The following is a 70,726-nucleotide window of genomic DNA, read 5'->3' as shown; positions in this document are numbered from 1 at the left end:
AATTCACAACCGCTTGAGGTAACACATTCTAGTGCTTCACCACCCTCCTGGTGAAGTCGTTTTTCTTAATATCCAGCCTACTCCTCTCCTTCTGTGACTTCAGACCATTGTTCCTTTTTCTGCCAAAAGTCACGACTGAGAACAATTTCTCTCCATCCCTTTTAGAGCTCCCCTTCAGGAGGTTAAAGGCTGCTGTTAAATCTCTCCTCAGGCTTCTCTTCTGGAAACTAAATAAACCCAAATCCCTCAGCCTCTCCTCCTCGATCATGTGCTCCAGCCCCTTAATCATTTGTGTTACCCTCCGCTGAACCCACTCCAGTACATCCATATCCTTTCAATACTGGGGGGCCCAACACTGGATGCAAAACTCTCGATGTGGCCTCACCCATTCTAAATAGATGGGAATAACAACTTCTCTAGATCTGCTTGAAATGCTCCTCCTATGTACCCCAGCATGCTATTGGCCTTCTTGGCTACAAGGGCACAGTGTCTATTCATATCCAGCCTTTCATCCATTATAATCCCTCTGTCCCGTTCTGCTGTACTGCTGCTGAGCCACTTGGTCCCCAGCCTGTAACAATGCTTGGGATTCTTCTGTCCCAGGTGCAGGACTCTGCACTTCTCCTTGTTGAACCTCATCAGATTTCTTTTGGCCCAATCCTTCACTTTATCCAGGTCACTCTGGATCCTATCTCTACTCTCCAACTTACCTACCTCCCTCCCTAGCTTGGTGTCATCCACAGCCTTTCTGAGGCTGCAATCCTGTCCCTCATCCAGGTTATTAATAAAGGTGATGAACAACACCAGCCCCAGAACCAAAGCTTGGGACACTCCACTTGAAACCAGCCACCATCCAGATATAAGGCCTTGACCACACCCCTTTGGGCCAGACCATCAGGCCCGCTTTCTACCTATCTTATAGTCCATGGATCCAATTCATAGTTGCTTAACTTATGAGCAAGAATGTTGTGGGAGACGGTATCAGAAGCTTTGCTGAACTCAAGGTACATCACATCCACTGACTTCCTCATGTCCACAGACCCACAGAAGACAGTCAGATTGGTCAGACAGAACTTGCCATTGGTGAATCCATGTTGACTACTTTAGATCACTTGTCCCTCATTCAGGTGCTCCAAAATGGATTCCTTGAGGATCCCCTCCATTATTTTCCCTGGTACTGAGGTCAGGCTGACCAGTCTATAGTTCCCTGGATTTTCCTTCTTTCCTTTTTTGCTTGGGACCTTACACTGAAAGCCAGGGTGAGTCACTGAAATGGTCTTAGAAAAGGCTAGAAGATCTGTCCATGCTCTAGATAAGTGGCTTTTGGCAGAAATGGAAGGAGCCACATGTGTTTAGCTCATTGAAGTAAGGCGTAGGCAATAGCTTATTAGGAGTGTACACATTAAGAAAATTTAAACGCCCTGATCAATTAATCATGGAAACAGTTTCCAGTGGCGCATGGTGGATTCTCCATCATTGGCAAGTTTTAAAACAAGATTGGATTTCCCTCAATTTCTCGTCTAACTCAAAAGGAATTATTTTGGGGAAAGTTCACTGGCCAATTTTCTACAGGTGATCCAGCCAGATGACTGAAATGAGCCTTTTTGGCATTGGGATCTGTGGATTTTCTCTAATGAGAGATGTGTTAGTTCTCTGAGAAGTATCCTCATTTTCAGTTCCACTTGCTGGGTTACATTCAGGAATCAATTGAGACTCGACAGGTGGGATTACGTTATAATCTCTTATCGTCCTTAGAATGTTTGAATCTAGGAAAAGTTCACTCAGAACAATACAAACCATTGTCCCTGCCATTTCCTTTGGTTTATCTGAAAATCTCAGGGGTAAAGAATTATGGAAAACTTTTCAAAGAAGATGGGAGATGTGGTATAGATATTAATGAATGTGCTGGAATGTTTAATTAGTGCTACTTTTTGGTGGTTTTTATTCGCTGATGAGTCACTGCACCTAAATTTCCATAAATACTCGAAATACATTCATACCTTCCCAGGCGAAAATTACTGAGTGTTAAACGAAGGAATGATGAGGAACAGGTCGGACTCCATTGGGAGTCACCAGTTCTCCACCTATTGACCTCACACAGGTCCTGGGCCTTGAACCATAGACAGGGCATTTCTTATTATGTACATTGGGAAATATGCCAAAGCCACCAAATTGCCATTCACGTTTTATCAGCATTTAGACAGTAGGAAAGGGACCCAGATTCATACGCGTAAAAGCCCAGTTTAATATTCCCAGCCCCTTTAGCTAACCTGTTTGCAACAACTGGGGAACTGGGGATTTAAACTCACACAAGAATAGTTCAGTGGACTCCAAAGTTTCTTCTTCCCCAGAGGAAGGATGGTTTGCAATTAGGCCCTCTGGGTATTAATTAACAGCAACATTAATTGTGTCATGACTCCTAAAATACTGCTAGAAAATTGCAAGGAGTTTTCAGAGCCATGGGCCAAGCTGTTCCCTGGTGTAACCCCCTCTTGTCAATGTGGTGACACCAGGGCTTTGCCTGAACCAGCGTGTGCAAAAAAATATGATGTCTGACTTTTGCTGTTTTCATTTCCATGTTGATGTCCTCTGGCGCCTCTGGTCGTCCCAGGCAGAGTGATGCGGATTCAATTCTGTGCTAAAGAAAGATTTTCATGAAGCAAACCACTCACTGCACGCGAATGTTCTGCGGCAACAGCCTGGTAAATGAGGAGAACAGGGCTGGCCAATGCCACTGAAGTTTATCCCTTTCATTCATTAAACCAGCTGAGCTTCTTTTCCCTTTGCCTTCCATAAAAACCAAACACTTGGCCTCTTTTTCAACCCATCCACCTTTTCTGTTCCCTGTTCCATTGGGTGTTGGAATAGGCCCTCCCTTCAGAACCCCATCAGCCTCAGGGAAGCAAAGGCCTTTTCTCCCTGCTCCGCTCACCTCATGCTAGTCCCAGATATCCATGGGATCCTGATGGATGCATGTCCAACCCAAACATGGTACCCTAAAGAACGTACTCTCCATCCTCTGTACGCTCCAGACTCCCCTGCTCAATCCCTCACCTTCACCCTGACAATCCAGGCTGTGCTTTGCTTCTGTGAGTTGAGGGCTCCGGTAGCAGCTTCCTTTGGAAGAAGAGTTGATTTGTGATTCGTGAATTTAACTCAAATCATGAAATATTTTCAACAAAGTTCAATCCCCATTTTGCAAGGCTGACTGGCTTGGCAGAGCCCCGCCCCCTTTGTAACCTGTCACCTGCTGGTGCAAACCCTGGTGTGGTTGGGGGAGTGGGGATCACCCAACATCGTTATCCCCTCCCTGGGGGGGAGAAGTCTTCCCTCTCCTGTATGGGAAGAAGATCACTGGCCTTTGGGACGCTCTTCTCTCTCTCACCTGTTACCGTGGTTCTATTTGGTATAAACGGTGACACTGCTATCGAAACAAGGAGTTGGACGTTCCTCCCCGCCACAGGCACCTTCTAGACTGACAGATATTTTGTAGCAAAACTTCAGATGCATGAGTGGGGGTGGGGTGGGGGATTCCAGGGGGTGGGATTTAAAGAGTGGGGTCCCAGTAAAAGACAGGGCCAGAGCTGACAAGGTCTATTCAGTCAGGGTGGAAATGGCCCATTGTCAGTCGTGTGTATCAAAAGAGGAAAAACCAGGTCAGATCAGACAAGGGTAAGTGGCCCATTGTCAGAGTCTAATGGGGAGATATTAACACCCAGGGCAGAGAAGCTGCTGTCGGAAGGGGCCGGCCACTCCCAGTCTCTGTTTAATCCTTGGTTGATGGAGTCAAATTTGTGAATAAGTTGCAGCTCAGAGATTTCTCTCTCCATTTGATTTGTGAAATGACTTTGTTTTAGGACTGCTACTTTTAAATCTGCCACTGAGTGTCCAGGGAGATGGAAGTGTCTCCCACCGGCTTCTGTCCATTACCCTTCCTGCTGTCTGAGCTGTGTCCATCTATTCTTTTACGGAGAGACTGTCCAGTCTGGCCAGTGTAAATGGCAGTGGGGCATTGCTGGCACACGATGGCAGATATTCTATTTGTCGCTGTGCAGGTGAGGGTGTCCCTGGTGGTGTGGTTGATGTTAGGTGCTGTGATAGTGTCACTGGGGTAGATCTGTGAGCAGAGCTGGCAGCGAGGTTTGTTGCAGGGATCGGTTCCAGGGTTAAAGTTACTGTGTTGTGATCTGTTGCTGCTGGGGACGTGCTGTCTGGCCCAGTGCCTGGTCGCTCCCTTGATGAATCACAAAGAGTGGTCGTTGGGCTCAGACAAGCAAACGAGATTGGCTTCCTAGCCAGTGCATCACAGCTGGGGCCAAGACTGCCGCACCCCCGCCAGCTGGGTGCACCTGAGGTTGGAAGCAGCCCCAGTACAGCCCCAGCCGCACAGCTGCTCGGTCCCCTCTCCCCACAGCTGGGGCTGGTCCCTCCCCTCTGGGTGTTCAGGCTACAGGGGGCCAGAGCCAGCACCAGTGAGGTGAGGTGGGGGCGGACCCATCTCTGGGGAGGCAGCAGAGCCAAGGCCACCCCAGGTAGTCACCACAGCCCCAGCTCTGGGGAGAGAGGTTGAGCTCAGCTGCATGGTGCTCCGGGGTAGCAAGCCCCATCTTCAGGAGGGGGAGGGACTGCAATGGAGGGTGGGGGGGACCTGTCCCAGCCACCGCAGCACCCCTGAGAGCTGAGACTGGCCAGAATGGCACATTCTCCTCACCAAGGAGTTCAGGGGAATTCAATGGTGGGGATCAGCCCTGCCCTCATGGCCCCCTGACTCCCCTGGAGCTGGAGGCAGGACCCCAGATCAGCTCTGGGCTGGGCTCATGGCCCCCTGACACGGCCTTTGGCCAGGATCAACCCACATGTCATCACCTCACTTCCCACCAGAGCAGGGACTGCAGCTGGCCAACACGCCCCCAACCACCCCCACTTTCTTGGATCACTCTGTGGCCGTGTCCAGCACCATGGCTCAGCCCCAGCCCTCACAACCTCCCCGGCCTCCTAGCCCAGATCTGGGGCAGAGGCCACCCCCACAACCCAGTGCTGCAGCTGCTTCTTCCACCCCCTCAGAACTGGGGTGCTCCCCCAGCTAACTTTGGGATGGGGCCCAGTTCTGCGGCCTGGCCCTGGCCCCCATGTTGCCCCCTCTTCTGCACTGGAGCTGGGGCCTGGACCAGGAAAGCCACCTCGGATCACCTCGGCCCCGGGCAGAGAACCATGGCCCAGTCCTGACCCACAGGTGCCACCAACCCCAGTCCTGTGGCTGAGGCCCGACATCCCCAAAGGGGGGCTGAGGTTGTCCACCCACACTCCAGCTCAACCTGGGCCTGGGAACAGCATCATGGGTAAACAACATGACAACATGGGGACCAGGGCCAGTTCGCAGCACTGGGCCCCATCCCAAAGTTAGCTGGGGGAGCACCCCAGCTCTGGGGGTGGAGAACCAGCTTCAGCACTGGTTTGCGGGGGGAGGCTGGGAGTGGCCGGCCCCTTCTAAAAGCAGCTTCCCTGCCCTGGGTGTTAATATCTCCCCATTAGACTCTGACAATGGGCCACTTGCCCCTGTCTGATCTGACGTATTAGTCTGTATCTTCGAGAACAGCAAAAAGTCCTGGGGCACCTTTTGACTAACAGAGATTTTGGAGCAAAAGCTTTCATGGGCAAAGACCCGCTTCATGCATCTGATGCTGTAAACCAGGTTAGTCTATGAGGTGCCACAGGACTTCTTGTGCTTCTCCAATGTCAAACAAGGGTCCCCAGAGCAGCCTAGAGAGTGGGCGGATGCAGAGGCACTGATGTCCCTTGTGTGGCAGGACAAGCTGTACAAATGGTGTTCCAGGGGACAGACCAGCCCCCCACAGGTGTCTCCTCGGCTGGGATCAGCCACTTGGGGCAAGTCTGTGCACGCTGCTGTGTTATCCCCCTCCTTGTGCCACGCCTGGAGTGCCACAACCTGGCAGCAGCTCTTTCTGGAGCCTGGCCTCGTCTTGCCCTAGCAGCTGGGTGGTGGAGCAAATTGCTTAGTGGGGGACAGTTGACATCATGGACCCATTGAAGGTGTCCAGACCAGAGCTCTGCAAGGCTGTCTGAGCCTTGAAAGACTTTTGGGAGCTCTAAGAGAAACAAGAAAAATGAGAAAAGGAGAGGGAGAGAGATTTTTTTTTTACAACATCCGCTAGCAAAGAGTCCCACAGGTTGCCTTTGTGCCGTGTGAAGAAACACTTCCCTTGGGTTGTTGTAAATCTGCTTCTTACGAATGTCATTTGGTCATCGGCTAGTTCTTGTGCCATGGCAAGAAGTAAATAACTCTTCTGGATTATGTTTTTCCATTAAGTAGAGGATTGTGATTTGCTGATGTGGGATGCTGAGATCCCACAACTCCCACACTGAGTGTCACCATAAATTGTGATTTTACAACAATGTGTTTACAATAGACAAAAATCTCATTGCTGACTTGCTACCCATTAGGCTTTCCCTGAAAGGTATCACACATGCACCCTTTGCATTCTCATGCAAATGATCTCTGGGAGACACATTCCTCCCACCCTTCAGCAGCATTGCATTCCTGCTGCCACATTCCTTAAACACACACACAGACACACAGACACACACAGAGACATACACACACATACACACACACACAGGGCGCGGGGAGAGTTCTGCCCTGGGGCGGAGCATGAGTGTGCACACACACACACTTATACACAAACGCAGACCCCCCTGTATTCCCAGCACGGCCATGGGGGCGGGGCCAGTGGGGGCGGGGCTGAGCGGAGCCACACCCACAGCCCCTCCCCTGACCCACATGTCCGGCCCCCGCCTAGCGTGGCGTTTCCCCCCCGACTACACTGGCGGCTCCGGGAGTCACAGGGCGGAGGGGGGTGAAACTACGTGGGAGCGGGCGAGGCGGTTTGGGTCATGAGTTGTGGTGGGGGTTGGGGGGGCAGTTTGGGGCGTGAGTTCTGGTGGGGGGGCCGGTTGGGGTGTGAGCGGTGCCCCCGGCCCTATAAAATCAGCCCTGCGCACACACACGTGAGCAGCTTTTGGAGTAAAACCCCCATGGGGATCGTCTCAGCTGAGAAACGTGTTCTGCCCACTGAGTTCGTTGCTGTCAGTCTCTCAGGTGCCACCGGACCATTCGCTGCCCCGTCTGAGTCCTTCCGCCCAGCTCGCGGGATGGAGCCGCAGGAGTCAGGAAAATCTGAGCCCAGATCCCCTCCCAGCCCCGAGAGCGGCAGCCGCTCCGCACACATCTCAGGTGCCACCTCAGAGCTGCCCAGGGGATTTGAGCACCTGCTTCCATTTCCTGTTAATAACAGGTGCCCAAACCACCTAGGTCACTTGGACAATCTCTGCCTCAGTCACTCTCCCCAGACTCACGGGCGCACAGTGGGGCTTAAAGCCACCGGTTCCCTCCCTCTCTGGCGTGTGGTGGCTGGAGGACGTGAGACTTCATTGCTCTACCCTGTCCAAGGCCAGGGCCCTAGCAGGGGTGGCCCTGGCAGCCCCTGCAGTCAGTGGGAATCTGGCCCTGTGGTCTGGGCAGTGGGCCTGGCAGTGAGGACTTCTGGGTTCTGGTCTCATCTCTGGCAGAGGAGTGGGGTGTAATGGTTAGATCAGGAGGGGGTGGGGGTCAGAGCTCGTGGGCTCTTACCATGGGTGTGAGCATCAGGAACCTGCAGCCGTGAGTCCTGGGGGTTGTCCCTGCCCTGACTCTGGGGTGTCTTCCTGGGACAAATCAGTCCTACTTGCAGGCAAAACAGGTCAAACAATTTACCAGGAGAGCAAATCTCAGAATGATTTTAATTTAGAAAATACAGGTGAAGATGAGGATGATGATGATACAACTTCCTCCAAACCGATTCTCTGAGTGACTTTTGTTTGTTGCAGCCTGAGGCAGTGTTGTTTTCCTCTGGGGAATACGGCAAGAAATTTGGCCTGAGGGACTTGGTCCCAGAAGCCAGTGAATGTACTAAACACACCTGTTTCCTTCAGCACGTCCAGCACCAGCAGCAGCTGGGAGATGGAACTGCCCATCCTGAACAAGGTAGGGAAAAGGAGCCTTCAGCCCCCAGCCGTCCTCCCACTGCAGCCCTCAGTGTTGTGCCCCACTCTGCAACGGGAGCCAAATCACCTCACTGGTTCCTTCATCTGAATTTTCCATATATGTGTGTGGAGAACCTGAGTGTCTGTCCATGTGAATCTGTTATTCATAATTTAACTAATTTATCTCTCTGAGGTGAGGCCAAGCGCTGGATTTCAGGGCGTGGGGGTCATTGGCACTTGGTGAAGTTCTGGTCCCCTCATTCCAGAGTGCCCAGCAGAGTGACAGATGAGCCCCACACCTCCCCCACCCCCCACGCCTGATTCTTTTTGTTGTTGTGTTTTTGGAATTTTTTCTTCTCACATCTCTCGTCTTTTCTCCACTCTGCTCCCCAGACTTCCTCCTCCTCCACATCATCATCATCATTATCGACTGAGTCTGAGTGTAACTGTTCTTTCGTAAGGTGTGTGCTGTTTATGAATTTGAGCACAGTTGTCTGGGTGGGCTCCATCTGATCTCTTCTCATGAGAATAACGCTGTGCAGGGCAAAAAGGCCAAAGTCCCCCACTGCTTTCAGATTCCAGGGGGCTTCTCCATCGGAAAACGGTTTCCAGCGTGTTGAGGCTCCGCAGTGTCCGTTTGCTGGTGTGAGGTGTCACTGCAGGGGAATCCGGGCACTGGTGTGATTATTCGTATCCTTAACATACGAGTGAGAGGAGAATGTGCCCTCGTCTGAGAAATCGTATACGGGAGCTCGGCTGCGTTGACACTTTCACCCAGACTCTGCACCGACCCCCACACCTCACCCTCCGTCTGGCTCCCTCCACCCCCTGCCCTGAACAGCCCCAACTCTCCCAGACCCTGCACATACTCCATGTCACCCCAGCAAGGACCCCCCCACCCAAACACCTGCCCTAACACCCCCCCCAGTCCTCTGTCCTGAGCCCCCTCCCCTCACTCCATCCCCCTCCACCTTTGCCCTGAGACCCCCCACGGCAAACTCTGCTGTGACATCTGCACCTCCAGCTCCTGCTCTCACCCCCGACCCTCCCACCCCCCAAACCCTCTGCCTGACCCATCCCTGCCCTCATAGGCCCTTCACTGTCGATAATCATCTCCCTGGTGTACAACCACCCAGCACCTCCCACCCCCTGCCCTACGTCCCCCTAACCCCCTGAGTTCTGCACCCCCATCTCCTGCCCTTCACCTCCACACACAACAAGGCCTGCCCCACAGCCCCCTGTCCTCATTGCAGCACCCTCTGCCGCCTGCCCTGGCCCCCCAACCCTCCCAGCTTCCCCTCCTCCTCCACCCACCTCTTCTCCTCTGCCCTCCCCCCACCCTAACGCTCCCTCACCCCCAGCCTTCAGACACCTTCCTCCACCCCCCCTGACATATCTTACACAGCCCATGGGGAGCCCCCCAAGGACTGGGGGTGGCCATACAAGAGTACCTCAAACACAGAGCTGTTACCTTCACCCCTGGGCTGCGCCAGGCTGATCCACAACAACGGGCTCAACCTACCGCACCATTCCTTCTCACCACGCCTTTCAGACCAGCGAGACAGCAGAGACGCAGAGCAGGAAATGCACTTTCCCACTGGAAGTGACACAACTTACACAGCGCCACATTCACTGAGGGAATTAGACCCCCGTCAGGTCCAGCTCCGTCCCATTCACACAGAACGGCCCAATCGAGAGCTGTTGGAAATGCAGCAAACAGACAACACGGACTGGAAACACAGAGACAGAGACAAGCGGCTCTTCCATCAGATGAAAAGGAAGAGTTCCGGGAAACTCACCTTCATACGGACAGAAGAAGTCAACATCTCAACCCAATGACAGTGAGAAGCCCAGAGAAACCTGACTTGCAAGAGACAGAAGAAGACAATCAACCCCTTGAGCACACGAGCCAAATGTCCCTGACTCTGCTTAAAGCCTGGAGCAAGCCCAGATCAGTCGGCTGTTATTTACAGACAAATTTCAGCAGGTGTTAGTCAGAAGGGTCCCAACAGGAAGGAAACCAGGACAAATGTTTTATTTGCAGTCACGTTTCTGATATGTCTCAGACCCAGTCTCTTTGTCCCGCTGCAGATGACCTCTTCCAAGAGGGACCCTGGAGGGAACCAGACCATCTCCGATGTGTTCGTCCTGGTGGGGTTCTCATACCTAAACGAGCTGCAAATCCTTCTGTTTGTGGTGCTTGTGGTCATCTACGTGCTCACCCTGATGGGGAACCTGCTCGTTATCCTGCTGATAAAGCTGAACTCCTCCCTCCACACCCCCATGTATTTCTTCCTGGTGAACCTGTCTGCGTTGGAAATCTGCTTCACCAGCAGTGTGGTCCCTCAGCTGCTGGCTCACCTCCTGGTGGAGAAAAAGACCATCTCCATTGGAGCTTGTGCAGCGGGGGTGTACGTTTTCGCCATCATGGGCCTCACGGAATGCTGCCTTCTCGCAGCCATGGCCTACGACCGCTACCTGGCCATATGTCACCCCCTGCACTACACAACCATCATGAGCGGCCGGGTGTGTGCTCTGCTCGCGGTGGCTGCATGGGCTGTTGGCATCTCGGTGGATGCTCCTCTGACCATGTGGCTTTTCAGCCTGCCCTTTTGTGGATCCAACCGCATCCAACACTTCTTCTGCGACTTCTCACCAGTGCTGAATTTGGCATGTGCCGACACGTCGCAGATTAAGGCTGTAGGTTCCATGGTGGCAGTTCTGTTCACCCTGTGCCCTTTCCTGTTGACACTCCTGTCCTACGTCCGCATTATCTCCACCATCCTCAAGCTGCCATCGGCGGAGGGAAGGCGTAAAGCCTTCTCCACCTGCTCCTCCCACCTCACGGTGGTGACTGTGTTCTATGGAACGATCCTCATCGCCTACCTGGTACCCAAGCCTGGCTCCACTACAGAGAGTGACCTATTGATTTCCCTTTTGAATACAATCATCTCTCCAGCATTGAACCCCGTAATTTACACTCTGAGGAACAAGGAGGTGAAAGGAGCCGTGAGAAAAACCATACAGAAGAGCAGGTTTTCTCACCACTGGAGAAACTAGAGACTGAGAAGTCGAGTGAGTCAAAATTGGGTGGTGGGGGACCTGGTGAAGGGAAATTAATAAATATTTTACTGAATTTCTCACAACGGCTCTCAATATTTTTTTCTGTTTCCTCTCAGGAAAATGGAAGAGAAACTTTTGTTGACAAATTACCCAAAAATTTTAAATTTCTATTTTTCTTTTGCATCTGAGAGGTAGCCGTCTTAGTCTGTACCTTCAAAACCAAGATGTCCTGTGGCACCTTTTTGACTATCTTCTCTTTATATATGTTTTTTAAATTTGAAAGGCAGAATGATTTGCCCGGCTTTATAATACATTGGGGGAAAAAAACCCCAAAGGAACAGATTTAGTCAAAGTATCTTCCTTATTTTTGACCTTCAAAATTGGAAATGTGAAAGGAAAACAAAGCTTCCAAGGAGAGGTGTTTCATTCCAGGTTCACCTCCGCCGGCCGTGTCCCTCCCAGGTCAGACTGTGCAAAGCTCTTTTCCTTACTACCCCTTTCTTCTGACAATACCATGTGGGATGCTGACAGGGAGAGGTGTGAGGAAGTCCTGAAACTTAGGTTGTGTGAGGCAGAAGGAGGCGAAAAGATGTTGGTTGTACCATCAGGCCAACCAGCAATACATGAGAAGCAAGAGGAAGGCCAAGCGCAGGGCAGGCCTGTTGCTCAGTGAGGAGCGAGGAACAACATCAAGAACACTGGAAATGACAAAGCTGCTTTATGACGTCTTTGTTCTGGTCTTCACCAAGAAGTCTGATGGAGAAATGCCTGACGTGGTGAGTCCTAGTGGGGAGGGGGTGAGATTAGAAGATAAAATGAAAAAGGAACACATTAAAAATTACTTAGGAAAGTTAGATGTCTGTGAGTCACGAGGACCTGTTGAAATCCCTCTTAGAATAGTCGCGGAGCTGATAGAGGAAGTATCTGAGCCTTTAGCTGTCATCTTTGGAAAGTCAGGAGAGATTCCAGAAGACTGGAAAAGGGGAAATAATGTGCCCATCTCTACAAAGGGAAATAAGAACAACCCAGGAAATTACAGACCAGTCACTTTAACTTCAGTGCCAGGAAATATAATGGACCAAGTAATTAAGGAATTCATCTGCAAACATCTTAAAGAAAAAAAGGAGCTGGGTAACAGCCAGCATGGATTTGTAAAGTACAAATCATGTCCAACCAATCGGATAGCTTTCTGCCATAAGATAACAAGGCTTGTGGAGAAGGGGAGGATGTGGTGTACCTGTGTTTTAGTAAGGCATTTTTTATAGTGTCACATGTCTTCTTATCAATATACTAGACAAATACAAGTGAGATGGGGCTGCTGTAAGGTGGGTGCATAACTGGCTGTACAGCTGTTCTCAGAGAGTCGTTATTAATGGGTCACAGTCCTGCTGGAAGGGCAGAACAAGGGGGGCTCTGCAGGGGTCTGTTTTAGGACAGGCTCTGCTCAGTATCTTCGGTGATGTGGATCTGGGCGTGGAGAGTGCGCTGCTTACGTCTGTAGGTGATACCAAGCTGGGAGGGAGAACAGGGTCGTAATTCAGAATGATCTGGGCACACTGGAGAAACGGACTGAGGTCAATAGGGTGAAGCTGAATAAGGACAAGTGCAAAGTGCTCCCCTGAGGAAGGCCCAATCCGTGTCACACCCAGCCGGGGAAGTGGCTGTCTAGGGAGGAGTCCTGCAGAAAGGGATCTGGGCTCAGAGCGGAGCACAAGCTCCAGAGGAGTCAACAGGGTGAGACTGTTGCCAGAAGCACCAACCTGCTTGTGGGCGGCACTGCCGGGTGTTGGGAGCCAGCCAGGAGCAGCAATTCCTTCCCCCCGCTCTGTGCTGAGTAGCCTCCGTGGGGCTTGTGCCCAGGGCTGGCCCCACATTTGCAGAAGGCTGTGGAGAAGGGGGAGCAGGTGCGGAGAAGAGCCCAAGGCTGGTGGAAGGTGCAGAGAACATGAGCTGTGGGGGAGCCGGGCAGACCTGGGCTCCTTTCGCTCAGAAAAGAGAAAGCTCCCAGGGGCCAGGGGAGCGGGTCTCAAGCAGAAAGCTGCAAGGAAGAGGTATAAATTAGGTGCCTCCCAGCCAGCTCCTCCTACTCCCCACTGCCCCCCCTCCCCACCCAGCCCGTCCTGTAGCAGGGAATCCCGCAGGCTCTGGGGTGTCCTGATGGCGGAGATGGGACCTGACCCTGCCCTGGGGCTCAGGAGGGGGCTGATCCTGCCCTGGGGCTCAGGCGGGGACTGATCCTGCCTGCTGGAGGGAGAAGGGCCACGCCAGCCCAGCCAGGCCAGGGCACCTCTGTGACCGGACTGGAGCTGTGCCCTGGCTGTGGAAGCCATTTCTGTCTCCGGTGTGTAGAGCGGCACCGACCTGGGGCTGGGGGGCCAAGTGAGGGGTCTGATGAAAGCTGGAGATACCCTGAAGCTGGGTGTGACTTGTGTGTCGGTGCCGTGGTCATCTGAGAAGTTACACACATTGGTTCTGTAGGTGTGTTAGAAATGCTCTTGGGCTTCTCTCTTGGGCTTGTCCTGTAGTAAGAGGATTCGTGGCACACGTCTGGCTCTGTTGATCTGTTTTTTCACTTCCTCAGGTGTGTATTGCAGTGTCAAGAATGCTTGGTAGAGATCCTGTAGGTGTTTGTCTCTGTCGGAGGGGTTGGAGCAAATGCGGTTATATTTTAGTGCTTGGCTGTAGACAATGGAGCATGTGGTGTGTCTGGAATGGAAGCTGGAGGCATGAAGGTAGGCGTAACGGTCAGTGGGTTTACGGTACAGGGTGGTATTGATGTGGCCACCGTGTATGAGCACCGTGGTGTCCAGGAAGTGGATCTCCTGTGTGGACTGTTGCAGGCTGAGGTTGATGTTGGGGTGAAAGTTGTTGAAGTCCCGGTGGAATTCCTCCAGAGTCTCCTTCCCATGGGTCCAGATGATGAAGACGTCATCAATGTAGCGTAAGTAGAGACGGGGTGTTAGTGGACGAGAGCTAAGGAAGCGCTGTTCCAGGTCAGCCATGAAAATATTGGCATATTGAGGGGCCATGCGGGTACCCATAGCTGTGCCGCTGATTTGAAGGTATATATCGTCGCCAAATCTGAAATAGTTGTGTGTGAGGATAAAGTTACAGAGCTCGGCCATCAGATGTGCTGTAGCATCATCAGGGATACTGTTCCGGACAGCATTTATTCCATCTTTGTGTGGGATTTTGGTATAGAGAGCCTTTACATCCATGGTGGCTCGGATAGTGTTTTCTGGTAGGTCATCAATGTATTGCAATTTTCTCAGGAAGTCAGTAGTGTCTCGGAGATAGCTGGGAGCGCTGGCGGCATAGGGTCTGAGGAGAGAGTCCACATAACCAGACAGTCCTTCAGTGAGAGTGCCAATGCCTGAGATGATGGGGCGTCCAGGATTTCCAGGTTTGTGGATATTGGGTAGTAAGTAGAATAGCCGCGGACGGGGCTCTAGAGGTGTGTTGGTATAAATCTGTTCTTGTGCTTGTGTAGGGAGCGTCCTGAGCAGGTGGTGTACTGTATTCCTCAGTGATCTGAGAAAATACTATCCGAGCCACCACATTTAATCTTAATATTGAATGGTAACTATGAAAGGGCGTAAAAGTCCCTAACCAAACTGTCCATTTAAACCCAGCTCATGGCCCTTTCAGAGTGGACAAGTTCCATTGTGTAGATTGGCTGTGAGTTTTAAGGACCAGAAGTGAATGTGGCTCCCAAATGCATTTGAAAGTCAAAGGCTTTGGGTGTAAAAATTTCTCAAATGCCACTGCGAAATACCCTGATACTGCCTGAGTCCATCACTTCTGCCTGTCTTCCTGCTCTTTTCCAAATGGGTGATAAGCTCATTCTCACAGGCTGTGTCTACATGACAACCTCACCTGAAAACAGGCTTTATCGGCATGTGGCTCTGTCTGACTGGTGCCACATGCCAAAATAAAGCCCTATGTCAAGGCATCCCTGTACTCCTCCTGCAATAATGTGTTCAGGGATGTCAGAATAGCACGCCAGCTAGCTCCAAAAGCGTTTCAAGCCAATGGATGCATTTCTTAGACATGGGCAGCTTTTTTGGTATATGTGTCAGGCCTGCTTCCCCACTCTGACACTCCGATTGCAGAAATTGGGGTCCCACAAAACCTTACAGAATAACTTTCCTGCAATGGTCTTTTAAAAAAAAAATGCCAAGGTCCCAGATTTCCTGTCCCTGGGCCGTAGCTGCCACCACCTAAGTGGAAAAAAAAAAAAACTCTTAACCCAGGAAGACGCATTTGGGATGGCTTCACGTGGGGGTTCCTCACATTCTCAACCTTCCTTTCAGAGAGAGCATAGAAACAAAAAAACAAGAAGGCTAATGGCATACTGGGCTCTTTATTAGGGACAATGCCAGCAGAACTAGGGAAGAGATTATTCCCCTTTATTTGGCACTGGTGAGGCCCCATCTAGTATATTGTGTCTAATTGTGGGTCCCCTCTCTTTACAAAACGTATATGGACACACTCCAGAGAGTCCAGCAGAGGGCAACCAAAATGATCAGGGGGCTGGAGCACATGATTTATGCGGCAATGCTGTGGGATTGAGACTTATTCAGTCTCCAGAAGAGAAGACTGAGGGGAGAATTGGTAGCACCCTTCAAATACTTGAAGTTGGGGTATAAAGAGGATGGAGAGAGGCTGTTTTCAGTGGAGGCAGATGGCAGAACATGAAGCAATGGTCTCAACTTGAAATGTTGGAGGCGTAGGTTGGATATTAGGAAAAAAACCAACCTATTTCCTTAGGAGGCTGGTGAAGCCCTGGAATGTGTTACCAAGAGAGGTGGTGGAATCTCCATCCCTACAGGTCTTTAAGTTCTGGCTGACAAAGCCCTGGGTGGGATGATTTAGTCATAGAATCATAGAATCCTAGGGCTGTAAGGGACATCAGGAGGTCATCGAGTCCAGTCCTGTTCGGACCAACCCAAATTAAATCATCCCAGCCAGGACTTTGTCAAGCTGGGACTTAAAAATCTCCAGTGATGGAGATTTCAACACCTTTCTAGGCAATATATCACAGTGGTTCCCCACCTCCTGGTGAAATAATTTTCCTAATGTCTAACATGCATCTCCCACTCTTGCCCCTTGTTCTGTCATCTCACTACTGAGAACAGCCTCTCTCCATCTTCTTTCAAGCCCCCTTCAGGAAGTTGGAGGCTGCTGCCAAATTCCCCCTCACTCTTCTCTTCTGCAACTTAAACACACCCAGATCCCTCAGCCTCTCCTCACAGGTCACGTGTTCCAGTCCCCTCATCATTTTGGTTGCTCTCTGCGGGACCTGATCCAATGTATCCACATCCTTTCAATACCTTGGGGCCCAGAAATGGATGCAATACTCCAGATGTGGACTCACCCTGCCCTCTTCCCCGAGCTAAGTGTCACCTGCAAATTTGCTGAGTGTGCAATCCATCTCCTCTTCCAGATCATTAGTAAAAATGTTGAAAACTATCAGCCCCGGAACTGATCCATGGGGCCATCCACTAGAAACCGACCACCAAACAGACATTGAGCCATTGATCGCTACCTTTTGGGCCCCACCACCTGGCCAGCTTTCTCTCCACCTTACAGTCCCTGTATCCAATCCATACTTCCTTAACTTATGCTCACGAATTTTGTCAGTCAGGTTTGGCCCTGCTTGGAGGATGGGGCTGGACTTGATGACATCCTGATTTCTCGTCCAGCTCTAGGAATCTGTGACTCTATTATTCTACTGAATATTCTACGGCATCTGACGAAGCGGGTCTTTGCCCACTAAAGCTTACGCTCCAAAATATGGGGTTAGTGTATACAGTGCCACAAGACTTCCTGTTGTTCTCAAGGCTACAGACTAACACGGCTCCTCTCTGATATTATTCTACTGTTCTTCTCAACCCAACTCACGGCCCTTTCAGAGTGGAAGAGGTGGTCCATGTCAGTCAAAGTCATAGCCTGGGCTTTCTGTCTCTTTACAGGAACAAATGTCCTATGTTATGCTTCTGAATGGTCTACACCAGGGCTGAACATAGCAGAGCACAGCTTTTGAGAAATGTTAGGCCTAGGCAAGAGGTACGGATCACTCGTGCAACAGATAAGTGAGTGACAGGGACCAGGGTGGAAGTGGGCAGTAGGTAACATAGGCAAGTGAAGGTACTGCCTGCCCAAAAAGACCGTGGGAAGCCCACCCACTGAGTGACCAGACGGAAGGCTGGGACAGCACAGAAAATTCAGCACACACATACTTAGGATGCTGCCTGAGGTGTGTTATTTTATTTTATGTTATTTTATTTCATTTTTTTGCAGAGGAAAATAACAGAATATCACTGGCCATCACATACAGACTCCAGCTAAAACCTTTCCAGCGCATCACCGGTGATGATCCTTGTCTCTCACAGAGCTTGGGAGGCAGGCCAGTCCTCACCTACCGACAGCCTGACAACCTGGAACAAATCCTCACCAGCAACTATCGACCACACCACAGGAACTCTAAATCTGGAACCAGTCCCTGCAACAAACCTCGCTGCCACCTCTGCCTCCACATCTCCACCCCCGACACCATCACAGGACCCAACACATCAACCACACCATCAGGTGGTCATTCATCTGCACATCTACTAATGTAGTATAGGCCATTATGTGCCAGCAATGCCCCTCTGCCATATCCATTGGCCAAACTGGCCAGTCTCGACATAAAAGAATAAATGGACACAGATCAGACATCAGGACGAGTAACGCACACAAACCTGTCGGAGCACAATTCAGTCTCCCTGAACACTCGGTAACAGATTTAAAAGTCGCAGTCCTACAACAAAAAAACTTCAAAAGAGACTCCAAAGACCAACTGCCGAGCTCCAATTCATCTGCAAATTTGACACCATGAACAAAGAATTGAAGAGAGATGGGGAGTGGCTGGTCAACCACAAAAACAGCTTCTCCTCTCTTGATGTTCACACCTCCACATTAGCTTCTGGACATGGTCTGCACCCTCCCTGTGACTGACTCCACCTCGTCCGCTCCGGACACCCCCTTTTCCGGGAACCTGTATAATTAGACCTCTGGAATCTCCATGACATACATCTGACAAAGTGGGTCTTTGCCCCCTGTCTAAATGCTGGCAAAGAGTGAAGAGTAATGTGGTAGCTTTGACACATGTGCCTGGGCCAGGCAGAGGGATCCTGTCCCCCTCCCACACCCACAGACCAGGCTGCAGCTGGAGCCCCACAGCTCCCAACAGCAGGGGCTCAGGCCACTGTACCACTGCCCATCACTGGTAGTGGACCAGCCTCAACCTGTCCACCCGTCCCCAGAGCCCAGTCTCACCGTCCCTCAGTGCTTCTCTCCTGGGACAAAGTCCCCCTCAGTATCTGGGGTTGTGGTGGGGAGCTGGCCCGGAGCCAGCCTGTACCCCTAACAGCCGGTTCTGGGATTGGGACTGGGACCAGATGGGGACTTGACCCGGCCCCTGAGGACTTCAGGACACAGTGATGTTGGGCCCAGTGTTACAGATCAGCCCTGGACCCCACAGACCCACACTCAGACGCTGGGGCAGCCCCCACAGCTTTAGGGAACATGATGGGCCTTAGGGGAAGCTCCTACCCCCCTGGGTGAGCCTTCCCGGGAACTCCCCACAGAGCCTGTAAATAACAGCAGCTGAGAGTCTCCAGGGGCAGGTGATGAGATCCCAGAACTTTGGGCGCCATGTTAGGAAATCGGTGTTTTTCCACCCGCTGGTCTGAGACCCAAGACTGGAAACAAAGCGTTCCTGCCCTGCACTGAAGCTATAAAAGGGAGGGACTCAGCTCCTCACTTCCTCTTCACGGCCCACACAAGAGGACTTCTGGAAAGAGCTGAGAAAAAAGGCTTAACGGGGGGGAAGGGCTGGACCCGACTAAAGGGATCTCAGCCTATCTGTGGGCACCTGAGAAACCCAAACCGCAAATCAACTGCAGCTCGTGCCTGGCCATTCTGCCAGTTTCCCGGTATCAGCAGCCAGGGTGAGAACCTGCTAATCCATAATCCATCTAACTGGGGCCTTACGCTCACTGTGCCTCTTGGTGGGTTTGCCCGTTAACCTGCTTCAATCTGTTTGCTAGACAAGAAAATCAACCATTAGCAGCGAATGAATGTGGGTGTAGTTTAACTTAAACCGTGTGTCTTTGCATGGAATATCGAGGGCAGGATCCCAGCCTGGTCACACACCTGTGGCTAATCCTCTGCACGCAGAGGGAGAGGCAAAGCCGGTTACAAGTTCCTCTGGGTCGGTGCTTTGAGCAGGGCCGGGCAGGGCAGTCGCAGTTCCTAGGCAGGGAGCTGGAGCTTTTCCTTTCTTGGTTACCACCAGAGCTGCTCAGAGACTCTGTGTGTAACTGCAGCTGGGCGTGTCCCTGCCTGAGCGAACACAAAAGAGGACTGGAATTTTGGTCCTGTGGCAGCTCGGGGGTCTTCTTAGCCTCCGTTTGGCACCAAAGAATTCAGACTGAACTGGGAGATTTATCTCACAATTGATTTCTCCTTGTGAGTATTTCAGTTTTCCTCTTTTTGTAAAATAGACCTGCCAGTGGTCCTTTTTTTCTGTTATTCCAGGAGCTGTGCTCATCTCATACATCCCATCAACAACAAGAAGTCTTGTGGCACCTAAAAGACTAAGAGATATTTTGGAGCATAAGCTTTCATGGGCAAAGACCTGTTCTGTTGCACCTGATGAACTGGGTCTTTGCCCATGAAAGCTTCTGCTCCAAAATATCTCTTAGTCTTTTAGGTGCCACAAGAATTCTTCTTGTTCTGAAAGCTACAGGCTAACACGGCTCCCCTTGTGATACTTATCCCATGAACAGCGATTTCCTTTGAGATCAAAAGGTCTCTCTGCATTAATTTCCATTCAAATGAGACTTTCCCTTTATTCTATTGCTTTGTCTTAGGGATCAGGAATTCTTTGGACTCTGTTATTTTCAGTTTGGAAGCAGTTCTTTTCCATGCAAGGGAATGACAACAAAATAGCCCAAGATGAGCACTAAAGCCCAGCCAAGTAGTAGGAGTGCAGGGCTCCATTTCCTGTGGGCAGTGAGGACTAGCAATGGGAGGAATAACTGGAAAATATATGGCAAAGGTTATAATCTTAGCTCAGAATATCTGAAGGAACGGTGAGGACCAGGGTGCAGCTGGCACTAGATGATCGATGGGAAAGGTAACACAGCACAGTGACATTGAAGTAGTCAGATTTAGAAAAGATGAAGACCTGCTCCAGCATGTGCCAAGTCTGAAAGAACATCACTGCTTGTCCAGCCCCAAGGGAAAGAGAAAAAGTTCAGTAGTTCATAGCAAAACATGCAGAATAAGGAGGAACACACGGATCTCCCGTTAGGAACGTAGAGGATCAGACCCAACGTCCATATACTCCAGTGTCCTTTCTTCTGACATTGGCCAATGCTCAGTGCCCCAGAAGGAATGAATAGACCAGGTGATCATCAAGGGTTCATTGACACTAGGAACTAACTTCAAAGCTAACTTTGAAGTTTGGCAAGAGTGATTTCCATCCCAGCTATTCTCCAGGAATCAATCTAGTTAATTTGCTCTCTCTGTGTGCACTCCACTATTCACCACGTTTCATTGCTTGTAGAATTGTTCCACCAATACCATGGTCTTTCTTCTGTGTGTGTGTGTGTGTTTGTGTGTGTGCGCTTTCTATATTTCTATTTGCACTTCTCTCAGTGATCCTTTTCCGCTCGTGGGGAAGCCAGAGCTGCATAAGTTGCATTGTAAGTCAGTGACTATAGCATCAGGCAATAAGGACTTGTCAACAAGTGATACAGGGAAAAAAAAGTAGGAGATTGCAGATTTATGGGCTCTGATACCTTTGCATTAACATCACGGCTCAGCTACTTCTCTTTAAACACGTATCTATTTTCTTGTTCTTAGCATTTGGAGATATAACAATCTGTCTCTCACACAAACGCACACGCTCACTCTCTGTCTCTCTATTTTATCTCCTTTTATTTCTCCCTCCTGTTTTCTCTGGGTCTATTTTCATTTTATTTCTCTCTTGAGGAATTTTCCTTTTTATCACACTTTATTTCTTCGTATGTGGTTAGATGCCAACATCACTTGTGCTCATGTACATGAGAGGAGGCTCGTGCAACTTATCCTGTTGTAAGTGAGATGAGCAAGAAGCTGAGAGAGATACACAGACAAACAGACAGACAGACACCCTCAAAGACAGGCAAACTAACACAAACGTATATACATGACAGAGGACAGCTGGACAGACTTTCATACAAACCACAGGCTGCTGAGTCTTTTGGTGTATGTCATAGGGGGGATGTCTATACAGGTTGAATCTTTCTTGTCCGGCACCTTTGGGAACTGTCCGGTGCCGAATGAGAGAATTTGCCAGACCACGGCAGGTCAATATTGTCTAGCATGTTACCAACACTTCCTCTGCTTCCGGGGCTCTTAGTAGACACATGGGGTAAATTGCAGCTAAATAACAGGACAGAGCACCGAGACACAGGACTGGTGGCTGGTAGGAAATGGATGGGACCACAGGAAACCTGGCTACAACCACGACAATGGGTCGTCCAGCTACATAAAATCACACTGGGTTATTGATTTTGTGGACTGAGAGAGTTTGGGATTCTAGAGGTTTGACCTGTTCTTCACCTGGGCCATGAAATTCCCGGCTGCAGTCGACCCAAAGGCAGACTGAGCACCTGAGCTAAAAATAGCAGCATAGCCTTGGCAGCACAGGCGACGTGCCCAAGCCCAAGCCAATCTGAGAGCTCAGATAGGGACACAGTGCCTGTCCCACACAGCCGCTTGTGCTGCCCTGTTCTCACCATTGCTATTGTCAACCCCTCGTTTGCTGATCTGCCCAAGCTGGAAACTTAACCTTCTGGCTGCAGGGCCCGTGGGTAACTCAAAATAGCTTCCACTGCCCAGTGGAGGCTTTGTCACATGTCCTCTGCATTTGGAGAGATGACAGGACCACGACGAAGCTATTTCCAATGCCCGTGTTTGAACGCGGAATAGCTCTCGTTTGCAAGCCAACGATTTCTGAGTTTTGTCTTCTCCAAGTCTCACTGCGGCACAGATACCAGAAAGATGTGTCGGAATCCCAGCCCCACCGTGGGATTTCAAGTGCAGCAGAGGTTGAGGGAGTGTGAAGGGAGACGTGTGTAATTCACTGGGTTCCTGTGCTCTTGTTCTGACCACATTGGAAGCTCAGCATGCGTCTTCCTTTGACTCTTGACAACTTCGTTGTTGCAATGGAGAGAAGTTGTGAGGTGAGGTTTCTGCCAGTACAGCTGACAGCACAGCCTGACCGTGCGCACTCCATCAGTCCTTCATGGTTTTCTTTTTGCAGATACGCACTATGGAGAAAGCAGAAGGAAGAAATCAAACAGTCATCGTGGAATTCATCCTCTTGGGATTTGGGAATGGCCCTGAGCTGCAGCCCCTTCTCTTCCTGCTGTTTCTCATGATCTACATTTCAACTGTGGCTGGGAATGGCCTCATCATTGTGCTAGTTGTGTCTGATCGGCATCTTCACACCCCCATGTACTACTTACTAGGGAACTTGTCCTTCCTGGAGATTGTTTACACCTCCACCTTATTGCCCAGGCTGCTGGCCAGTCTCCTGACTAGGGACACACCCATTCCTGTTAAGGCTTGTATTGTGCAATTGTGTTTCTTTGGTTGCTTGTCCACTGTAGAAATTGTGCTGCTGGCGGTCATGTCTTACGACCGGTATTTAGCAATATGCCATCCCCTGCGTTACCCTGCCCTGATGAATGGCCGGGTGTGTGGCCAGCTAGTGGCAGGATCCTGGATAATCAGCTTTGGGTTCTCCATAATAGGAAACACTTTCTTGTGGGAAATGCCATTCTGTGGTTCCAAAGAAATTGACCATTTCTTTTGTGATTATGCACCCATCATAAAGCTGTCCTGTGAGGACACCGGCTCTGTGGAACTGCTGATATCAGTTATTGCTGCCATAGGGTCACTTGTCCCCTTGCTGCTGACTCTGACGTTCTACAGTTGTACCATCGCCGCCATCCTGAGAATCCCGTCCACCACCGGGAGGCAAAAGGCCTTTTCCACCTGCTCCTCTCACCTCATTGTGCTGACTGTTTTCTACGTGTGCGTGATCAGTGTCTATGTGGTTCCAACAGCCAACACGCCCAAGGCCCTACAAAAAACGTTCTCTGTCTTCTACATAGTCCTGACTCCCTTGATCAACCCTATCATCTACTGCCTCAGGAACAAGGAGGTCCAACAGTCCCTGCGGAAAGGGATTCGTAAAGTGGTTGCTTTCAGAAACCAATTGTCATGAGTGAACGTCTGTAATGGGGTAAAACCAGGGAGGGGGGTTCTCTGTAGGGGTTCTATGTTGCTGTTTCAATATTTTGGAATTTGCTTTTTCCATATTTTTTTTTCAGTTTCTGCCTCAGGGGGAAAAGGACCATTTGCATCCTTGATAAGATTTTTACCCCCTTTACTTTCTTTCTTTCTTTCTTTCTTTCTTTCTTTCTGTTACGATGATACTTTTCTGCATTTGATCTGCAATGCATTATACACACATTTCTTCATAAAAAACTTGTTACAGTAAGATATATTCCCCATGAAAATTACAATATTTTTCATGCTACACGTACAGCCAAAGCACTCTGCTTCAGTCACATGTGAAATTGTGTCTAAATTGAACAAGGAGCTTTACATCTTTTCTGTTATTCTGGGCTCTTTCACTCCCGCTGTTGGCACTGATATTCATCCTCTGGTCAGGACCTTCTGTCATACATCAACTTCTCAAAAGGAGGTGAAAAATGTTCCATCCTAAGTGGAGAGCTTGGACTGGGTATTATACTTTGCAGAGCTGCAGCTGGGGAAACAGAACTATGGCAGATTGTGTATGACTGGGAATCTCAGTGTCTGCCATGTTTAATTTCCTTCCTGTTGCCACAGCTTTTGCGTGATTAGGGAACATTAAAATAACTCCATCTAAATCAACTCCAATATCAATATCAATATCAATATCCTCACCCATTCTAAATACAGGGGAATAACAGCTTCTCTAGATCTGCTTGAAATGTTCCTCCTATGGACCGCAGGATGCTATCGGCCTTCTTGGCTACAAGGGCCCACTCTTTATTCATATCCAGCCTTACATCCATTATAATCCCTCTGTCCCGTTCTGCTGTACTGCTGCTGAGCCACTTGGTCCCCAGCCTGTAACATGCTTGGGATTCTTCTGTCCCAGGTGCAGGACTCTGCACTTCTCCTTGTTGAACCTCATCAGATTTCTTTTGGCCCAATCCTTCACTTTATCCAGGTCACTCTGGATCCTGTCTCTACTCTCCAACTTATCTACCTCTCTCCTTGCTTGGTGTCATCCGCAGCCTTTCTGAGGGTGCAATCCGGCCCCTCATCCAAGTTATTTATAAAGGGGAAAACACCGGCCCCAGAACTGAACCTTGGGACACTCCACTTGAAACCAACCACCATCCAGATATAAGACCTTGACCACTCTCCATCGGGCCTGACCATCAGACCTGCTTTCTACCTATCTTATAGTTATCTATCTATCTTATCTATCTATCTTATAGTCCATGGATCCAATTCATAGTTGCTCAACTTATGAGCAAGAATGTTGTGGGAGACGGTATCAGAAACTTTGTTGAACTCAAGGTATATCACATCCATTGACTTCCTCATGTCCACAGACCCACAGAAGATAGTCAGATTGGTCAGACAGAACTTGCCCTTGGTGAATCCATGGTGACTACTTTTGATCACTTGTCGCTCATTCAGGTGCCCCAGAATGGATTCCTTGAGGATCCCCTCCGTTATTTTCCCTGGTACTGAGGTCAGGCTGACCTGTCTTTGGTTCCCTGGATTGTTCTTCTTTCCTTTTTTGCTTGGGCCTTTACACTGAAAGCCAGGGTGAGTCACTGAAATGGTCTCAAAAAAGACTAGAAGATCTATCCATGCTCTAGATAAGTGGCTTATGGCAGAAAGGGAAGCAGCTACATGTATTTAGCTTATTGAAGTAGAGGGTAGGCTATAACTTATTAGCAGTCGAGACATTAAGACAATTTAAACACACTGATTAATTAATCATGGAAACAGTTTCCGGTGGCTCATGGTAGATTCTCCATCACTGGCAGTTTTAAAACAAGATTGGATTTCCCTCAAGTTCTCGTCTAACTCAAAAGGAATGATTCTGGGGGAAGTTCACTGGCCAATGCTCTACAGGTGATCCAGCCAGATGACTGAAATGGGCCTTTTTGGTGTTGGGATCTGTGAATTTTCTCTAATGAGAGAGGTGTTAGTTCTCTGAGAAGTATCCTCATTTTCAGTTCCACTTGCTGGGTTACATTCAGGAATCAGTTGAGACTCTACAGGTGGGATTACTTTATAAGCTCTTATTGTCCTTAGAATGTTTGAATCTAGGAAAAGTTCACTCAGGACAATACAAACCACTGTCCTTGTCATTTCCTTTGGCTTATCTGAAAATCTCAGGGGTAAAGAATTATGGAAAACTTCTCAAAAAAGACGGTAGATGTGGTATAGATAATAATGAATGTGATGGAATGTTTAATTAGTGCTACTTTTTGGTGGTTTTAATTAGCTGATGAGTCACTGCACCTAAATTTCCATAAATACTCAAAATATACTCATACCTTCCCAGGCTAAAATTACTGAGTGTTAAACGAAGGAATGATGAGGAAGAGGTCGGACTCCATTTGGAGTCACCAGTTCTCCACCTATTGACCTCACACAGGTCCTGCGCCTTGAACCATAGAAAGGGCATTTCTTATCGTGTACATTGGGAACTATGCCAAAGCTACCAAATTCCCATTCATGTTTTATCAGCATTTGGACAGTAGCAAAGGGACCCGGATTCATATCAATAAAAGCCCAGCTTGATATTCCCAGCCCCTTTAGCTACCCTGTTTGCAACAACTGGGGAACTGGGGATTTAAACTCACACAATAGTTCAGTGGACTGTGATGTTTCTCATGCACCAGGGGAAGGATGGTTTGCAATTAGGCCCTCTGGGTATTAATTAACAGTAACATTAATTGTGTCATGGCCCCTGAAATACTGCTGGTAAGTTGCAAGGAGTTTCAGAGGCATGGGCCAATCTGTTCCCTGGTGTAACCCCCCTCTTGTCAGTGTGGTGACACCAGGGCTTTGCCTGAGCCAGCGTGTTCAAAAAAATATTATGTCTGAATTTTGCTGTTTTCAGTTCCACGTTGATGTCCTCTGGTGCCTTTGGTCGTCCCAGGCACAGCGATGCGGATTCAATTCTGTGCTGAAGAAGGATCTTCATGAAGCAAACCACTCACTGCACGCTAATGTTCTGCGGCAACAGCCTGGTAAACAAGAGGAGAACAGGGCTGGCCAATGCCACTGAAGTTTATCCCTTTCGTTCATTAAACCAGCTGAGCTTATTTTCCCTTTGCCTTCTATAAAAACCAAACGCTTTGCCTATTTTTAACCCATCCACCTTTTCTGTTCCCTGTTCCATTAGGTGTTGGAATAGGCCCTCCCTCCAGAACCCCATCAGCCGCAGGGAAGCGAAGGCCTTTTCTCCCTGCTCCACTCACCTCATGCTAGTCCCAGATATCCATGGGATCCTGATGGATTCATGTCCAACCCAAACATGGTACCCTAATGAACGTACTCTCCATCCTCTGTGCGCTCCAGACTCCCCTGCTCAATCCCTCACCTACACCCTGACAATCCAGGCTGTGCTTTGCTTCTCTGAGTAGAGGGCTCTGGTAGCAGCTTCCTTTGGAAGAAGAGTTGATTTGTGATTAGTGCATTTAACTCAAATCATGAAATATTTTCAACAAAGTTCAATCCCCATTTTGCAAGTCTGACGGGCTTGGCTCCTGGCAGTGCTCCTGGCAGTGCCCATGGGCCTGTCTCAGCTGCTGCTGCTGCAGTGGGATCAGCACGACACCCCAGGGTGCCCCCCACCCACAGGCTGCCCCTCACCCTGCCCCCAAAGGGTCTGCCCCAGTGTCCTCCCAGCGGGTGGGACAATCCCAGGGGCAGGGCGAGCCCACCTGCCCCCTGCCCACACCTCACCCTGCGCCCCAGGGATCTGGAGGGTGTGACGGCATCGGGGAGCCCCCGGCCCGGCTCCCCCCTCCGCAGCCAGATGTGGCGCCCAGCCGGCCGGGGGAGGAGAAGGGTTATTGCTTGTCAGACACCGCGCAGGGCACAGCAGCGGTGCGAGCACAGGCGCGAGGGGAGGCAGCCTGATTCCTCCGGTGGGGCCGGGCTCACGGGCCTGCTCCCACTTTCCTGCGCCCCGTCTGCGGTCCCCATCCTCCCCAGCCGAGAGGAACTGCACTGCCAGGCCCTGCCCCAGCCTGGGACCGTCCTTGCCTGGCCCCTGCGTCCCTCCCTGGGAACAGCCGCCTTGTCGGCTCAGGCTGGGACCGGGGTCTGCTCAGCGCGTGTGTGGGGCGACTCGTCGGGAACCAAACCAGCCAGGAGAGACCGGTGGGTGCAGACAGACAGCTGGGGGGCCAAGGCTGGGGGGCCAGGGCTGAGCAGTTGGGGGGCCAGAGCTGGGGGACGAGGGGGCAGGGCTGGGGGAGCACAGCTGGGGGGCTAGGGGAGCATAGCTGGGGGAGCACGGCTGGGGGGACAGGGCTGGGGGTGCTGTCAGAGGGGAGGCTCAGCTGCCACCTCAGCCGCCGGGGGCCAGGAGACCGTGGATGGGAGGGACCAGCTGACACCTCTGTCCCTCGGGCTCCTCGCAGGGGCTGCTGCTCTCCTGCGCCCGGATCTTCCTCCCCTCCATCGGCCCCTTCGCCCCAAGAAAGCGGAGCCGGCCGGGGACTCTGGGCGGGGGAGAGCTACGTGCTGCCGGTGTGGGGAACGCAGAGGGGCCAGACCCTGCCGGCTGCCCTGGGAACTCGGCCCAGCACAGACCTGTGTGCGATGGATCGTACTGTGGGTAAGGGCTGCGGCTGAGTGACAGGACAGCGGCTTCCAGCCCAGCCCTGCCCTGCCGTGACTCGCTGGGCGACCTTGGCTGAGGCCCTGCCCCAGGTCTGGGCCTGTTTCCCCATCTGTCTCCCCGGGAGGTTACGGCTGGGAGATGCCATCCGGAGAGAGGAAAGCAGGGGTGAGGTTCAGCCCTTGTCCTCAGGCAATGGCCCCACCCTGCCATTCACCAGCCATGGAGTCTTTCTCACCCCCATGCTGCAGCGCACGGCGGCGTTGCTGGGTGCTGTTATATAGCGCCTCTGCCCCACCCCAGAAGTGGCTGCACTTCAGCACTGGGGAAGTGACTCCAGGGCAGTGGTGCAGTGCGCTGTCAGGCAGCTGTCATGTCCCACCCCAGAGGTGGCTGCATTGTGATGCTGGCTGGAGTAATTTCCACACAACTCCATTGAGGGCAAGTTGATTCTCACCACTTGTGGGGTGGGGAGGGGCTTTTGGTGTTGAATGGGGCTGGGTGACCGGCCCGGGGTGACACCGCACCAACTACTGGGAGCTCAGCAGAGCAATGGGACAGGGACTGTCCAGCCAAACGCCCACTTGGACTTGGAGAGGCTGAGTCGGGATGCCCCACGTGGGCAGGCGGGTGAGATGTTGTGGCTGGAGTAGCAGTGAGGGCAGAGCTGCCAATGTCGGGGTGTCGGGCAGGGGCCGGTTCTAGGGTTGGGGTTTCTGTGCTGTGGGGTGCGGCTGCTGGCGAGTGTCAGCGTCGGGTAGGGGCTGTGTGTGGGCAAGGCCTGGCCTGTCTCCCAGCACCTGTGAGAGGGAGGGACTGTTCCTAGGAGGCGGGGGTGGGTCCATGAGGCCCTTCTGTGCTGCTGCTGGTAGCGGTGCTGCCATCCGAGCTGGGCGCTGGCATCCAGCAGCAGAGCAGTGGGAGCTGTTGTGGTTCCCGGCTTGGAGGGTGGCCCCACTGAGCAGTGCAGGAGCCGTGGTCACTGGCAGGCCACTCCGCCTCCTGCGCTGATATTGGCGGCGCCATTGGCTTCAGAGCTGGGTGTCCTGCCTATGACCACCCCTCCCTTGCTGCTCAGTGCAGCCACCCTCCACGCTGGGAACCACAACAGCTGCCACCGCTCTGCTGCCGCCCCGGGCCAAAGGCAGTGCCACCGCCTGCACTGGGGCAGAAGGAAGGGGGGCGATACCGTACCAGGCCCCTTCCTCCTGCGCTGCTGCTGGCGGTGGAGCTGACTTCAGCCGTGGGCGCCCTGCCAGTCCCTGACTCTCTCCGGCCCCTTGCGGGGGGGGAACCAGGCTGCCCCAGCAGTGGCACAGAGGTGGGGTTGCACTCACAGACCTTCTGTGCCTCTGCTGGGGGCAGACACCTTGTGCACATGGCGACCGCTCTCTCTTGCCGCCCAGCTGAGCAGTGAGAGGCTGCGCCAGCAGCGGCACAGAAGGGAGAGAGGCAATTCCAGCCCAGGCCTCCCTCCCTCCCCCCGGCGCTGCTGCTGGCAGTGGGGTTGCCATCCAGGTTGGGCACCGGACCCAATCCTACTGCCCCAGCCCCCGTCAGGCAGTGCCACCAGCAGGGTGCACAAGGAAGGGAGGCAATGGCTCGCCAGGCCACCCTGCCCTCTGCGCTGCTGCTGGGGTGGCGCTGCCTTTCCCGCCGCCCACATGGGCAGACAGAGCTCTTCTGCGCTAGGGACGTCAGACAGGAAGTCATTGAATAACGGTGTCACCGCCCCAAACCTCAGCAACTCCACAATTATTCCACAGCTCCTGGGGGCGGGAAAGCCGGTTGGGAAACCACTTTCTATGTGCACCAGCTCCCGCCTGCTCCCCGACCCTCCCAATTGCTGCCTCTCTGTCCCAGGCAGCAGTGTGGGGGCAGGAGACCAGGCAGCTCTGTGGGATCTGGGGCTCATGGGGAGGCAGCTTAAAAACCATCTCCCCACAGGGACCAGCTCCCACCTCCCCTCCCCTTTCTGCCTCTGATACTGCGGCCGCCGGGGGAGGGGTGCGCAGCCGACAGGATTAACCAAGCGGCCCAGGCGTATTGTTTAATCTTGTCGTCGACGACACACGTTGACACCCCCAGTTTGTGCTGCTGCTGGCGCCGGCGCTGCCCTCTGTAGTAGCCCCTGGCCAGTGGCACCCACTCTTTGGTCCCCCCGTTTGGGAGTCAGGGCTGCTCCCAGCCGTGGGGCAGAAGGAAGTGCTGCAATCCCACCCCAACCCCCCTTCACATCCTGCTGCACCGCTGTTAGGAGCAGCACTGACTGCCCAGCGGGGCGGCCAGAGAGTCGTGGCTGCTGGTGAGACGCCCAGCTCAGAAGGCAGGGCCACCTCCAGCAGTGTCACAGACGTAGGAGTGACAATACCACACGATGCCACCCCTCCTTCTGCGCTGCTGCTGGCAGGGACGCTGTCGTCTGAGCTGGGCCCCTGGCCAGTAGCCACTGCTCTGCCACCACCCAGCTCAGAAGGCAGCTCGCACTCAGCAGCAGTGCAGAAGGGAAGGTGGCAGGAACATATCCGGCCCCCTTCCCTCTGTGCTGCGGCTGGTGGAGGTGCTGACTTCTGAGCTGGGTGACCTGCCAGCAGCTACTGCTCTGATGCGGCGCAGATCAAAAGGCAGCCCCACGCCAGCAGTGGTGCAGGAGGAGGGGTGGTGATATCACACCAGGCCTCCCTTCCCCCTGTGCTGCTGCTGGCAGTGGCGCTGCCATCCAAACCGGGTGCCCAGACAGTGGCCGCTGCTCTCCAGCCACTCAGCTGGGAAAGCCGGGAGAAATCCGACATTTTTAATATTTCCAAACATCCGCCCAGGGGAAGATTTGAGGCCCATGGAGGAGGTCATGGCTGGGAACACCTGGATGGCCAGTGACCCTGCTCATGAGCCCCCTACCCTGCCCTGTGACCCCCTTGTGGGTTGGGAGTCCCAGCTGGAGAAAGGCTGCACAAGGGGATTCCCCAATGACCCTGAGATCCAACAGGGCCAAGAGTTTCTGGCAGACCCTTTCCCACCACTTCCATGGAACACGCCGTAACTAGGGCCCCATCGCGTTCTCCTGCCCCGTCGCCCATTTCACAGCCAGGCAGTTCCCACGCTGCTCCGGTTCCCCCTCTCAGCTGTTCCCGTGGGGAATTTCATGGCGCTCTGACCGTGCAGGCCCTGGCCTGAAATAGGGTGTGTGCTGTGGGGGTGGGGGACGTACCAAGAATGACACTTTCACTCCCGAGCAGCCTGCAGGGCAGGGCCAGAGCAGTTCCACCCTCATTTCTCCTGCCTCTCAGGGTGGCGCTGATCTCCCCACCAGGCGTGGCCGTGTCGGGGAAGGACAACTCCTGTCCCATCCCGGCCTGGCCAGGCTAGCAGCTGGGCCCCCCAGGCTCCTCACTGGGTGGGGAGATCAGATTCCACCCCCGTCACACATCTCCTGGCTGTGAAATGGGTGGGGCCCTCGTCAGGTTCTCAGGGACCTTCCTCCCCCCAAGAGCAGGGGTGGGGAACCTGTGTTGGGTCAGGGCCACTGACCCGTAGACAAATCATTTGGGGGCTGCACACAACTGAGAGAGCCCCCCCCACCCCTCCCAGCGAGGGCTCCCCAGTGCAGGGGGGAGCTCTGAGCTTCAGGGGACGGATCCCCACAAGCTGGGGGCTGCATCCGGCCCCTGCCCCTGCCCCTGAGGTTCCCTCCCTCTGCCACAGCGCTGTGCACTGGATGGGAGTCTCCCTGGGAAGGGCCTGGCCAGGACATGAGCGCCCAGGGCAGGGCTGTGACGCGCCGTATTTCTGTGGCTTCTCCGCCCAGCGCCATGGCTGACGGGTGCCGCAGCCCGAGCTCGGGGTCTGGGGGATGCGGTGCGACGGGGAGGCCCCTTGGTGTGTTGAACTCTTCAGCAGGTCCCCGTGGTGCAGCCCCCGTCTGCTTCTCTGCCCTGGCCGGCAGGTTTCTCCTCCACTGCCCTTGTCCCATGTGTGACCTTGCAGGGCCCTGGCCGCTGGGCCGGCTGTTCAGCCTCCCATCTGCGCAGCGACCAGCCCCGTCCCTGGGCTGGAATTCTCACAGTCGGGCCATGGGCACCTGGCGCCAGGCTGAGCCAGGGGAGCTGGCGCATCCCCGTGGCCGGGCTGCTCCTGTCCCAAGACAGCAAGGGCCTGTCTGACGCGGGGCCCCGGGAACCAGGGCTCAGGGGGAGCCGGGCCCTGGGATGGACACAGCACCTCTCTAGTGCCCCCAGAGCCAGACCCCTCCCACCTATGGGCGCAGGAGCTGCTGCCCCCGCCCCCGTCCCACCCCCCAGCTGTTCTGTTCCCTGCAGCGTGCGGCTGCCCCAGGGCCTGGCTGGGGCTGGGTTCCCAGGGGGCTGCAGCCCTGGCCCCACAGAAGAGCCGGCGCCTTGGTGCTGGGGAGGGGCTGGTCCCACATGGAGCGGGGGTGGGGGTGGGGAGCAGACAGACGCCCCCTCCCGCGGGCCGGTCCCAGGGGCTCTGGCGCGTTGCGACCGGGCTCCCATTTCCCGGGGGGGGGACAGGCTGGGGGGCATTTCCGCAGGGCCCCGGCCTGGCGCCTGGCGGTGTCACTGCTCCAGGGGCCGGTGCCCAGCGGGTCCCTTACCTCTGGCGCAGCAGCAGTGGGGAGAGGGGTCCGGCACCTCCCTGGCCGGCCGCCCGGTGTCCTCGGCTGGGCCCTGAGGGCCGGTCCCGGCTGGGCCCCCAGCTCCCTACTTGGGGACTGTGCTGAGCTGTGCTGGAAGGGAGGAGACGGGGCCCATCAGCGTCCTGCTGCCAGCCCCCAGCCCCCCCAGGAGCCCCCTCCCCACGTCCCTCTGCTGGAGCCACTGGGGAGAGGGGCCGGACGAGACCCCCAGCTCCTGGGCAAAGGGCGCTGGGCAGGGCCCTCCATGGGGACTCCCCCCAGCTGCTCCAGGGGGCGAGGAGGGACCCAGGGCCGGGCAGGAGCCTGGCTGGAGCCGGGGCTGGAACATGGGCCCTTGAAGTGCCAGGGGCTCCCTGAGCCAGGAGCAGATGAGCTGGGCCCACGTCTGGCTCAGGCCCGGCTCTGACTCTGCCCCAGGGTCACTCCCAGGTGCAGTCCTGCAGCTGCCGCCCTGCGGCCTGTGGGAGCCGCCTGCCCACGCCGGGGTCCGGGAGCCGGCTCAGAGGTCACTCGCGGGCAGTGCGGGTGGGGGTGAGTTACAGCCGGGCTCTGCCGCTGCCCCAGGGAAACTGCCCCCCCACCCCCACGCTCCCCTCCCAGCTGTCCTGGTGCCCTCTGGGGCTCTGCCCGCAGGTCCCCTGCGGCGTCGGGTGTCTCAGGTTTTCAGGGTTCCAGAGCAGAAGTTTTATTTTGCACAAAATGGCCCCATCAACACAACTCTCTTTTGCGAAAGCATCAGAAGAAGATATGCAAATGAGATTGTGACATATCCTAATGAGCACCTCATGTGCATTTTCTCTTCCGCAGGAGGGCGCCATTGCAGACACAGCCCTAGAGAGACTCAGGGACTGCCCCAAGGCACCACCTGCTTGGTGGGGGGCCGGGAAAGGGGGACAAGACAGATGGAGGGAAAGGGGCGAAGGGGAACCAGACCGAGCAGGCTCCAAACCCCTCGGAGGCTCCCACCTTCTCCCCGGGCCCAGCCCCACCGGCCGCAGGGAAGGAGAAAACGCCCACGAGGCTCCTCCTGCCCCGCCCGTCGGTCCCAGTTCTCCCTCCGGCCCCCGCAGAGACCCTGGGGAGGCGCCGGCTGCTGCCAAGCCGCGGGAATCTCTGAGCTTGTCCCGCTCGCGCCTCTGTCCTGATTGGCTGTTGTCAGGGTCTCTTTGTGAGGTCATCCCTGTCCTCCAATAGGCTGAGGTCCTGCCACAGGCCTTTGTGATGTCACTGCTACCCCCACCCCTTCCCCCGCAAGGCTGGTGTCCTGGCCCTGGCCAGCCCCTCTGGAGGTTGGAGGGGTTCCCCTGGAGCCCCACTGAATGGCAGCTGGGTCTGGGGCAGAGCGGGCTGGACAGTAACGTCCCAGGGGCTGCTCCCTCGGCCCCACCCAGCTTCTCAGTCCTGAGCAGACAGGCCAGTGTAACCGGGGAGGTGTTAACCAGACACTGGCCTGAGCCCTGGCGTGGACACAAGGGCGCTGCTATTAAGGCCCCTTCTCTTGCTAGAGTGTATTGTACGTCCTCAGCTGGAACCACGGCCTGCTCGAGGCTCTGTCACACGGTTAGGACTGACTCTGAGGTCATCTCTTCAGCAGCACACAACCTACTTTCCAGAGGAGAGAAGGTCCATTATCCCCATTCTACAGATGGAGAAACTGAGGCACAGACAGGGGTGGGGCCTTGCCTAAAGTCACCAAGCTGGAAACTGGTGGGCCCAGACCTGCTGAGTCTCAGTCCAGGGCTGGACGTCCTCCCCTTGATCGGGAACGGCCATATTACTGCCCCTCTCAGTGGGATTCCCACAATACACCTGCTGCTGGTGCTGTGCAGTGGGGTCGCTCTGCCTGCCGGCCTGGGGACTCGTCTGGTTCCTGTTCCCATGGCAGGACCAGCTGTCAGGGCAGTTCAGTCCCCAGAGTGAAGGGAGCAGACACAGTCCTGCTCTGTACAGCCAGAATGAAACTCAGATCAATGGTTTTGTTCCTTCTAAACACTTCCTGTCCCACACTGGGTTTGTTCTGGTTGCAAAGCAAGTTTTCCCTGGGGAAATTGAACGTTTTCTGCTCCAGCCAATTGCTCAGAATAAACACTTCCAAGGCTGGAACAGTTTAACTTTCTCCACGTGGAAGACTAAAGGAGAAATTGCTGTCAGCGAAGCAAATCACAATCCTCTACTCAATGGAGAAACAGAATAGAGAAGAGTTATTTACTTCTTCCCGTGGCACAAGGACTAGCCGGTGACCAAATGACATCAGCACGGAGCAGAGTTACAACAACCTAAGGGAAATGTTTCTTCACATGGCACAAAGTCAGCCTGTGGAAAGTTCCGAAAGTTACTAACGACGCCTCTTGTGGGCAAATCCCCAGAGCTCCAGAACAACAACTTTCATGATCGTTCCTAGTAAAGCTCCAGGGGATTTCAGCATCTCTTCACGCCCAGCCACCAGGCTTAGTGAACACTTAACGGGGAGATTTATGAGGCTCTCACCTCTTTGGAACTTGGTTGTCTTCATCTGCTGGCCAGGACGGCAATGATCAGCTCGGATGCCCCAGGACGCCCTAGATGGTTGGGAGGCAGCCGGCTCTGAGCTCACAGCCATGGCCAGTTGCAGCAGGTACGGACTTTTCCTCCACACAGTGTGCGGTGCGACGGTGGGGACTGGTTATTAGCATTACGATGAGAGCTGCTCAGGGCTGCACTGCTCAGGAAAGAACAGCCTTAGCCGGGGAGGTAGCATCTGGCACTCACAGAGCGAGTGCTCCTCCAAAGGGATCTCCAGATGTTACCTGGAGTTCCCAGAGCACTCTCAGCAGATTAGGGGAAAGACAAACCACAGATTCTTTGCTCCCAGGATGGTCCGAGGTCTTTGTGCCTCTGGCTGTCCCACACCAGGTCTGCAGGACTCAGCTAAGAGATGCCGGGGCAAGGTGGTGGTGAGAATGAAACCGAGAAGGAGCCAAGGGAGGTATCTGGGGCTGCAGATGAAACCAGAGTGAGATTGCCCGGGCGGCTGCTTGCTTGTCGAGAAGGTTACCCGTCTGTAGCTGTCTCGTAGCTTTACTCTGGAATTGCAAAGCCCCAGAATTTCAGTGGGAGCCGGACACCGAACACCCTTCGTCTCCTGAGACCTGCCAGCCCCCAGTGTCCAAAAGCCACCTGTCCAACAAGGGCTGAGGAGCATCCCGTACTATCCCTGTGAGTGTCTCTCTGCTGCTCATAGGCTGGCACCTGGATGGAGCTTTAGGGGTCTCCTCCAGCAGCTGACCCAACAGCTGTGGGTGCTCAGCTCAGCCCAGAGGTGCTCAGGCTTTTACATCAAGCTGTCTGGAGCTGAGTCCTTGGGCGTGTCTTCAGCCTCCACTCCTGAGCAGCTGCAGTTAGTTCGGCAGCCTCTGAGGTTGACAGGAAAGTGGTGAGCAATGTCCCGTCCGCTTTCACTGCCTTTGTCCCCAGGAGATCCACCTCCTGGCCTTGTACCTGAGTGCTCCACGGTCGTCAGGGGACTGGCCCTCAGAGCCTTCCTAGCAAGGCAGGGAGCTGCAGCATCGCCCTGTTTCACAAAGGGAAAGTGAGTCGCAGTCCCTGGTTTTTAAAGGGCCCTGGAGAGGTCAGGAGTGAGAGGATCAAGGGGAATTGGTCACCTACCTCCATTATTCTCCTTGGAAGAGCGCACACCAGGAGGGGGGGTGAATTGTTTATGGGCACAAAAGGGCTCCATCTACCCTACAGTTGTGTAGACAAACCTGGGGTTTTGATGGGTGTCGTTGACAAAAGCTGTGAAGCGTCTACGTGCAAAATGTGTTAAAAAGCCTTGTAGATGCTCTGGGGGCGGGGGGGCTGTTTGTTGACAGATCGGATTGAAAGATCGAGCTGCTTTTATGTGCAGACACAATCTGTGGGTAGAAGTTTTGTAAGGACACGTCTTCCAGCAGTAACTGCTGTCAACAGGTGATTCTAGTGTCGACGTAGCCAAGTTGTCTCTGGTGGGACAAAAACTGTATCTTGGTCTCTGCAGCCCAAGGTCAGTGGCTTTCCCACAAAACCATTCTCCTGAGTTTCTCACAGCAACTTCACCCTCTTGTCTGGAGTTGACATTTTTCTACGGAAACAATTGACTCTGCAAGTACATAATTCTGTCAACAAATTGTGGATGACAAGATCTGTCTTTAGTCATTTTTTTAAAAGAGATCTGAAATGTTAAGAGCAAAATATTTCTTTCATGGAATCCTGGGTCAAAATTTTCAATCTTTACATTTTCAAGTAGTCAAAAAGTGAGATAAAATTAATCTTAAAAATTAAAATTATTTTCTGAACTTCTCATTCATTTTTCTCCCCTTTCTTTCCGCACCCCTCTTATTTTTCGAATGAGCAAACTTAAAACCAGGAGAAAATGCCTGGGAGTGTCTGGAGAGTATCAAAAAAAATAAAAATAAAAAGCCCCTTGAATTCAGGTTTTTTTTCCAAAGACTGAATCAAAAGCAATATGTCATTAATAATGGGAAAATTTTGCTAAAAGATTTTTCTCAAGAGTTTCAAAATTTTCATGGAGATTCAGTTTCTACATCCTCTGGGTGTTTTAAATATCTTCTCCGTCTTAAAAAGGTTTCCAGCGTGTTTAGGCTCCCCAGTGTCCGTTTGCTGGTGTGAGATGTCACTGCAGGGGAATCCGGGCCCTGGTGTGATTATTCGTATCATTAACATACGAGTGAGAGGAGAATGTGCCCTCGTTTGAGAAATCGTATTTGGGAAATTGGCTGCGGTGACACTTTCACCCCCAGACTCTGCAATGACCCCCACACCGCACCCTCCGTCTGGCACCCTCCACCCCCTGCCCTGAGCTGCCCCGACCCTCCCGGACCCTGCACATACTACATCACACCCCGGTAAAGACCCCTCCAACCCAAACACCTGCCCTAACGCCCCCCAAACCCTCTGTCCTGAGCCCCCTCACCTCACTCCATCATCCTCCCCCTTTGCCCTGAGATCCCCCACACCAAACTCTGCTGTGACATCTGCACCTCCAGCTCCTGCCCTCACCCCCGACCCTCCCACCCCCCAAACCCTCTGCCCTGACCCATTCCTGCCCTCATAGGCCCTTCCCTGTCGGTAATCATCTCCCTGGTGTACAACCACCCAGCACTTCCCACCCCCTGCCCTGTGTCCCCCCAACCCCCTGACGTCTGCACCCCCATCCCCTTCCCTTAACCACCACATGCAATAAGGCCTCCCCCACAGCCCCCTGTCCTCACTGCAGCACCCTCTGCCCCCTGCCCTGGTCCCCCAATCCTTCCATCTTCTGCTCCACCTACTCCACCACCCACTCCTACCCCTCCACCGTCCCAAGCCCCAAGACTCCCTCGTCCCCAGCCTTCAGGAACCCACCTCCACCCCACTGACATATCTTACACGGCCCATGGGGAGCCCCCCAAGAGCTGGGGGTGCCCATACAAGTGAACGTAGAAGACATAGCTGTTACTATCACCCTTGGGCTGCACCAGGCTGATCCACAACAACGGGCTCAACCTACCACACCATTCAGACCAGCGAGACAGCAGAGACGCAGAACAGGAAATGCACTTTCCCACTGCCAAATTTGTCCACATATCTTCTTTGGAAATACCATCACTGGACCTAACCAGGTTGCTCACAGAATCACGGGCACTTTCTCATGCTCCTCTACGAACATCATATATGCCATCATGTGCCAACAATGCCCAGATGCCCAGATGCTTTGTATATTGGACAGACTTCTAACTCCCTTAGACAAAGGGTCAATGGGCACAAAACAGACATCAAAACACTCCAGATCCACAATCCAGTTAGTCAACATTTTAATGGAATGGGGCATTCTGTCAATGACCTCAAGGTATGTGTGTTACAGATAAGGAATTATCGCACCGTTTTGGAAAGAGAAACAGCCGAGCTGGCTTTTATATTCAAATTCGGCACATTAACACATGGTTTAAATCGTGAAGGGAACTTTCTAAGTCACTGGAGGGGCTTGTCTGCATAGTTGGCTCAGTCTAATTTGTGACCTTCCCCCCCCACCCCTCCACTCTCTGATTTGCTCACCTTGATTATCTTTTTTCTGATTTGTCCTCCTTGCTTACTGTTTTTGGTTCTCTGTGCCTTAAATATTGAGTCTGGTCTGGTCTGGTCTGACTATGGTCTGAAGAAGTGGGTCTGTCCCACGAAAGCTCACCTAATAAACCATTTTGCTAGTCTTTAAAGTGCTACTTGGCTGCTTTTTGTTTTGATAGTGTATAGACTAGCACAGCTTCCTCTTTGTTGTTTTATAAGGTGTGTGCTGTTTACAAATTTGAGCAGAGTCAGGTGGATGGGCTGCATCTGATCTCTTCTCATCAGACTATCCACTCCTGAATACGACCACGGTACATGCTCCACAGGTGAAGCCCACTAATTTAGAGGGGGTCTCTCATAGCTGAATTTATCTGAGCCCTTTTGGTACATAATGTGTACTTCGTTAATTTATTGCATGGTCTCCTGTTTCCAAAGGGACTGTCTGGGTGACCTGAAGAGCACTGAAATTACCACTGAGCTTTCAATGACAAGAATCTCCCCGGACCTTATTTTCAGGGGTGAGTAAATCGTAGAATGCCAGGGCTGGAAGAGAACCCAGCAAGTCATTGAGCTCAGCCCCCTGCCTAAAGCAGGATCACCCCCAACTAAATCATCCCAGCCAGGACTTTGTGAAGCGGTGACTTAAAAACTTCTTGATATAGAGGTTCCATCAACTCTCTAGGTAACACATTTCTGTGCTTCCCACCCTGCTGGGGAAATAGTTTTTCCTAATATCCAACCTCGACTTCCCCCACTGCAACTTAAAACCCTCGTTCCTCATTCTACCATCTGTCACAGCCTCTCTCCACCCTCTTTAGAGCCCCTCTTCAGGAAGTTGAAGGCTGCTATCAAATCCCCACCTCACTCTTCTCTTCTGCAAACTAAATAAGGCCAAATAATGAAACAATTCTATTTATTTAGAGCCTGTCCAAATGTCAGCTCAGAAATAAAAACAGAAACCAAAATCCATTCTGGAAAAAGAATTAATCTATATGGATGTTTTCCATCAGTAAACACAGAGAAAACATTTTGTGTTGAATGTTTGAGTTCATAAAGGCTCTTGTGAACTTTAATTTGGGTTTTTGCTGCTTCTACTTTTCACATTGATTCAGTGTGAAAAAACACACTGGCATTTCCCACGGGATGCAAATTCCATTTCTCAGCCAGCTCTGCATTTAGTGCCATGGTCGTGCTGAGGAAAGTCCTTCGTAATGTCAGTGAAGGTTTTTCAAAGGAGCTCTTAAGAGAGACACAAGAATTCTCACCACTTCTGTATGTTTAGAAAATATCACTCACAGCCGTTTGAAAAGGTTTTGTGATGTGCACTGGACGTAGCTCAGCCCCACCCTTTCATTTGGTCCTGTGATTTCATGTTCTCTCTTTGTTCTCTTGGAGAGCGTGTGTCATTTGGAGTCAGAAGAACACAGTCTCCAGTTCTGGGCGTTCCCACTCAGTGTGTCTCTTCTGTCACTCTGGTTCCCGCTTACGAGCTCACTGTTATTTGCTGCAGTCCTGTGAGAGCCCCATAGCAAGGAAGTTAAGCACAGGCGAAATCCATTTGTTGTGTCTCATTTTTAATTCAACTCTGTCACTTCACGGTCACACACGTGATTATGAAGTTCCTTTTCAACAAATAAACCTGAAATAAAACATGTAGGAAATGTCTCCTACATCATGGGATTTTTCTTGTAAAATTCCTTGTGTTACCATCACAGGAGAAAGCTTCACAAGTGGTGTAACTCGGAGACTCATAGGATTATAGAACATTAGAACTGGGAGGGACCTCGAGAGGTTGTTCCGTCCAGTCCCCTGCACTGCACAGACCGTCCCTGATAGATGTCTGTCTAACCTGCTCTTAAACATCCCCAGGGATGGAGATTCCACAGCCCCTCCAGGTAATTTATTCCAGCGTTTAACCACCCTGACAGCTGGGAAATTTTTCCTAATGTCCAACCTAAACCTCCCTTGGTGCAGTTTAAGCTCTTTGCTCCTTTTCCTCAGTGCAGCTCCTTTTACACCCATGTAAGGTGCTGGCCCTGGGTCTCGTCTCTTATGTGGACACAAACCAATGTATTGCAGAACTGGCTGTGAGGGAGGCAGGAATGATTTGGGTCGTTCGCTAACACTGAAGGAAGAATAACGCTGTGCAGAGCAGAAAGGCCACAGTCCCCCACTGCTTTCAGATTCCAGGGGGCTTCTCCATCGGAAAAAGGTTTCCAGCGTGTTTTGGCTCCGCAGTGTCCGTTTGCTGGTGTGAGGTGTCACTGCAGGGGAATCCGGGCACTGGTGTGATTATTCGTATCATTAACATACGAGTGAGAGGAGAATGTGCCCTCGTCTGAGAAATCGTATTCGGGAACTCGGCTGCAGTCACACTTTCACCCCCAGACTCTGCACTGACCCCCACACCTCACCCTCCATCTGGCTCCCTCCATCCCCTGCCCTGAGCTGCCCCATCCCTCCTGGACCCTGCACATACTCCATCACACCCTGGCAAGGACCCCCCCACCCAAACACCTGCCTTAACGCCCCCCCAACCCTCTGTCCTGAGCCCCGTCCCCTCACTCCATCCCCCTCCACCTTTACCCTGAGACCCCCCGCACCAAACCCTGCTGTGACAACTGCACCTCCAGCTCCTGCCCTCACCCCCGACCCTCCCACCTCCCAAAACCTCGGCCCTGACCTCTCCCTGCCCTCATAGGCCCTTCCCTGTCGATAATGATCTCCCTGGTGTGCACCCACCCAGCACTTCCCACCCCCTGCCCTGGTCCCCCCAGGTCCCTGACTTCTGCATACCCAACCCCTGCCCTTAGCCACCATATGCAATGAGGCCTCCCCCACAGCCCCCTGTCCTCACTGCAGCACCCTCTGCACCCTGCCCTGGTCCCCCAACCCTTCCATCTTCTGCTCCACCTCCTCCACCACCCACCTCTTCCCCTCCACCATCCCAAGCCCAAACACTCCCCCACCCCCAGCCTTCAGCCACCCTCAGCCACCCCACTGATATCTCTTACACAGCCCATGGGGGGCCATACAAGAGAACGTAGAACACACAGCTGTTACCTTCACCCCTGGGCTGCGCCAGGCTGATACACAACAATGGGCTAAACCTACCACACCATTCCTTCTCACCACACCTTTCTGACCAGCGAGACCGCAGAGATGCAGAGCAGGAAATGCACTTTCCCACTGGAAGTGACGCACCTTACACAGCGCCACATTCACTGAGGGACTTTTTCACAAAATGCCAATAGAAAAAAGACCACCGTCAGCTCCAGCTCCATCCCATTCACACAGAACGGCGCAATCGAGAGCTGTTGGAAATGCAACGAACAGACAACACGGACTGGAAACACAGAGACAAGAGACAAGCGGCTCTTCCATCAGATGAAAATGAAGAACTCCAGGAAACTCACCTTCATATGGACAGAAGTCAACATCTCAACCCAATGACAGTGAGGAGCCAAGAGAAACCTGACTTGCAAGAGACAGAAGAAGACAATCAACCCCTTGAGCACACGAACCAAATGTCCCTGACTCTGCTTAAAGCCTGGAGCAAGCCCAGATCAGTGGGCTGTAATTTACAGAGAAATTTCAGCAGTTGTTAGTCAGAAGGGTCCCGACAGGAAGGAAACCAGGACAAATGTTTTATTTTGCAGTCACATTTCTGATGTGTCTCAGACCTGGTCTCTTTGTTCCCCTACAGATGACCTCTTCCAAGAGCGACCCTGGAGGGAACCAGACCATCTTCGATGTGTTTGTCCTCGTGGGGTTCTCACATCTTAACGAGCTGCAAATCCTTCTGTTTGTGGTGCTTCTAGTCATCTACCTGCTCACCCTTATGGGGAACCTACTCGTTATCCTGCTGATAAAGCTGAGCCGCTCCCTCCACACCCCCATGTATTTCTTCCTGGTGAACCTGTCTGCCTCGGAAATCTGTTTCACCAGCAGTGTGGTCCCTCAGCTGCTGGCTCACCTCCTGGTGGAGGAAAAGACCATCTCCATTGAAGCTTGTGCAGCGGGGATGTACGTTTTAGCCATCACGGGCCTCACGGAAGGCTGCCTCCTCGCAGCCATGGCCTACGACCGCTACGTGGCCATATGTCACCCCCTGCACTACACAACCATCATAAGCGGCCGGGTGTGTGCTCTGCTCGCGGGGGCTTCATGGGCTGTTGGCATCTCGGTGGGAGTTTCTCTGACCATGTGGATCTTCAGCCTGCCCTTGTGTGGCTCCAACCGCATCCACCACTTCTTCTGTGATGCTCCACCATTTTTGGAAATGGCATGCGCTGACACATCAATAATTAAGGCTGTATGCCGTATGGTGGCAGTTCTGTTCACCCTGGGCCCTTTCCTGTTGATACTCCTGTCCTACATCCGCATTATCTCCACCATCCTCAAGCTGGCATCGGTGGAGGGAAGGCGTAAAGCTTTCTCCACCTGCTCCTCCCACCTCACGGTGGTGACTGTGTTCTATGGAACAGCCCTCATCACCTACCTGGTGCCCAACACTGGCTCCACTACAGAGAGTGACCTATTGATTTCCCTATTATACACAATCGTCTCACCAGCATTGAACCCCATAATTTACACTCTGAGGAACAAAGAGGTGAAAGGAGCCTTGAGAAAAACTGTACAGAAGAGCAGCTTTTCTCACCACTGGAGAAATTAGAGCCTGAAAAGTCGAATTAATCAAATTGGGTGGTGGGGTCCTGGTGAACAGAAATTCAAAAAGATTTTATCGAATTTCTCACAACGCTCAACTTCTTTGTTCTTTTGAAAGACTATATCCAGTCTGGAAAATGGAAGAGAAACTTTTGTTGCCAATTTACCTCAAAATTTAAAATGTCTCTATTTTTTGAAATTCAAAAGGCAGAATGGTTTCCTCGGATTTATAATTCATTGGGAACATCCCGCCCCCCCCCCCCCGCCAAAAGGAAAAGGTTTAGTCAAAGTATGGTCCTGACTTTCAGCTTTCAAAACTGGAAATGTCAAAGGAAAACAGAGCTTCCAAGGAGAGACGTTTCATTCCAGTTCCACCTCCGCCAGCCATGTCCTTCCCAGGTCCGACTATGTGAAGCTCTTTTCCTTACTACCCCTTGCTCCTGACGATACCATGTGGGATGCTGACAGGGAGAGGGTTGGGGGCTATCCTGATACTGCAGAAGGAAGTGAGAAGGGGTTGGTTGTACATCCAGATCCACCAGCAGTGTATTAGAAGCAAGAGCAAGGCCAAGGACAGGGTAGGCTCCTTGTGCAGTGAGGAGGGAGGAACAATATCAACAAAAGTTGGATATGGCAGAGCTGCTTAATGACCTCTTTGTTTTGGTATTCACCAAGGAGTCTGCTGGAGAAATGGCAAACACGGGGAGTCCCAGTGGGGAGGGGATAGATATGGAAGATAAAATAAAGAGAGAACAAGTTAAAAATGACCTAGAAATGTTCGATGTCTGCAAGACACAAGGGCCTGATGAAATGCCTCCTAGAATACTGGAGGAGCTGAAAGAGGAAATATCTGAGCCTCTTGCTATCGTCTTTGAAAAGTCCTGGAATTCGTGTTAGTCTGGATCTGCAAAAGCAACGAGGGGTCCTGAGGCACCTTATAGACTAACAGAAATGGATGCGCATGAGCTTTTGTGGGCAAAGACCCACTTCATGGAGCACCTGCAGCTGAGGAAGTGGGTCTTTGCCCATGAAAGCTCATGCTCACACATTTCTGTTAGTCTGTGAGGTGCCACAGGACCCCTCATTGCTTTAACTCTAAAAAGGAAAATAAGAACAACCCAGGAAATTTCAGACCAGTCAGTTTAACTTCTGTGCCAGGAAAGGACAAAGCAAGTAAGTAAGGAATTTACCTGCAAACATCTGCAAGACAATCAGGGGCTGGGTAACAGCCAGCGTAGATCTGTACACTACAAGTCACGTCCAACCAATCGGATGGCTTTCTGTGAAAGTGTAACAACGCTTGTGGGCAAGGGAGAAGGGGTGGATGTGGTGTACCTGTGTTTTAGGAAGGCATTTGATATGGTCTCGCATGATCTTCTTATCAATATATTTGGTAAATACAACTGAGATGGGGCTGCTGTAAGGTGGGTGCATAACTGGCTGTACAGCCGTTCTCAGAGAGTCGTTATTAATGGGTCACAGTCCTGCTGGAAGGGCAGAACAAGGGGGGCTCTGCAGGGGTCTGTTCGGGGACAGGCTTTGCTCAGTATCTTCGGCGATGTGGATCTGGGCATGGAGAGTGCGCTGCTTACGTCTGTAGGTGATACCAAGCTGGGAGGGAGAACAGGGTCGTAACTCAGAATGATCTGGGCACACTGGAGAAACGTCCTGAGGTCAATGGGGTGAAGCTGAATAAGGCCAAGTGCAAAGTGCTCCCCTGAGGAAGGCCCAATCCGTGTCACACCCAGCCGGGGAAGTGGCTGTCGAGGGAGGAGTCCTGCAGAAAGGGATCTGGGCTCAGAGCGGAGCACAAGCTCCAGAGGAGTCAACAGGGTGAGACTGTTGCCAGAAGCGCCAACCTGCTTGTGGGCGGCACTGCCGGGTGTTGGGAGCCAGCCAGGAGCAGCAATTCCTTCCCCCCGCTCTGCGCTGAGCAGCCTCCGTGGGGCTCGTGCCCAGGGCTGGCCCCACATTTGCAGAAGGCTGTGGAGAAGGGGGAGCAGGTGCGGAGAAGAGCCCAAGGCTGGTGGAAGGTGCAGAGAACATGAGCTGTGGGGGAGCCGGCCAGACCTGGGCTCCTTTCGCTCAGAAAAGAGAAAGCTCCCAGGGGCCAGGGGAGCGGGTCTCAAGCAGAGAGCTGCAAGGAAGAGGGGTAATTGTGGTGCCCCCAGCCAGCCCCCAGCCCCTCCCACTCCCCGCTGCCCCCCTCTCCCCACCCAGCCCGTCCTGTAGCAGGGAGTCCCACAGGCTCTGGGTGTCCTGACCACAGAGATGGGACCTGATCCTGGCCTAGGTCTGAGGTGGGGGCTGATCCTGCCCTGTGGCTGAGGTGGGGGCTGATCCTGCCCTGGGGCTGAGGGAGGGGCTGATCCTGCCCTGGGGCTTAGTCGGGGGCTGTGGGGCAGAGGGCGCCGTGGGGCAGGGCTGGTGGAACTCAGCCGGCCCTGGAGCAGGTTCCTGTCCCCACAGAGGCTCTGCACCCCAGGTCCAACATCGCAGCTGGGGTGTTCTGCCGCCGGGACCCTGAGGTCAGTGGTGCCCGAGCAGTCCCCGCCCGCCGTGGGGAGAAGGGCCACGCCAGCCCAGCCGGGCAGGGGCACCTCTGTGCCGGGACTGGAGCTGTGCCCTGGCTGTGGAAGCCATTTCTGTCACCGGTGTGTAGAGCGGCACCGACCCTTGGGCTGGGGGGCCAAGTGAGGGGTCTGATGAAAGCTGGAGATGCCCTGAAGCCGTGTGTGACTTGTGTGTCGGTGCCGTGGTCGTGTGAGAAGTTACACACATTGGCTCTGTAGCTGTGTTAGAAATGTCTGAGTGCTGAGAGTCACACTAGGGGGTGTGCGCACACACACACACACACACAGACACATGCAGAACCAGGCTGCTGGGCTAGACACCAGGCTCAGGCGTCGAATACACATCTCAGGGAAGTGGGACTTGTTGTCCACACCAGCCCAAGGGGTCAGGTGGCCTGGGCTGAGCAATGGGGTTGAAATCGGACGCCCAGACCTCCATCCCAGCTGCCATGTGACTGGACTGGGCCGTGCTCGGGAAACCAGCCACCGAGGGCAGTTTCCCACAGCGGCTCACCGGGGTCGGGTGACTCTGAGCCGCCAGTGCCTGTGGGAAGGAGAAAGGACGTTCCCCTCCCCATGGAAAGCCGTCAGATGCTGTGGCGGTGACCACCTCGCTCCCAGTTTGGGTTCCGGTTCCAGTGCTCCAGCGCCCAGTTCTCCAGGCTGCAGGAACTAAGCCAGTGTCCTCTGGGCTCCCGCCCCGTGGGGGGTGTTCAGAGACTTTCAGGACATCAGCACAGGACGTGGCTGGCTGCATCAGTGGCCGTGGGGGACGTCTGGAATGCGCCACCTCCACCCACTCTCTGCCCGGGTCTGTCTGTTGGTGTTAACACACCTGTACACGTGGATGCTGAAGGCCAGGCCCAGCGTGCTGGTTGGGTGAGAGCCAAGCCTGGATTGACCTGGGGCTGCGGCTGGACCCTTTGGGGCCGGAAGAAGCCGGGTGCAGCTGGTGACCCAGGTTTCAGTGACCTCTCCCCCGAGCAGGGGCTGTCGGTCGGGGGTGGAGCAGCTGGAGAATCTGGGGGTTTGCCTGTGGGGCTTGTGGCTGCCGGAGGGGCTGGCAGAGTTACTTTTGTGGAACAAGCCGGCTGCTCCGCTCTCCCTCCGCACCTCCCTCCTGTGTAACTAACGCACTTCCCGTGGGTCTCGGCCTCCACCAAGACCTGTCCTACCCAACACCCCCTGGGCCATTCGCTCTCCCTCACCCCAGCCAGGCTCCCCCACTGCCCCAGCCCCTCCCAGGGTCCAGTTCAGCCCTGGGGAAGTGGGTCCCCCTGCACCACTGCAACGGGTGGAGCTGCCTTGGGCTGCGCCAGGCCTGGATTGGGCCCTCACAGCACAGGGTACGGCCATGCGCCAACATCAGGCCAGACGCAGAGGGGACCCCGCCCCATGTGCCCTCCCTGCCCCCACCCCCTCCGCGCCTGCCCGGCTGGCTCCCCACACACAGGGAGCAGAAGGTGTCCCTGTAACGGTGCCACAGGGGGATCCTGTCCCTGGGCCTCTCCTTCCCTTGGTGGGGGCAGCTGGGTGGCAGCGTGACCCCTCGCTGGCCTGCAGCCCCTTCTCACCCTCCATCAGTACCAGCTCCTGGAAGTGCCCATGGGCCTGTCTCAGCTCCTGCTGCTGCAGTGGGATCAGCACGACACCCCAGGGTGCCCCCCACCCACAGGCTGCCCCCGCCCTGCCCCCGAAGGGTCTGCCCCATTGTCCTCCCAGCGGGTGGGACGATCCCAGGGGCAGGGCGAGCCCACCTGCCCCCTGCACACACCTCACCCTGCGCCCCAGGGATCTGGAGGGTGAAATAAAGAGAACTCTCGTGTGGGGTCTTTTTCTGAGGATTTCCCGGGGCTGCAGCCCACACGCCCAGGAGTGTTTCTGTTGCCGAGACAAGAGCCCCTCCCCAGGCAAAGCCCTGCCTGGCTCCTGGCTGGGGCAGTCACAGCGGCGGGTGTCAGAGCCGGGGACAGGAGTCGCAGAGCAGCCAATAGGCAGGTCTTATTGGCTCAGACTTGCAGGGCACAAAGGACCGTCAAGGGCAACCGCTCTGACCTGTACCTGGCAGGCCCCAGATCTCCCCCAGCCCCTGCTGCCCCCACTCACCCCGGCTGAGTTACTGACGCTCTCGCAGCACAGCTGAGCGATGGCCAGGGATGGAGAATCCCCCATTGACATGACTGGAACCCAGCCCGGGACCCTGCCCCCCGCTGCAGAGGGAGGGAGCCTCATCCCCCACCCCATGGGCTCTGCACATCCGACCCCTTGAATCTCCCTTCCCAGCCCAGACACGGGGTCGCTCAGAGCAGGAGTGTTTGGCCAGAGCCCCCAGCCGAGCGCCGGGAAAGAATTGTCTGGAGCAGCTCAGCACGGGGGGGCCACATTTCCCACTGCCGAGTGGGGGGCAGCTGGGAAATTCCTCCCGCGCAAGTGAGTTCAGCGGCCGCCGGTCGCAGCTGGCGGCACAAACGCTCACGTTCACACCCATTCCCCTGAGCCCCTGTGTCGAGGGGCACGGCCGGGGGGTGGCTCCCCTAGAGACGAGCCCTTCCCAGGGTGTTGCTCGGCCTTTTCTCCAAGGCCCTGCTCGCTCCCCACACTCGGTGCTCACCCGGCCACTCGGCCCAAATCCACAGATACATCTGCTAACACCTGCTCAACTCCGCAGCCTTGCGCTCCACTGGGTCCCCTCGGGTAGAGGCAATGGGGCCCAGAGGCCTCGTTGTGAAGTGAGTCCCCTCTCCCTCCAGAGACAAACGGCACAGAGGCCCAGTCCATACGTACGTCCCTCCCATGGGCTGCAATACGGCTGCAGGCCGAGCTCAGAGGTGAGTCTCCAAACTTCCAGGGTGCTGCCTCGCCACGGGGGGACCTGTGGGATAACACCAAGATCTGAACCCCAATTACAAGAGAGCACAAAAATCAGCTGCAGTCTCACAGGTGACCTTTCAGTCTTTGCCACTATTGTACACAGCCCCCTCCTGAGGACACAGGTCAAATCATTGCCTTGAAAAGGGTGATCTATTAATGAAACAAAAGGCAAAATATGCAAAGCGATAACACACACGTGCTGGTTGTTCTCAAGCAACTTTGAAAAAGGGGGGAGATAAACACAGAGCAAATCACTTCCCTGGGATTCTGTTGAAAAGTTACAATGTACGGGGGGTGCACCAGGCCTCCTGAGAAGTCGACACCAAGGCCAACAGGAATGACAACCTGACTAACTATTTCCTTTCAGCTTCCATGTCTGCATGCCCAGACCTCGCTCTGGCCTGGATATTGACTGGATTCGTTAAGCCCTGCCCAGGCTTAAACATCTCCGTCTTCCTCTCCCGGCCACACAAAGAAAGAGCCCCCACTGCAGGTAACTGCTTCAAATGGAAAGATCCCTCCCTCTTCCCAGGGGCTCACCTGGCAGCTGGCCAACAGAGAACCCCCCTCTCTGGTTTCACCCCAATACAGACGTTCACTCATGCCAATTGTTTTCTGAAAGCAACCACTTTACGAGTCCCTTTCCGCAGGGACTCCTGGACCTCCTTGTTCCTGAGGCAGCAGATGACAGGGTTGATCAAGGGAGTCAGAACTGTGTAGAAGACAGTGAACGTTTTGTGAAGGGCCTTGGGCGTGGTGGCTGTTGGAACCACATAGACACTGATCACGCACACGTAGAAAACGGTCAGCACAATGAGGTGAGAAGAGCAGGTGGAAAAGGCCTTCTGCCTCCCGGTGGTGGACGGGATTCTCAGGCTGGCACTGATGGTACAACTGTAGAACGTCAGGGTCAGCAGCAAGGGCACACGTGACCCTGTGGTGGCCCTTCTTGTTACCCGTCACATCCCTTGCCAGCTGCAGTTCCAATTGTGCTTTCGCTTTCCCGATGACCCCCCAGTATTCTCCAGCTGTATGTTTATACTCCTCCTCAGTCAGCTGTCCTCATTTCCATTTCTTGTACGCATCCATTTAACCTCACCAAGGACTTCCCTTGTAAGCCAAGCTGGGTTGCCTCCCATATTTGCTTTTCTGACTGTGCATCAGGATGGTTTGTTCCTGTGCCTTCAATAAGACTTCTTGAAAATCCTGCCAGTTCTCCTGAACTCCTTTTCTCCTTTATATGAGCTTCCCAGGGGATCCCGCCCATCGCTTCTCTCAGAGAGTCGAAGTCTGCTCCACTGAAATCAAGGGTCTGTATGTTACTTCTCACCTTTCTTGCTTGTGTCAGGATCCTGAAATCCACCATCTCATGGTCACTGCAGCCCAGGTTGACACCCACTTCCACTTCTCCGACCAGTTCTTCCCTGTTTGTGAGCAGCAGGTTCAGCTGCACACGTCCCCTGGTCGGTTCCTTCATCACTTGTGCCAAGAAGTAATCCCCGTTCTCCAAAAACTTCCTGGCTTATCTCTGTGCTGCCATATTGGTCTCCCAACAAATGTCTGGGTGATTAAAGTCTCCCATGAGAACCAGCACCTGTGATTTGGAAGCTTCTCGTACTTGTCTGAAGAAATTCTCGTCTACCTCATCTACCTGATCTGGTGGCCTGTTGCAGACACCAAACACAACATCTCCTCTTCTGCGTCCACTTCCAAGCTTAACCCAAAGACCCTCTGTTGTCTCTTCTCTCCCATAAACTGGAGCTCTGACAATCTTGTTGCTCTCTCATATAAATCACAACTCCTCCTTTTCTCCCCTCCTGTTCTTCCTGAACAGTTTATACCTTTCGGTGACAGTGCTCCAGTTATGCGAGTCATCCCACCCAGTCTCTGTTATTCCAACCATCTCATACCTCCTTGACTGTGCCAGGGCCTCTAATTCCTCCTGTTTCTTTCCCTTGTATGTATGAAATCCCTTCTATCCTCCAGGAGGAAAACAAACACACCACTTGCAGGGCAGGTCAGAACGGCTGTCAGGAGACTTGTCCTTATCCATTTTTTTACTTTCTTCAGAGAATTCACCCAGAAGGTATTAGAGCTGATTTGAAGGGCAGAAGAGAAAAAAAATCTACCTGACTCCCAAGCTTAGTGTCATCCGCAACTTGCTCAGGGTGCAATCCATCCCCTCGTCCAGGTCATTAATAAAGACATTGAAGAACACCAGCCCCAGAACCGAGCCTTGGGAAATTCCACTTGAAACCGATCATCATCCAGATATTGAGCCATTGACACGCTGGGCCAAACCATCAAGCCAGCTTTCTATCCATCTTACAAGTATGAGTATCTGCAAGTATCTATCCACCTTGCACTCCATGTATCCAATCCATACTTCCTTAATTTATGGGCACATAATATCAATAAAGGAAGCCATATCTCTTTTGGCATCAATCACGTCTGTATGATTTGGTGGCCCCATGACAATGGTTCCCAAAGAGAATTAACTGTCTATGTTGCCAGGCAAGCTGAAGCACCTTGGCAACAAATAGCAAGAAAGCCAGCTTCCCAGCAACGCACGAGGTTTCCTCTCGCGTCCATCAGAGGGATGACATTAGAACAGATAGGTTGACTTGCCTTGCATGTCACCAGGGTCCCAGTACAAGGTAAGAACTTAAGAACATAAGAACAGCCATACTGGGTCAGACCAAAGGTCCATCCAGCCCAGTAGCCTGTCTGCCGACAGTGGCCAGTGCCAGATGCTCCAGAAGGGGTGGACCGAAGACAATGATCAAGCGATTTGTCTCCTGCCATCCTTCTCCAGCCTCTGACAATCAGAGGCCAGGGACACCATTCCTACCCTTGGCTAATAGCCTTTTATGGACCTAATTTCCAGGAATTTATCTAGCTCTTTCTTACATTCTGTTATAGTCCCAGCCTTCACAGTCTGCTCTGGCCAGGAGTTCCACAGGTTAACTCTGCCCTGAATGAAGAAGAACTTTATTTTCTTAGTTTTAAACCTGCTACCCATTAATTTCATTTGGTGTCCTCTAGTTCTTGTATTAGGGGCACAAGTAAATAACTTCTCCTTCTTCACCCTCCCCACACTTGTAATTTATTAGACCTCTATCATGTTCCCCCTCAGCCGCCTCTTTTCTAAACTGAAAAGTCCCAATCTTTTTAGCCTTTCCTGATATGGGACCTATTCCAAGCCCCTCATCATTTTTGTTGTCCTTTTCTGAACCTTTTCCACTGCCAGGACATCTTTTCTTTAGGTGAGGAGACCACCTCTGTACGCAGCATTCAAGATGTGGGCGTACCATAGATTTATATAGGGGAAGTACGATACTCCTTGTCTTATTTTCTATCCCTTTTCTAATACCTAACATCCTCTTTGCCTTTTTGGCGGCCGCCGCACACTGCGTGGATGGTTTCAAGGAAATAGCCACGATAACTCCAAGATCTTTTTCCTGATTTGTTACAGCTACATTAACCTCCATCGTATTGTACGTATAGCTGGGGTTATTTTTTCCAATGTGCACACATATTTTAAATGAGTTCTAACATTTAGAAAGTGCCCAGTGTATGCGGTAGCTCAATTTTAATCCCAGTGGGGACAAAGTTACTGAAGACAAATGCTAGGTTTCTTAAGAAGTTTGTTTTAATTATTTTATTTCCATGAACTAATTAAGTTCTTCAACATTCATCCACTGCCAAAAGAGAATAATTCAAACTCATGGAAGCTTCACAGTCCTGTGTGAGTAAAGGGTGCAGGGAACATTTGGCTGCGTGTCTTAATTTTCCCCCAGAATGATTCCAATGACCCCAGGTAGGCACCATGCAGACGCCACTGGTAGAGTCATGAAGTTCTGATTTTCATACTATTGAAAAGACACTCCTAAAACCCTGTGTTCATTTAAAAGACAAAAATGGAAGGAAAGCTTTCCTCAAGGCTTCCTTCACCTCCTTGTTTCTGAGGCTGTAGATGAGGGGGTTGACCAGAGGAGTCAGGACTCCATAGAAGACAGAAAACACTTTGTTAAGGTCCCCCAATGTATCAGACTCTGGGACCAAATAAACCATGATGAGGGTCCCATAGAAAATTGTCACCACGATGAGGTGAGAGGAGCAGGTGGAAAAGGCCTTTTTTCTCCCAGTGGTGGACGGGATTCTCAGGATGCTGGAGATGATGCAAACGTAAGATGCTAGTGTCAACAGAAAGGGAGGGAGAGTGAATAGGGAAGAAGACATAAAACTAGTAATTTCCACCATGTGGGTGTCAGTGCAGGAGAGCTTTATTATTGGGCGAAAATCACAAAAGAAATGGTCGATTTCACTGGGGCCACAGAACGTTAATTGTGACATCAAAAAAACAAAGATAGACACAAACAGAAACCCACCTATCCACAGCCCAGCCTCTAGCTGGAGGCACAGCCTGCCATTCATAAGGGCTGCATAGTGCAGAGGCTTGCATATTGCTAGATATCGATCGTAGGACATCACAGATAGCAGACAACATTCAGTGCCTGCCAGAGAACCAAAGAGATACAATTGCACGATGCAGCCGGGCACAGAGACGGCTCTGTCCCCAGTCAGGAGGCTGGCCAGCAGCCTGGGCAGGATGGTAGAGCTGTAGCAGATCTCCAAGCAGGACAAGTTCCCCAGGAAGAAGTACATAGGGGTGTGGAGGTGATGATCAGCCACAACGAGCACCACGAGGAGGCTGTTCCCAGCCATAGTTGCCAGATAGATCGCAAGAAACAGCATTTAGGTTACCGAGGTCTTGAAATCCCAAGAGGATGAATTCCATGATGGTCATTTCATTTCCCACCAGTGTGTTTGTTGTGGGTTTCATCTGGGGTAAATAAAAGAAATGATGCAATTAGAAATCTAACATCCATGTGAAACAGTGATAATTTCAGTTCTGGTTTCTTCCTGCTGGTAGCCACCCCAACGGTTCAGTCAAGACTCCAGATGGTGAACATGTTTGGAAACATGTTTTTTAAAAGGCCAAAGTTAATTGACATTGTAAATTTAATTATGGTCTTGCATATCTATGGCTGAACACACCTCACCTTCAGTACTAAGTGTTCTTGCCAGCAAGTTAAAGAAGCACGGATTGGAAGAATGGTCTACAAGGTGGATAAAAAGCTGGCTAGATCACCAGGCTCAATGGGCAGTGCTCAATAGCGCCTTGTCTAATTAGATGCCAGTATCACACAGGAGCCGCATCTACACGTGCCGGCTACTTCGAAGTAGCGGCGCCAACTTCGAAATAGCGCCCGTCACGGCTACATGTGGCGGGCGCTATTTCGAAGTTGACATCGATGTGAGGTGGCAAGACGTCGAAGTCCCTATCCCCATCAGGAGATGGGAATAGCGCCCAGTTCGACATTCAACGTCGAAGTGGGGAACATGTAGCCATTGCACGTCCCGCAACATCGAAATAGCGGGGTCCGCCATGGTGGCCATCAGCTGAGGGGTTGAGAGACGCTCTCTCCAGCCCCTGAGCTCGATGGTCGCAGCGTGCAGCGGCACCTTAAAGGTCCCCGCCCCCTGCCTTCCTGTGCAGGAAGCTGAGAGAGCGTGCAGGCGGCAGCGCAGCCATGCGGCCAGCCTGCACATCTCTGAGCAGCCACATCAACCCCCCACCGCTGCGATGGCCGCCCCCCAGCCCCCTAAGCGCCCCCAGGGCACCCCCCCAAGGGGAGCCAGGGCTCCCAGACTGGAAGCCAGGCTGGGAAGCGGCAGCGGGGCCCCTCCTGGACGGAGGCCGAGCTTTGGGACCTGCTGGGGCTTGGGAGTGAGGAGGAGGTGCTCCAGGTAATGGGGAGCAAGAGGCGGTACGTGGATGCATTTGCTTGGCTGGCCGAGGGCCTGGCTGCCCGGGTTCACCCTGCCCGCACTCCTGACCACGTCAGGAGTAAGGTGAAGGAGCTGCAGCAGGGTTACGCCCGGGCCCGGGATGCAAGCGGCCGATCTGGGGCTGCCCCCGTCACTTGCCCATTTTACAGGGAGCTCAGGGCCATCCTGGGCCCCCAGCACACCTCCTCCCCTCCGGCCACCCTTGATACCTTGGCCGACGAGCCCCAGCAGGCCCTGCAGCCGGAGTGTGCCCCGGAGGTAAGCCCTGCACCCCGGGGGCCCCCCAAGGAGCCCACCCCCGGGGCACCGGAGGAGGAGGAGAAGGGGGAGCCCTCCTCCAGCAATGCATGTCTCTGGATCCACATCCCATCCCAGAGCTCCAGCAGGGTGCCCACCCACCGGGTGTCCCCCGACCGTGGGAGTGGACCATCAGGTGTGTACCCCCCTGGTGCACACCCCTGGGGTTGAGGGGTGGGGGAAATAGATATGACCAGGGCCCTCCACATGCCCAGATGACCATGGCCCCAAGGACAGCAGTGGCATGTCCCTCAGAAGAGTGCATCAGCCCCTGCCCCCCCAGCATGACAGTGCCATGCCCCATCCCTGGGGATGGGGGGAGCGGAACCTAGGGTCCCCCGGGGGGAGGGGGTGGGACACCCATCATCATCAGAAGCAGCATCTCACGGGGATGGGAAAGCTGCAGCAGAGGGGTGGGGAGACAAGGGCCACGGCTCGGGGCCCACACTAACGGCTGTCTCCACTCTTCTTCCCCGCCATGTTCCGCAGCTGCACCATAGGAGGGACCAGAGAGCGCCAGCGAGGTGTCAGTGGTCCCGGAGAGCCCACCAGGGCCATCACTCCAGGCCAGCCCCTCGGCGGAGCACCGACCGGCCCCAAGGAGGGGACGACGGTGGAGCCAGCACCATCCAAGGACGGGAACGGACCCCCCAGCTGCTGACCATCCTCCGTCGGCAGCTGGAGGTCTCCGATCAGCGCCTGCGGGTGGAGGAGCGGCGCCTCCAACTACAGGAGCGGGCGCTGGCCTGGCGCCAGGAGGCATGGGGGGCCTTTATTCGCACATTTGAGCGCATCGCAGACTACCTGGCCCCCCATGCTGTGCCGGCCACTGCTCTGCCCGCCCTGCTTGCTCCACCCTCCGCTCCACCCGCCATTGCACCGCCGTCCTCCACCGAGGGGCCTTCTGCCGAGGGGGACCTGGGGCCAGCTGACACCTGCCGGCCTTATCTCCCAGTCTGCCCGGCCCCCAGCTAGCCCCGGCGTGGGCTGCGGCCGAGGCGCAGGTCATGGCCACCCACCGCCAGCGCTGGACATTAGGGGGTGTGGGGCCCAGGACATGGCTCCCCCCCTCCCCCTTTGTATATATCCCCTTCACCTATCTTTTGTAAATAGTTTGTATTAGACCCCTGTTTTGTTATGTTATGATGATACCTGCCCCCCCATGTAAATAGTTCTCCCCTTCCTTGTCTTCCCCTTTTTTTCCTTTCATCTTATAATACGCATATGTATAATATTTATTTTGGCTGTACATAGTTATGATATAATAATAAGAGTTCAACATATATATTCTGGTTTCACGAAAAACATGTCTGTTTTTATTTACAAGAAAAGTGGGGGTGTGGGGTGTGCTGTTGGGTGCTCTGTGGTGTGGGCATAGGTGCAGGGAGTGTTGTGGAGGATGGGGGGGGTGCAGTGGGAGGCCTGCCAGCGTTCACCCCACGGCCTCATCGAACTGGACCCACAGGGCCTCCTGGACCGGGGTCCCTTCGGGGTCCACCTGGCGACTGGGGGCAGCAGGTGGCTGCACATTGGCCCTGCCGGCCTGCACAGCCCAGCCCTGGAAGAAGGTCTCCCCCTTGCTCTCCACCAGGTTGTGCAGGGCGCTGCACGCACCCACAATCTGGGGGATGTTGGGGGGCCCGCATCGAGGCGGGTGAGGAGACACCTCCAGCGCCCCTTGAGGCGGCCAAATGTGCGCTCCACCACCTGGCGCGCGTGGTTCAGGCGCTGGTTGAAGCGCTCCTGGCTGGCAGACAGATGGCCCGTGTACGGGTGCATGAGGCAGGACCGGAGGGGGTATGCCACATCGGCGATGATGCAGAGGGGCATGGTGGTGTCCCCCACAGGGATCTCCCGCTGGGGGATGTAGGTCCCCGCCTCCAGCCGGCGGCACAGGCCCGAGTTCCGGAATACCCGGGCGTCGTGGGTGCTGCCAGGCCAGCCCACATACATGTCCAGGAAGCGGCCCCGGCTGTCCACCAAGGCCTGGAGGACCACTGAGTGGTAGCCCTTCCTGTTTAGGTAGCGTCCTCCACTGTGCTCCGGGGCGCGGATGGGGATGTGGGTCCCATACAGAGCCCCGAAGCAATTGGGGAAGCCCAGGGTGGCAAAGCCCGCGATGGCGGCATCCGGGTCCCCAATAATCATGAGCCTGTGGAGGAGGAGGGTGTTGATGGCACGGACGACCTGCAGGGGAAGCACATGGGAGAGCACCAATGAGGGGTGTGCAGGGTGTGTGTGGCCCACCCCCGCCAGGGCCCCCCTCCCCTCCCCTGCCAGGGCTGCCTCCCCCTCCCCCCGTGGGTCCTCTTACCTCCATGAGGACAGCCCCGGGGGTGGCCTTGCCGACGCATAACTGCTGCCCCACGGATCAGTAGCTGTCTGGAGTGGCCAGCTTCCAGACAGCGATGCCGACCCGTTTCTCAACACTGAGGGCACGCCGCATGGCGGTGTCCTGCTGCCTGAGTGCGGGGGTGAGCCACTGGCAGAGCTCCGGAAATGTCTGCGGGTTCATGCGAAAGTTCTGGAGCCAGCGGTCGTCGTCCCACTCCCCAAGCACCAGACGCTCCCACCAGTCGGTGCTCGTGGGGTAGCTCCACAGCCGGCGGCGTGTGCGGCGGGTGTGGGGGGTGCTGCAGGGTTGGGGGTTGTGTCCTCCTCCCCTGCGGGCAGCTCCTCCTCTGTGGCAAGGAGGTGCTCAGCTGCCTCTTGCATGGCATGGATCAGGGCGAGCCCTGCTCCTACAGGGGCGGCTGGGTGGACCTCTGGCTGCTGCTGCTGCTGCTGCTGCTGCTGGGGGTCCATGACTGCGTCGCTCGAGGTGTGCGTGCCTATTGCTCTGCAGACCAAGTGCTGTGCAGGCTGCGTGTGTCTGGGAGGGGCCCTTTAAGGGAGCGGCTAGCTGTTGCCCTGGAAGCGCTAGTCCGCCCTGTGACCCTGTCTGCAGGTGTGCCTGGCACCCTTATTTCGATGTGTGCTACTTTGGCGTATAGACGTTCCCTCGCAGCGCTTATTTTGATGTGGTGCTGCGCAACGTCGACGCTGAACGTCAACGTTGCCAGCCCTGGAGGACATGTAGACGCTATTCATCGAAATAGCCTATTTTGTGTTTTGTAGCCTTATGTTGCTACATGGAAATAAGCCATTTTGATGTAGCGTGCACGTGTAGATGTTGCTTAACTCAGGGACCCATCCATGCAACAAACCTCGTTGCCAGTTCTGCCCACATATCTACACCAGCAACACCATTACAGGACCTAACCAGATCAGCCACATCATTGTGGGTGCATTCAGCTGCACATCTACCAATATAATTTATGCCATCACGTGCCAGCAATGCCTCTCTGCTGTATACATCGGACAAACTGGACAGTCTCTACATAAAAGAATGAACGCACACAAATCAGACATCCAAAATGGCAATATACAAAAACCCATAGGAGAGCACTTCAATCTCCCAGGCCACACAGTAGGAGACTTAAAAGTAGGTATCCTGCAGCAAAGAAATTTCAAGACCAGACTCCAGAGAGAAATTGCTGAGCTACAATTCATCTGCAAATTCGACGCCCTCAGCTCAGGCTTAAACAAACACTGTGAATGGCTGGCTCAATACAAAAGCAGCTTCCCCTCCCTTGGTGTTCACACCTCCAGATCAACTGCTGGTAGTAAGCCTCACCCTCCCTGACTGAGCTAACCTTGTTTTCCCCAGCCTTTCTCTGGCTTATTTATACCTGGCCCTGCAGATTTCCAAGACCAGCATCTGATGAAGTGAGTCTTTCTTCACGAAAGCTCATGCTCAAAACTTTTCTGTTAGTCTATAAGGTGCCACAGGACCCTTCGTTGCTGTTAGTTGAAGCAGGTTTTTGAGTTTGGTGGCCTTTCCTATATCTTGGTAGTGCAGTTCAAAGCCCGGTTTGATTGGCCATCCCCATCTGTTGAAAGACAGAGTTGGACCCCAGCGTTTTCATAAGTTTTTACAGTCCCAACGTGAAGAGCTGAAATCACAGGGTTCTGTGTTCGGGTGATTCCCCCAGTGGTCAATGGTGCGTGGCTGGTAGGAGAAGTGAACAGCAAGTAGCAGTTGATGGGATGCTGCGGACAAGTGGACAGCAAGTACTGCCCTGGGCTCTGGGTTTGGGACTGCACCGTGGGAGGTGCCCCCTGTAACTGTGTGTGGGGAAAGGCCAAGAACCCCAGCAAGAGATGTGGTTCTGCAGTGTGTGGGGCTGGTACCTTGTTAAAGGGCTTTGTCTCTTCTTTGCTTAGATATTCGGCATCTGTCCCTGTGAACTCGGGGCAGGTTATTGTTATTAAACGAGCTGTTTCTATCTTAGACTCTGTGCTTGCGAGGAGGCAGGGGGAGAACTGCCCTACAGGCACCCAGCAAGTGGGGTGAGATTGTCCGAGGCCATTGGGTGGGGGCTCAAGCTGGTTGGTTGTAGCCTTAACAGGAAACCCCTGGGAGCTGAACCCGGCCCTTCTGGCAGGCACCTGGCATCAATAGAAGAGTTACACAAGTGGGGGCCCTTTGCAAAGGTGGGGGGGTTTGGGGCGTGAGTTCTGGTGGGGGGTTGGGGGGAGGTTTGGGGCGTGAGTTCTGGTGGGGGGTTGGGGGAAGGTTTGGGGTGTGAGTTCCAGAGGAGGGACAGGGGGAGGTTTGGGGTGTGAGTTCTGGTGGGGGGTTGGGGGAAGGTTTGGGGTGTGAGTTCCGGTGGGGGATTGGGCAGATTGAGGCATCAGTTCCAGTGGATGGCAGGAGACAGGAGGCGGTTTGGGGCTTGAGTGGAGCCACAGGAGTCAGGAGAATCTGAGCCCAGATCCCCGCACGGCCCCGAGAGCGGCAGCAGCTCCGCAGACATCTCAGGTGCCAGCTCAGAGCTGCCCAGGGGATTTGAGCACCCGCTTCCATTTCCTTTTTATAACAGGTGCCCAAACCACCTCGGTCACTTGAACGATCTCTGCCTCAGTCACTCTCCCCAGACTCAGGGGCGCACAGTGGCGCTGAAAGCCACCGGTTCCCTCCCTCTTCGGCGTGTGGTGGCAGGGGGGACGTGGGCCTTCATCGCTCCACCCGGTCCAAGGCCAGGGCCGGCCATGGCAGCCCCCAGGGTCAGTGGGAATCCGGCCCTGTAGTCTGGGCAGTGGGTCTGGGCAGTGAGGACTCGGGTTCTGCTCTCATCTCTGGCAGAGGAGTGGGGTGTAATGGTTAGAGCAGGTGGGAGTGGGAGTCAGAGCTCCTGGGCTCTCATCATGGCTCTGAGACAAGAGTCTGAGCATCACGAACCTGCAGCCATGAGCCCTGGGGGTTGTCCCTGCCCCGACTCTGGGGTGTCTTCCTGGGACAAATCAGTCCTCTTTGTAGGCAAAACAGGTCAAATAATTTAGCAGGAGAGCAAATCTCAGAATGATTTTAATTTAGAAAATACAGGTGAAGATGAGGATGACGATGATACAACTTCCTAGAAACCGATTCTCTGAGTGACTTTTGTTTGTTGCAGCCTGAGGCAGTGTTGTTTTCCTCTGGGGAATACGGCAAGAAATTTGGCCTGAGGGACTTGGTCCCAGAAGCCAGTGAATGTAATAAACACACCTGTTTCCTTCAGCACGTTCAGCACCAGCAGCTGGGAGATGGAACTGCCCATCCTCAACAAGGTAGGGAAAAGGAGCTTCAGCCCCCAGCCATCCCCCCACTGCAATCCTGTCTGTGGACAACCTTAGTGTCTGTCTGTGTGAATCTGTCATTCAGAATTTACCTAATGTCTCTATCTTGCATGAGGGGAAGCGCTGGATTTCAGGGCATGGGGGTCATTGGCACAAGGTGAAGTTCTGGTCCCCTCATTCCATAGTGCCCAGCAGAGTGACAGATGAGCCCCACACCTCCTCCTCTCCATGCCTCCTTCTTTTTGTGGTGGTGATGTTGGTGTTTTTTCTTCTCACATCTCTCGTCTTTTCTCCACTCTGCTCCCCAGCCTTCCTCCTCCTCCTCCTCCTCATTATCCACTAACTCTGAGTGTAGCTGTTGTTTCGTAAGCTGTGTGCTGTTTATGAATTTGAGCACAGTCGGCTGGGTGGGCTCCATCTGATCTCTTCTCATCAGAATATTCACTCCTGAACATGACCATGGCACATGCTCCACAGGTGAAGGCCACTAATTTAGAGGTGGTGTCTCATAGCTGAATTTATCTGAGCCCTTTCATTACACAATGTGTGCTTTGTTAATTTATTGCATGGTCTCCTGTTTCTAAAGGAACTGTCTGGGTGACCTGAAGAGCACTGAAATTACCACTGAGCTTTCAATGACAGGAATCTCCCGGGCCTTATTCTCAGTGGTGAGTAAATCGTAGAATGCCAGGGCTGGAAGAGAACCCAGGAAGTCATTGAGTCCAGCCCCCTGCCTAAAGCAGGATCACCCCCAACTAAATCATCCCAGCCAGGACTTTGTCAAGCTGGGACTAAAGAACTTCTTGATATGGAGGTTCCATCGACGCTCTCGGAAATGCATTTCTGTGCTTCCCCACCCTGATTCCTAATATCCAACCTAGACTCCTTGTTCTCCCATCTGTCACTCCTGAGAACAGCCTCTCTCCACCCTCTTTAGAGCCCCTCTTCAGGAAGTTGAAGGCTGCTATCAAATCCCCCCTCACTCTTCCCTTCTGCAAACTAAATAAGGCCAAATAATGAAATAATTCCGTCCAAATGGCAGCCAAGACATAAAAACAAAAAACAAAATCCATTCTGGAAAAAGAAGTAATCTATGTGGATGTTTTCCATACATAAACACTGAGAAAACATTTTGTGTTGGACGTTTGAGTTCATATGGACTCTTGTGAACTGTAATTTGGGTTTTTGCTGCTTCAACTTTTCATATTGATTCAGTGTGAAAACACACACTGGCGTTTCCCACAGGATGCAAATTCCTTTTCTCAGCCAGCTCTGCACTTAGTGCCATGGTCGTGCTGAGGAAAGTCCTTCCTAATGTCAGTGTAGGTTCCCCAAAGGAGCTCTTAAGAGAGACACAAGAATTCTCACCACTTCTGTATGTTTAGAAAATATCACTCACAGCTGTTTGAAAAGGTTCTGTGATGTGCACTGGGCATAGCTCAGCCCCACCCTTTCCTTTTGTCCTGTGATTTCATGTTGTCTCTTTGTTCTCTTGGAGAGCTTGTGTCATTGAGAGTCAGAAGAACACAGTCTCCAGTTCTGGGTGTTCCCACTCAGTGTGTCTCTTCTGTCACTCAGGTTCCCACTTACTAGCTCACTATTATTTGCTGCAGTCCTGTGAGAGCCCCATACTGAGGAAGTTAAGGGCAGGCAAAATCCACTTGCTGTGTCTCGTTTTTAATTCAACTCTGTCATTTCACGGTCACACCTGCGATTATGAAGTTCCTTTTCAACTAATGAGCCTGAAGTAAAATGTGTAGGAAATGTCTCCTGCATCATGGGATCTTTCTTGTAAAATTCCTTGTGTTGCCATCATAGGAGAAAGCTTCAGAACTGGTGTAACTCAGAGACTCCCAGGATTATAGACCATCAGAACTGGGAGGGACCTGGAGAGGTCGTTGCGTCCAGTCCCCTGCACTGTACAGACCGTCCCTGATAGATGTCTGTCTAACCTGCTCTTAAACATCCCCAGGGGTGGAGATTCCACAGCCCCTCTTGGCAATTTACTCCAGCGTTTAACCACCCTGACAGCTGGGAAATTTTTCCTCATGTCTGACCTAAACCTCCCTTGCTGCAGTTCAAGCCCATTGCTCCTTGTCCTCAGTACAGCTCCTTTTACACCCCTGGCGTAGTTACAATTGACACCACGTAAGGAGCTGGCCCTGGGTCTCTTCTGTTACGTCGACACAAACCAATGTGTTGCAGAACTGGCTGTGAGGGAGGCAGGAATGATTTGGGTCGTTCACTAACACTGAAGGAAGAATAACGCTGTGCAGTGCAAAAAGGTCAAAGCCCCCCACTGCTTTTAGATTCCAGGGGGCTTCTCCATCGGAAAACGGTTTCCAGCGTGTTTTGGCTCCGCAGTGTCCGTTTGCTGGTGTGAGGTGTCACTGCAGGGGAATCCGGGCACTGGTGTGATTATTCGTATCATTAACATACGAGTGAGAGGAGAATGTGCCCTCGTTTAAGAAATCGTATTTGGGAACTCGGCTGCAGTGACACTTTCACCCGCAGACTCTGCACTGACCCCCACACCGCACCCTCCGTCTGGCACCCTCCACTCCCTGCCCTGAGCTGCCCCAACCCTCCTGGACCCTGCACATACTCCATCACACCCCGGCAAGGACCGCCCCACCCAAACACCTGCCCTAACGCTTCCCAAACCCTCTGTCCTGAGCCCCCTCCCCTCACTCCATCCCCCTCCACCTTTGCCCTGAGACCCCCACAGCAAACCCTGCTGTGACATCTGCACCTCCAGCTCCTGCCCTCATCCCCGACCCTGCCACCCCCCAAACCCTCTGCCTGATCCATCCCTGCCCTCACAGGCCCTTCCCTGTCGATAACCATCTCCCTGGTGTACAACCACCCAGCACTTCCCACCTCCGGCCCTGAGTCCCCCCAACTCCCTGACTTCTGCACCCCCATCTCCTGCCCTTAACCACCACACACAACTAGGATTCCCCTGTGGCTCCCTGCCCTCACTGCAGCACCTCTGCCCTCAGCCCTGGTCCCTAAACCCTCCCAGCTCCCCGTCTCCATCCTCCTCCACACCCCACCTCTTCCTCTCCACCCTCCCATGCCCCAACACTCCTTCACCTCCAGCCTTCAGACACCCGCCTCCACCCCCACTGACATGTCTTACACAGCCCATGGGGAGCCCCCCAAGGGCCAGGGATGGCCATACGAGAGTACCTCAAACACACAGCCGTTACCTTCACTCCCAGGCTGCATCAGGGTGATCCACAGCAACGGGCTCAACCTACCGCACCATTCCTTCTCACCACGCCTTTCAGACCAGCGAGACAGCAGAGACGCAGAGCAGGAAATGCACTTTCCCACTGGAAGTGACACAACTTACACAGCGCCACAATCACTGAGGGAATTTGACCCCCGTCAGGTCCAGCTCCATCCCATTCACACAGAACGGCCCCATCGAGAGCTGTTGGAAATGCAACAAACAGACAACATGGACTGGAAACCCAGAGACAGAGACAAGCAGATCTTGCATCAGACAGAGGTGAAGAACGAAGAGCTAGTTCCAATGACAGTGAGGAGCCCAGAGAAACCTGACTTCAAAGAGACAGAACCAGACATTCAACCCCTTGAGCACACGAACCAAATGTCCCTGACTCTGCTTAAAGCCCTGAGCAAGGCCGGGTCAGTCGCTGTAATTTACAAAGAAATTTCAGCAGTTGTTAGTCAGAAGGGTCCCAAAAGGAAGGAAACCAGGACAAATGTTTTAATTTGCAGTCACATTTCTGATATGTTTCAGACTCGATCTCTTTGTCCCCCTACAGATGACCTCTTCCGAGGGCGACCCTGGAGGGAACCAGACCATCTTCGATGTGTTCATCCTGGTGGGGTTCTCGTACCTTAATGAGCTGCAAATCCTTCTCTTTGTGGTGCTTCTGTTCATCTACCTGCTCACCCTGACAGGGAACCTGCTGGTTATCCTACTGATAAAACTGAGCCCCTCCCTCCACACCCCCATGTATTTCTTCCTGGTGAACCTGTCTGCATCGGAGATCTGCTTCACCAGCAGTGTGGTCCCTCAGCTGCTGGCTCACCTCCTGGTGGAGGAAAAGACCATCTCCATTGCAGCTTGTGCAGCGGGCTTGTACGTCAATGCCATTATGGCCCTCACACAATGCTGCCTCCTCACAGCCATGGCCTACGACCGTTATGTGGCCATATGTCACCCCCTGCACTACACAACCATCATGAGCAGCCAGGTGTGTGCTCTGCTCGCGGGGGCTTCATGGGCTGTTGGCATCTCGGTGAATGCTCCTCTGACCATGTGGCTTTTCAGCCTGCCCTTCTGTGGCTCCAACCGCATCCCCCACTTCTTCCGCGACTTCCCACCAGTGCTGAATATGGCATGTGCCGACACGTCGCAGATTAAGGCTGTAGGCCTCATGGTCACAGTTCTGTTCATCCTGTGCCCTTTCCTGTTGATACTCATGTCCTACGTCCGCATTATCTCCACCATCCTCAAGCTGCCATCGGTGGAGGGAAGGCGTAAAGCCTTCTCCACTTGCTCCTCCCACCTCACGGTGGTGACTGTGTTCTATGGAACGGCCCTCATCACCTACCTGGTACCCAACACTGGCTCCACTACAGAGAGTGACCTATTGATTACCCTATTGAACAAAATCGTCTCTCCAGTGTTGAACCCCATAATTTACACTCTGAGAAACAAAGAGGTGAAAGGAGCCTTGAGAAAAACTGTACTGAAAAGCAGCTTTTCTCACCACTGGAGAAATTAGAGACTGAGCATTCAAACTAGTCAAAATTGGGGCAGGGGTGGGGTCCTGGTGAAGGGAAATTCAAAAACACTTCAATGAATTTCTCATAATGACTCTGAATTTTTTTGTTCCTTTGAAACACTTTGTCCTGTGTGGAAAATGGGAAGTGAAACTCTTGTTGCCAAATTACCCCAAAATTTTAAATTTCTAAGTGTTTTTGAAATACGAAAGGCAGAACGGTTTCCCCTGATTTATAATTCATTGGAAAAAAAACGAAGACTTTGTTAAGTCGAAGTATTGTCCTGATTTTCAAACTTGAAAATTGGAAATGTCAAAGGAAAGCAGAGCGTCCAAGGAGAGATGTTTCATTCTAGGTTCACCTCTGTGAACTGCGTCGTCCTTCCCACGTCAGACTATGAGAAGCTGTTTTCCTTACTACCCCCTTCCTGCTGACAATACCATGTGGGATGCTGACAGGGAGAGGTGTGAGGGTGTCCTGATACTGAGGCCAGAAGGAGGTGAAAAGGGGCAAGTTGTACCGCCAGGCCCACCAGCAATATATTAGAAGCAAGAGGAAGACCAAGCACAGGATAGGCCCATTGTTCAGTGAGGTGGGAGGAACAATATCAAGAAATTTGGAAATGGCAGAATGGCAGAGCTGCTGAATGACTTCATTGTTTTGGTCTTCACCAAGAAGTCTCATGGAGAAATACCTGACATGGTGAAAGCTCGTCGGGAGGGGGCAGGATCAGAAGGTAAAATTTAAAAAAAAAGTTAAAAATGACCAAGAAATGTTGAATGTCTGCAAGTCACCAGGACCTGATGAAATGCGTCCTAGAATACTGGCGGAGCTGAAAGGGGAGGTATCTGAGCCTTTAGCTTTCACCTTTGAAAGTCTTGGAAGTCAGGAGAGATTCCAGGAGACTGGAAAAGGCAAATAAAGTGCCCATCTCTACAAAGGGAAATAAGAACAACCCAGGAAGTTACAGACCAGACAGTTTAACTTCTGTACCAGGAAAGATAATGGAGCAAGTCATTAAGGAATTAATCTGGAAACATCTGGAAGAAAATAAGGTTAAGTACCAGCCAGCATGGATTGGTAGAGAAAAAATCATGGCCAACCAATCGGATAGCTTTCTGTGACAGAGGAACAAGGCTTGTGGACAAGGGAGATGGGGTGGATGAAGTAAGCCTAGATTCTAGTAAGGTATTTGATAAGGTCTGGCATGTCTTCTTCTCAATATACTAGGCACGTACAACTGAGATGGGGCTGCTGTAAGGTGGGTGCATAACTGGCTGTAGAGCCGTTCTGAGAGAGTCGTTATTAATGGGTCACAGCCCTGCTGGAAGGGCAGAACAAGGGGGGCTCTGCAGGGGTCTGTTTTGGGACAGGCTCTGCTCAGTATCTTCGGCGATGTGGATCTGGGCGTGGAGAGGGCGCTGCTTACGTCTGTAGCTGATACCAAGCTGGGAGGGAGAACAGGGTCGTAATTCAGGATGATCTGGGCACACTGGAGAAACGTCCTGAGGTCAATGGGGTGAAGCTGAATAAGGCCAAGTGCAAAGTGCTCCCCTGAGGAAGGCCCAATCCGTGTCACACCCAGCCGGGGAAGTGGCTGTCGAGGGAGGGGTCCTGCAGAAAGGGATCTGGGCTCAGAGCGGAGCACAAGCTCCAGAGGAGTCAACAGGGTGAGACTGTTGCCAGAAGCGCCAACCTGCTTGTGGGCGGCACTGCCGGGTGTTGGGAGCCAGCCGGGAGCAGCAATTCCTTCCCCCCGCTCTGCGCTGAGCAGCCTCCGTGGGGCTGGTGTCCAGGGCTGGCCCCACATTTGCAGAAGGCTGTGGAGAAGGGGGAGCAGGTGCGGAGAAGAGCCCAAGGCTGGTGGAAGGTGCAGAGAACATGAGCTGTGGGGGAGCCGGACAGACCTGGGCTCCTTTCGCTCAGAAAAGAGAAAGCTCCCAGGGGCCAGGGGAGCGGGTCTCAAGCAGAGATCTGCAAGGAAGAGAGATAACTGTGGTGCCCCCCAGTCCCTCCCACTGCCCCCGTCTCCCCACCCAGCCCCTCCTGTGTCAGGGAGTCCCTCAGGCTCTTGGTCTCCTGATCGCAGAGATGGGAGCTGATCCTGCCCTGGGGCTGAGGCAGGGGCTGAGCGTCTCTTGTGGGGCTGGGGGCAGCTTTCACTCCCAGGGCTGCCGGAGGCTCCTGGGGTCTGTGGGGTTGTGGGTGCCCATTGCACAGCCCGTCGGTCTCTGGGGCAGGCAGCCAGGGCCCCACGCCCACCCAGCAGAGCAGGGACCAGACTGCCCAGTGCCGCTTCTCCCAGGGCAGAACTGGTGGGTGCAGCTCCTGGCTCGGGGCTGCGCAGGGATCCAGGGGGGACTCGGGAGCTCGAGGGGCGGGGGGTCAGGACTTGGAGGAGGGTCAGAGAGGAAGTGAGGTCGGGGGTGGAGAGGAACTGGAGTTAGGGGCAGAGGGGGCCATGGGGAAGAGGGGGCCGTGGGGCAGGGCTGGTGGAACGCAGGTGTCCCTGGAGCAGGTCCCCATCCCCACAGTGGCTCTGCACCCCAGGGCCAACATTGTAGCAGGGGCGTTCTGCCGTCGGGGCCCTGAGGTCTCAGCTGCTCTCCAACCCGGCTGTGTCGTTTTCCCCCTCCAGCTCTCCTGGGCTGGCTGCTCTCAGCAGAGCTTCTCCAGCCCCTGTCCTCGTGCTGCGGGGAGAAGGGCCAAGCCCAGCCCATGGCTCTGGGGTGGGGGACTCCCTGGCAGGGGTCCTGCCCAGGCCAGCCAACTCCCCCCAGTCCCGGCGTGCAGAGGACCCGAGTGCCCCTACCTGGGGGGGATGCTCTGCAGTGGGGTGTGCAGGGTGAGGTCCTCAGTGAGCCAGGAAATGGCAGATTTCAGTGGGGAACCGATTAAATGTTTTCTCACCCCGATGCTACAGCGCACTGCGGCGTTGCTGGGTGCTGTTATATAGTGCCTCTGTCCCACCCCAGAGGTGGCTGCATTTCAGCACTGGGGGAAGTGACTCCGGGGCAGCGCTGCAGTGCGCTGTGAGGCAGCTGTCATGTTGCACCCCAGAGGTGGCTGCATTGTAATGCTGGGTGGAGCAATTTCCACACAGCTCCATCGCGGGCCAGTTGATTCTGGGAGGGAGGGGCTGTTGGTGCTGAATGGGGCTGGGTGGCCGGTGCTGCTGGAGCCAGACAAGGAGCTGTGAATCTTGAAGCTTCTTGGAGATCGGGGGAGATACCGGATGACTGGAAGAAGGCAAAAGTGGTGCCCATCTTTCAAAAAGGAGAGAAGGACAATCCAGGGAACTATAGACCCGTCAGCCTCACCTCAATCCCTGGGAAAATAATGGAGGGGATCCTCAAGGAATCCATTTTGAAGCACTTGGAAGAGGGGAAAGTGATCAAAAGTAGCCGACATGGATTCACCAGGGGCAAGTCCTGCCTCACCAATCTGATTAGCTTCTATGACGAGGTAAGAAGCTCTGTGGACATGGGGAAGTCGGTGTCCGTGATATACCTTGACTTCAGCAAGGCTTTTGATACGGTCTCCCGCAACATTCTTGTCCATAAGTTAAGGAAATATGGATTGGATGCTTGGAGTATAAGATGGATAGAAAGCTGGCTTGATGGTCGTGCTCTATGGGTAGTGGTCAATGCCTCAATATCTGGATGGTGGATCTGTTTCAAGCGGAGTGCTGCAAGGCTTGGTTCTGGGGCCGGTGTTATTCAACATCTTTATTAATGACCTGGATGAGGGACTGGGTTGCACCCTCAGCAAGTTTGCGGATGACACAAAACTAGGGGGAGAGGTAGATATGTTGGAGGGTAGAGAGAGAATCCAGAGGGACCTGGATAAATTGGAGGACTGGGCCAAAAGAAATCTGATGCTGTTCAATAAGGAGAAGTGTAGAGTCCTGCACCTGGGGCGGAAGAATCCCAAGCATTGTTACAGGCTGGGGACTGACTGGCTCAGCAGCAGTATGATGGAAAGGGACCTAGGGGTTATGGTGGATGAAAGGCTGGATATGAGTAAACACTGTGCCCTTGTAGCCAAGAAAGCTGACGGCACACTGGGGTGCATTAGGAGGAACATTTCGAGCAGATCTAGGGAGGTAGTTATTCCTCTTTATTCGGCACTGGTGAGGTCACATCTGGAATATTGTGTCCAGTTTTGGGCCCCCCAGAATAAAAAGGATGTGGATTTGCTAGAGCAGGTTCAGCGAAGGGTAACAAAAATGATGAAGGGTCTGGAGCACAAGACCTATGAGGAGAGACTGAGGTATGTGGGTTTGTTTAGTTTACAGAAGAGAAGACTTAGAGGTGATTTAAGAGCAGCCTTCAACTTCCTGAAGGGGAGCTCTAAAGAGGAGGGTGAGAAACTGTTCTCAGTGGTGTCAGATGGCAGAACAAGGAGTAATGGTCAGAAGTTGAAGAGGGAGAGGTGTAGGTTAGATATTAGGAAAAACTACTTCCCCAGGCGGTTGGTGAAGCATTGGAATGCGTTGCCTAGAGAGGTGGTGGATTCTCCATCTCTTGAGGTTTCTAAGTCCCAGCTGGACAAGGTGCTGGCTGGGATGACTTAGTGGGGGTTGATCCTGCTTCAAGCAGGGGGCTGGACTAGATGACCTCCTGAGGTCCCTTCCAGCCCTTTGATTCTGTGATCTGTGATTCTGGGTAGGGTGCTCCCAGGCCACCCGCACACAACAGGGCAGATATGGAATGGGCGTCCCTGCAGAACTGGGGGTGGTGATGCCAGGCCTTGCTGGGGGGGCAGTTCCCTCCATCTTGCCCCTGCAAAGCCCAGCCAGACATGGGGGTGAGTGTGGGGGGCTGACCTGGTGAAGTGGGAAGGGGTGAATGTCAGGGGACTGGCAGGTGCCCTGGTACCCTGGTGAGTCCTGCCTCATCCCTCCACCTGCAGGTGGTCAGGGCCATAAACAGCAACCTGCTGCACAGAGTCACCCTCCTTGGCAGATGTGGACACCGTCAGTGGGGGATGTGGTGTTCTGGGCTTCCCCAGCTGTGTGGGGGTTGTACTGACAGACACACATCCCCATCCATGCCCCAGACCACCAAGCGTTCAGCTACATCAGGTGCAAAAGATACTTCTGGGGAGGGGGCCCTGCAGCCATGACCTCTGACCACCTAAATTTCAGGGGGTTGGGGAAGGCACGTGATGCCACATCTTCAGGAACTGCAGCCTGTTCCAGGAGCTGCATGGTGGGATCTT

At 53.4% G+C, this 70,726-nt stretch overlaps 1 protein-coding gene and 1 pseudogene across 1 annotated transcript; one reads left to right on the top strand and one right to left on the bottom strand.

Annotated features, from left to right (window-relative positions):
* The first annotated feature begins 11,726 nt into the window (after nucleotides 1-11,726).
* On the top strand, nucleotides 11,727-43,488 carry LOC142004456 (olfactory receptor 10A4-like). Its single transcript, XM_074982101.1, has 2 exons — nucleotides 11,727-11,879; nucleotides 42,520-43,488. The coding sequence occupies exons 1-2, from the start codon at nucleotides 11,727-11,729 to the stop codon at nucleotides 43,486-43,488; spliced, it is 1,122 nt and encodes a 373-aa protein (XP_074838202.1).
* Nucleotides 43,489-52,828: 9,340 nt separating this feature from the next.
* LOC142004455 (olfactory receptor 11A1-like) lies at nucleotides 52,829-53,741 on the bottom strand (annotated as a pseudogene).
* Nucleotides 53,742-70,726: the final 16,985 nt, after the last annotated feature.

This window comes from Carettochelys insculpta, chromosome 32, assembly GCF_033958435.1.
Source record: "Carettochelys insculpta isolate YL-2023 chromosome 32, ASM3395843v1, whole genome shotgun sequence".
Taxonomy (NCBI): Eukaryota; Metazoa; Chordata; order Testudines; family Carettochelyidae; genus Carettochelys; species Carettochelys insculpta.
The sequence above is the reverse complement of the archived record's forward strand: the minus strand, read 5'-3'. Positions and strand labels throughout refer to the sequence as shown.

What these genes read in the sequence shown, in the direction of transcription:
- LOC142004456 (XM_074982101.1), top strand. Translation starts at nt 11,727, where the DNA reads ATGAGAAGCAAGAGGAAGGCCAAGCGCAGGGCAGGCCTGTTGCTCAGT. An exon ending in ATGGAGAAATGCCTGACGTG is followed by an intron (nt 11,880 to 42,519) that starts GTGAGTCCTAGT and finishes GTTCCCCTACAG; the next exon opens with ATGACCTCTTCCAAGAGCGA.